This window comes from Chiloscyllium plagiosum, unplaced genomic scaffold (genome assembly GCF_037043375.1).
Source record: "Chiloscyllium plagiosum isolate Xiang-an unplaced genomic scaffold, Cpla_swu_hap1 HiC_scaffold_35, whole genome shotgun sequence".
NCBI lineage: Eukaryota > Metazoa > Chordata > Chondrichthyes > Orectolobiformes > Hemiscylliidae > Chiloscyllium > Chiloscyllium plagiosum.
In genome coordinates this window covers 51,439,308-51,511,396 of record NW_028270173.1, presented here as the reverse complement: position 1 = coordinate 51,511,396, position 72,089 = coordinate 51,439,308, and the positions used below count along the sequence as shown (strand labels likewise).

At 55.3% G+C, this 72,089-nt stretch overlaps 1 protein-coding gene across 6 annotated transcripts; it reads left to right on the top strand.

The window, feature by feature from the left end:
* Positions 1-24,225: 24,225 nt before the first annotated feature.
* On the top strand, positions 24,226-60,317 carry LOC148140860 (uncharacterized). Of its 6 annotated transcripts, none has more exons than XM_087979609.1 (4): positions 24,226-24,273; positions 24,423-24,522; positions 49,978-50,132; positions 50,408-60,317. In XM_087979609.1, the coding sequence occupies exons 3-4, from the start codon at positions 50,033-50,035 to the stop codon at positions 54,172-54,174; spliced, it is 3,867 nt and encodes a 1,288-aa protein (XP_087835735.1). In that variant the 5' UTR covers positions 24,226-24,273; positions 24,423-24,522; positions 49,978-50,032; the 3' UTR covers positions 54,175-60,317. The 6 variants fall into 6 exon arrangements, with proteins under 6 accessions (XP_087835735.1, XP_087835736.1, XP_087835741.1 ...); XM_087979614.1 differs by lacking the exons at positions 24,226-24,273; positions 24,423-24,522 and adding exons at positions 25,076-25,191; positions 49,606-49,857; XM_087979612.1 differs by lacking the exons at positions 24,226-24,273; positions 24,423-24,522 and adding exons at positions 25,178-25,306; positions 49,606-49,857.
* Positions 60,318-72,089: the final 11,772 nt, after the last annotated feature.

Genomic DNA, 72,089 nt, shown 5'->3' with positions numbered 1-72,089 from the left:
CCGTCCCGGGACACGGCCCGTGCTCACTCCGTCCCGTGACACGGCCCGTGCTCACTCCATCCCGGGACACGGACCGTGCTCACTCCGTCCCGTGACACGGCCCGAGCTCACTCCCCCCCGGGACACGGCCCGTGCTCACTCCCCCCCGGGACACGGCCCGTACTCACTCCGTCCCGGGACACGGCCCGTGCTCACTCCATCCCGGGACACGGACCGTGCTCACTCCGTCCCGTGACACGGCACGAACTCACTCCCCCCCGGGACACGGCCCGTGCTCACTCCGTCCCGGGACACGGCCCGTACTCACTCCATCCCGGGACACGGCCCGTGCTCACTCCATCCCGGGACACGGCCCGTGCTCACTCCCCCCCCGGGACACGGCCCGTACTCACTCCGTCCCGGGACACGGCCCGTACTCACTCCCCCCCGGGACACGGACCGTGCTCACTCCCCCCCGGGACACGGACCGTGCTCACTCCGTCCCGGGACACGGCCCGTACTCACTCCGTCCCGGGACACGGCCCGAGCTCACTCCGTCCCGGGACACGGCCCGTACTCACTCCGTCCCGGGACACGGCCCGTGCTCACTCCCCCCCCGGGACACGGCCCGTGCTCACTCCATCCCGGGACACGGCCCGTGCTCACTCCCCCCCGGGACACGGCCCGTGCTCACTCCCCCCCGGGACACGGCCCGTGCTCACTCCGTCCCGGGACACGGCCCGTGCTCACTCCCCCCCCGGGACACGGGCCGTGCTCACTCCGTCCCGGGACACGGCCCGTACTCACTCCGTCCCGGGACACGGCCCGTACTCACTCCGTCCCGGGACACGGCCCGTACTCACTCCCCCCCGGGACACGGCCCGTGCTCACTCCGTCCCAGGACACGGCCCGTGCTCACTCCGTCCCGGGACACGGCCCGTACTCACTCTGTCCCGGGACACGGCCCGTGCTCACTCCCCCCCGGGACACGGCCCGTGCTCACTCCGTCCCGGGACACGGCCCGTACTCACTCCGTCCCGGGACACGGCCCGTGCTCACTCCGTCCCGTGACACGGCCCGTACTCACTCCCCCCGGGACACGGCCCGTACTCACTCCGTCCCGGGACACGGCCCGTGCTCACTCCGTCCCGTGACACGGCCCGTACTCACTCCCCCCGGGACACGGCCCGTACTCACTCCGTCCCGGGACACGGCCCGTGCTCACTCCGTCCCGGGACACGGCCCGTGCTCACTCCGTCCCGGGACACGGCCCGTGCTCACTCCGTCCCAGGACACGGCCCGTACTCACTCCATCCCGGTACACGGCCTGTGCTCACTCCATCCCGGTACACGGCCCGTACTCACTCCGTCCCGGGACACGGCCCGTGCTCACTCCGCCCCGGGACACGGCCCGTGCTCACTCCGTCCCGGGACACGGCCCGTACTCACTCCATCCCGGGACACGGCCCGTGCTCACTCCGTCCCGGGACACGGCCCGTACTCACCCCTTCCCGGGACACGGCCCGTACTCACTCTGTCCCGGGACACGGCCCGTGCTCACTCCCCCCCGGGACACGGCCCATGCTCACTCCCCCCCGGGACACGGCACGTGCTCACTCCGTCCCGGGACACGGCCTGTGCTCACTCCCCCCCGGGACACGGCCCGTACTCACTCTGTCCCGGGACACGGCCCGTACTCACTCCCCCCCGGGACACGGCCCGTACTCACTCCGTCCCGGGACACGGCCCGTACTCACTCCGTCCCGGGACACGGCCCGTACTCACTCTGTCCCGGGACACGGCCCGTGCTCACTCCGTCCCGGGACACGGCCCGTACTCACTCCGTCCCGGGACACGGCCCGAGCTCACTCCGTCCCGGGACACGGCCCGTACTCACTCCGTCCCGGGACACGGCCCGTGCTCACTCCCCCCCCGGGACACGGCCCGTGCTCACTCCATCCCGGGACACGGCCCGTGCTCACTCCCCCCCGGGACACGGCCCGTGCTCACTCCGTCCCGGGACACGGCCCGTGCTCACTCCCCCCCCGGGACACGGGCCGTGCTCACTCCGTCCCGGGACACGGCCCGTACTCACTCCGTCCCGGGACACGGCCCGTACTCACTCCGTCCCGGGACACGGCCCGTACTCACTCCCCCCCGGGACACGGCCCGTGCTCACTCCGTCCCAGGACACGGCCCGTGCTCACTCCGTCCCGGGACACGGCCCGTACTCACTCTGTCCCGGGACACGGCCCGTGCTCACTCCCCCCCGGGACACGGCCCGTGCTCACTCTGTCCCGGGACACGGCCCGTGCTGACTCCGTCCAGGGACACGGCCCGTGCTCACTCCGTCCCGGGACACGGCCCGTGCTCACTCCGTCCCGGGACACGGCCCGTGCTCACTCCGTCCCGGGACACGGCCCGTACTCACTCCGTCCCGGGACACGGCCCGTACTCACTCCCCCCCGGGACACGGCCCGTACTCACTCCCCCCCGGGACACGGCCCGTGCTCACTCCGTCCCGGGACACGGCCCGTGCTCACTCCCCCCCGGGACACGGCCCGTGCTCACTCCGTCCCGGGACACGGCCCGTGCTCACTCCGTCCCGGGACACGGCCCGTGCTCACTCCGTCCCGGGACACGGCCCGTACTCACTCCGTCCCGGGACACGGCCCGTACTCACTCTGTCCCGGGACACGGCCCGTACTCACTCCGTCCCGGGACACGGCCCGTACTCACTCCCCCCCGGGACACGGCCCGTACTCACTCCGTCCCGGGACACGGCCCGTACTCACTCCCCCCCGGGACACGGCCCGTACTCACTCCGTCCAGGGACATGGCCCGTGCTCACTCCGTCCAGGGACACGGCCCGTACTCACTCCGTCCCGGGACACGGCCCGTACTCACTCCGTCCCGGGACATGGCCCGTGCTCACTCCGTCCCGGGACACGGCCCGTACTCACTCCGTCCAGGGACACGGCCCGTACTCACTCCGCCCCGGGACACGGCCCGTGCTCACTCCGTCCCGGGACACGGCCCGTGCTCACTCCGTCCCGGGACACGGCCCGTGCTCACTCCGTCCCGGGACACGGCCCGTGCTCACTCCGTCCCGGGACATGGCCCGTGCTCACTCCGTCCCGGGACACGGCCCGTGCTCACTCCGTCCCGGGACACGGCCCGTACTCACTCCGTCCCGGGACACGGCCCGTACTCACTCCGTCCCGGGACACGGCCCGTACTCACTCCATCCCGGGACACGGCCCGTGCTCACTCCGTCCAGGGACACGGCCCGTACTCAGTCCATCCCAGGACACGGCCCGTGCTCACTCCGTCCCGGGACACGGCCCGTACTCACTCCGTCCCGGGACACGGCCCGTACTCACTCCCCCCCCGGGACACGGCCCGTGCTCACTCCGTCCCGGGACACGGCCCATGCTCACTCCGTCCCGGGACACGGCCCGTGCTCACTCCGTCCCGGGACACGGCCCGTACTCACTCCGTCCCGGGACACGGCCCGTGCTCACTCCGTCCTGGGACACGACCCGTGCTCACTCCGTCCCGGGACACGGCCCGTACTCACTCCATCCCGGGACACGGCCCGTACTCACTCCGTCCCGGGACACGGCCCATGCTCACTCCGTCCCGGGACACGGCCCGTACTCACTCCCCCCCCGGGACACGGCCCGTGCTCACTCCACCCCGGGACAAGGCCCGTACTCACTCCGTCCCGGGACACGGCCCGTACTCACTCCCCCCCGGGGACACGGCCCGTGCTCACTCCATCCCGGGACACGGCCCGTACTCACTCCGTCCCGGGACACGGCCCGTACTCACTCCGTCCCGGGACACGGCCCGTACTCACTCCCCCCCGGGACACGGCACGTACTCACTCCGTCCCGGGACACGGTCCGTGCTCACTCCGTCCCGGGACACGGCCCGTACTCACTCCGTCCCGGGACACGGCCCGTACTCACTCCGTCCCGGGACACGGCCCGTACTCACTCCGTCCCGGGACACGGCCTGTGCTCACTCCGTCCCGGGACACGGCCCGTGCTCACTCCCACCCGGGACACGGTCCGTGCTCACTCCCCCCCGGGACACGGCCCGTACTCACTCCCCCCCGGGACACGGCCCGTACTCACTCCGTCCCGGGACACGGACCGTACTCACTCCGTCCCGGGACACGGCCCGTACTCACTCCGTCCCGGGACACGGCCCGTGCTCACTCCGTCCCGGGACACGGCCCGTGCTCACTCCGTCCCGGGACACGGCCCGTGCTCACTCCCCCCCGGGACACGGCCCGTACTCACTCCATCCCGGGACACGGCCCGTGCTCACTCCGCCCCGGGACACGGCCCGTACTCACTCCCCCCCGGGACACGGCCCGTACTCACTCCATCCCGGGACACGGCCCGTGCTCACTCCATCCCGGTACACGGCCCGTGCTCACTCCATCCCGGGACACGGCCCGTGCTCACTCCGTCCCGGGACACGGCCCGTGCTCACTCCGCCCCGGGACACGGCCCGTGCTCACTCCGTCCCGGGACACGGCCCGTACTCACTCCATCCCGGGACACGGCCCGTGCTCACTCCATCCCGGGACACGGCCCGTACTCACTCCCCCCCGGGACACGGCCCGTGCTCACTCCGTCCCAGGACACGGCCCATACTCACTCCATCCCGGGACACGGCCCGTGCTCACTCCGTCCCGGGACACGGCCCGTGCTCACTCCATCCCGGGACACGGCCCGTGCTCACTCCGTCCCGGGACACGGCCCGTGCTCACTCCATCCCGGGACATGGCCTGTGCTCACTCCCCCCCGGGACACGGCCCGTGCTCACTCCGTCCCGGAACACGGCCTGTGCTCACTCCGTCCCGGGACACGGCCCGCGCTCACTCCGTCCCGGGACACGGCCCGTGCTCACTCCCCCCCGGGACACGGCCCGTGCTCACTCCGTCCCGGGACACGGCCTGTGCTCACTCCGTCCCGGAACACGGCCCGTGCTCACTCCCCCCCGGGACACGGCCCATGCTCACTCCCCCCCGGGACACGGCCCGTACTCACTCCCCCCCCGGGACACGGCCCGTACTCACTCCGTCCCGGGACACGGCCCATGCTCACTCCGTCCCGGGACACGGCCCGTGCTCACTCCCCCCCGGGACACGGCCCGTACTCACTCCGTCCCGGGACACGGCCCGTGCTCACTCCCCCCCGGGACACGGCCCGTGCTCACTCCGTCCAGGGACACGGCCCGTACTCAGTCCATCCCGGGACACGGCCCGTGCTCACTCCGTCCCGGGACACGGCCCGTACTCACTCCGTCCCGGGACACGGCCCGTACTCAGTCCATCCCGGGACACGGCCCGTGCTCACTCCGTCCCGGGACACGGCCCGTGCTCACTCCACCCCGGGACACGGCCCGTACTCACTCCGTCCCGGGAAACGGCCCGTACTCACTCTGTCCCGGGACACGGCCCGTGCTCACTCCGTCCCGGGACACGGCCCGTACTCACTCCGTCCCGGGACACGGCCCGTACTCAGTCCATCCCGGGACACGGCCCGTGCTCACTCCGTCCCGGGACACGGCCCGTGCTCACTCCACCCCGGGACACGGCCCGTACTCACTCCGTCCCGGGAAACGGCCCGTACTCACTCTGTCCCGGGACACGGCCCGTACTCACTCCGTCCCGGGACACGGCCCGTGCTCACTCCGTCCCGGGACACGGCCCGTACTCACTCCGTCCCGGGACACGACCCGTGCTCACTCCCCCCCGGGACACGGCACGAACTCACTCCCCCCCGGGACACGGCCCGTGCTCACTCCCCCCGGGACACGGCCCGTGCTCACTCCGTCCCGGGACACGGCCCGTACTCACTCCGTCCCGGGACACGGCCCGTACTCACTCCCCCCTGGGACACGGCCCGTACTCACTCCGTCCCGGGACACGGCCCGTGCTCACTCCGTCCCGGGACACGGCCCGTACTCACTCCCCCCTGGGACACGGCCCGTACTCACTCCGTCCCGGGACACGGACCGTGCTCACTCCGTCCCGTGACACGGCACGAACTCACTCCCCCCCGGGACACAGCCCGTGCTCACTCCGTCCCGGGACACGGCCCGTGCTCACTCCCCCCCCGGGACACGGCCCGTGCTCACTCCATCCCGGGACACGGCCCGTGCTCACTCCCCCCCGGGACACGGCCCGTGCTCACTCCGTCCCGGGACACGGCCCGTGCTCACTCCCCCCCCGGGACACGGGCCGTGCTCACTCCGTCCCGGGACACGGCCCGTACTCACTCCGTCCCGGGACACGGCCCGTGCTCACTCCGTCCCGGGACACGGCCCGTACTCACTCCGTCCCGGGACACGGCCCGTACTCACTCCGTCCCGGGACACGGCCCGTACTCACTCCGTCCCGGGACACGGCCCGTGCTCACTCCGTCCCAGGACACGGCCCGTGCTCACTCCGTCCCGGGACACGGCCCGTACTCACTCTGTCCCGGGACACGGCCCGTGCTCACTCCCCCCCGGGACACGGCCCGTGCTCACTCCGTCCCGGGACACGGCCCGTACTCACTCCGTCCCGGGACACGGCCCGTGCTCACTCCGTCCCGTGACACGGCCCGTACTCACTCCCCCCGGGACACGGCCCGTACTCACTCCGTCCCGGGACACGGCCCGTGCTCACTCCGTCCCGTGACACGGCCCGTACTCACTCCCCCCGGGACACGGCCCGTACTCACTCCGTCCCGGGACACGGCCCGTACTCACTCCATCCCGGGACACGGCCCGTGCTCACTCCGTCCCGGGACACGGCCCGTGCTCACTCCGTCCCAGGACACGGCCCGTACTCACTCCGTCCCGGGACACGGCCCGTGCTCACTCCGTCCCGGGACACGGCCCGTGCTCACTCCGTCCCGGGACACGGCCCGTGCTCACTCCGCCCCGGGACACGGCCCGTGCTCACTCCGTCCCGGGACACGGCCCCGTACTCACTCCATCCCGGGACACGGCCCGTGCTCACTCCGTCCCGGGACACGGCCCGTACTCACCCCTTCCCGGGACACGGCCCGTACTCACTCTGTCCCGGGACACGGCCCGTGCTCACTCCCCCCGGGACACGGCCCATGCTCACTCCCCCCCGGGACACGGCACGTGCTCACTCCGTCCCGGGACACGGCCTGTGCTCACTCCCCCCCGGGACACGGCCCGTACTCACTCTGTCCCGGGACACGGCCCGTACTCACTCCCCCCCGGGACACGGCCCGTACTCACTCCGTCCCGGGACACGGCCCGTACTCACTCCGTCCCGGGACACGGCCCGTACTCACTCTGTCCCGGGACACGGCCCGTGCTCACTCCCCCCCGGGACACGGCCCGTGCTCACTCCCCCCCGGGACACGGCCCGTGCTCACTCCGTCCCGGGACACGGCCCGTACTCACTCCCCCCTGGGACTCGGCCCGTGCTCACTCCCCCCCGGGACACGGCCCGTGCTCACTCCGTCCCGGGACACGGCCCGTACTCACTCCGTCCCGGGACACGGCCCGTGCTGACTCCGTCCAGGGACACGGCCCGTGCTCACTCCGTCCCGGGACACGGCCCGTGCTCACCTCCGTCCCGGGACACGGCCCGTGCTCACTCCGTCCCGGGACACGGCCCGTACTCACTCCGTCCCGGGACACGGCCCGTACTCACTCCCCCCCGGGACACGGCCCGTGCTCACTCCATCCCGGGACACGGCCCGTACTCACTCCGTCCCGGGACACGGCCCGTACTCACTCCCCCCCCGGGACACGGCCCGTGCTCACTCCGTCCCGGGACACGGCCCGTACTCACTCCCCCCCGGGACACGGCCCGTACTCACTCCGTACCGGGACACGGCCCGTGCTCACTCCGTCCCGGGACACGGCCCGTACTCACTCTGTCCCGGGACACGGCCCGTACTCACTCCGTCCCGGGACACGGCCCGTACTCACTCCCCCCCGGGACACGGCCCGTACTCACTCCGTCCAGGGACACGGCCCGTACTCACTCCGTCCAGGGACACGGCCCGTACTCACTCCGTCCCGGGACACGGCCCGTACTCACTCCCCCCCGGGACACGGCCCGTACTCACTCCGTCCCGGGACACGGCCCGTACTCACTCCGTCCCGGGACACGGCCCGTGCTCACTCCGTCCCGGGACACGGCCCGTACTCACTCCCCCCCGGGACACGGCCCGTACTCACTCCGTCCCGGGACACGGCCCGTGCTCACTCCCCCCCGGGACACGGCCCGTAATCACTCCATCCCGGGACACGGCCCGTGCTCACTCCGTCCCGGGACACGGCCCGTACTCACTCCCCCCCGGGACACGGCCCGTACTCACTCCGTCCAGGGACATGGCCCGTGCTCACTCCGTCCAGGGACACGGCCCGTACTCACTCCGTCCCGGGACACGGCCCGTACTCACTCCGTCCCGGGACATGGCCCGTGCTCACTCCGTCCCGGGACACGGCCCGTACTCACTCCGTCCCGGGACACGGCCCGTACTCACTCCGTCCCGGGACACGGCCCGTACTCACTCCGTCCAGGGACACGGCCCGTACTCACTCCGCCCCGGGACACGGCCCGTGCTCACTCCGTCCCGGGACACGGCCCGTGCTCACTCCGTCCCGGGACACGGCCCGTGCTCACTCCGTCCCGGGACACGGCCCGTACTCACTCCGTCCCGGGTCATGGCCCGTGCTCACTCCGTCCCGGGACACGGCCCGTGCTCACTCCGTCCCGGGACACGGCCCGTACTCACTCCGTCCCGGGACACGGCCCGTACTCACTCCGTCCCGGGACACGGCCCGTACTCACTCCATCCCGGGACACGGCCCGTGCTCACTCCGTCCAGGGACACGGCCCGTACTCAGTCCATCCCGGGACACGGCCCGTGCTCACTCCGTCCCGGGACACGGCCCGTACTCACTCCCCCCCCGGGACACGGCCCGTGCTCACTCCGTCCCGGGACACGGCCCATGCTCACTCCGTCCCGGGACACGGCCCGTGCTCACTCCGTCCCGGGACACGGCCCGTACTCACTCCGTCCCGGGACACGGCCCGTGCTCACTCCACCCCGGGACACGACCCGTACTCACTCCGTCCCGGGACACGGCCCGTGCTCACTCCATCCCGGGACACGGCCCGTGCTCACTCCGTCCCGGGACACGGCCCGTACTCACTCCTCCCGGGACACGGCCCATGCTCACTCCGTCCCGGGACACGGCCCGTACTCACTCCCCCCCCGGGACACGGCCCGTGCTCACTCCACCCCGGGACAAGGCCCGTACTCACTCCGTCCCGGGACACGGCCCGTACTCACTCCCCCCCGGGGACACGGCCCGTGCTCACTCCATCCCGGGACACGGCCCGTACTCACTCTGTCCCAGGACACGGCCCGTGCTCACACCGTCCCGGGACACGGCCCGTACTCACTCCGTCCCGGGACACGGCCCGTACTCACTCCGTCCCGGGACACGGCACGTACTCACTCCGTCCCGGGACACGGCCCGTGCTCACTCCCCCCCGGGACACGGCCCGTACTCACTCCGTCCCGGGACACGGCCCGTACTCACTCCGTCCCGGGACACGGCCCGTACTCACTCCGTCCCGGGACACGGCCTGTGCTCACTCCGTCCCGGGACACGGCCCGTACTCACTCCGTCCCGGGACACGGCCCGTACTCACTCCGTCCCGGGACACGGCCCGTACTCACTCCGTCCCGGGACACGGCCTGTGCTCACTCCCACCCGGGACACGGTCCGTGCTCACTCCCCCCCGGGACACGGCCCGTACTCACTCCCCCCCGGGACACGGCCCGTACTCACTCCGTCCCGGGACACGGCCCGTGCTCACTCCCCCCCGGGACACGGCCCGTGCTCACTCCATCCCGGGACACGGCCCGTACTCACTCCATCCCGGGACACGGCCCGTGCTCACTCCATCCCGGGACACGGCCCGTACTCACTCCGTCCCGGGACACGGCCCGTACTCACTCCATCCCGGTACACGGCCCGTGCTCACTCCATCCCGGGACACGGCCCGTGCTCACTCCGTCCCGGGACACGGCCCGTGCTCACTCCGCCCCGGGACACGGCCCGTGCTCACTCCGTCCCGGGACACGGCCCGTACTCACTCCATCCCGGGACACGGCCCGTGCTCACTCCATCCCGGGACACGGCCCGTACTCACTCCCCCCCGGGACACGGCCCGTGCTCACTCCGTCCCAGGACACGGCCCATACTCACTCCATCCCGGGACACGGCCCGTGCTCACTCCGTCCCGGGACACGGCCCGTGCTCACTCCATCCCGGGACACGGCCCGTGCTCACTCCGTCCCGGGACACGGCCCGTGCTCACTCCCCCCCGGGACACGGCCCGTGCTCACTCCGTCCCCCAACACGGCCCGTACTCACTCCATCCCGGGACATGGCCTGTGCTCACTCCCCCCCGGGACACGGCCCGTGCTCACTCCGTCCCGGAACACGGCCTGTGCTCACTCCGTCCCGGGACACGGCCCACGCTCACTCCGTCCCGGGACACGGCCCGTGCTCACTCCCCCCCGGGACACGGCCCGTGCTCACTCCGTCCCGGGACACGGCCTGTGCTCACTCCGTCCCGGAACACGGCCCGTGCTCACTCCCCCCCGGGACACGGCCCATGCTCACTCCCCCCCGGGACACGGCCCGTACTCACTCCCCCCCCGGGACACGGCCCGTACTCACTCCGTCCCGGGACACGGCCCATGCTCACTCCGTCCCGGGACACGGCCCGTGCTCACTCCCCCCCGGGACACGGCCCGTACTCACTCCGTCCCGGGACACGGCCCGTGCTCACTCCCCCCCGGGACACGGCCCGTGCTCACTCCGTCCAGGGACACGGCCCGTACTCAGTCCGTCCCGGGACACGGCCCGTGCTCACTCCGTCCCGGGACACGGCCCGTACTCACTCCGTCCCGGGACACGGCCCGTACTCAGTCCATCCCGGGACACGGCCCGTGCTCACTCCGTCCCGGGACACGGCCCGTGCTCACTCCACCCCGGGACACGGCCCGTACTCACTCCGTCCCGGGACACGGCCCGTACTCACTCTGTCCCGGGACACGGCCCGTACTCACTCCGTCCCGGGACACGGCCCGTGCTCACTCCGTCCCGGGACACGGCCCGTACTCATTCTGTCCCGGGACACGGCCCGTGCTCACTCCCCCCCGGGACACGGCCCGTACTCACTCCCCCCCCGGGACACGGCCCGTACTCACTCCGTCCCGGGACACGGCCCATGCTCACTCCGTCCCGGGACACGGCCCGTGCTCACTCCCCCCCGGGACACGGCCCGTACTCACTCCGTCCCGGGACACGGCCCGTGCTCACTCCCCCCCGGGACACGGCCCGTGCTCACTCCGTCCAGGGACACGGCCCGTACTCAGTCCATCCCGGGACACGGCCCGTGCTCACTCCGTCCCGGGACACGGCCCGTACTCACTCCGTCCCGGGACACGGCCCGTACTCAGTCCATCCCGGGACACGGCCCGTGCTCACTCCGTCCCGGGACACGGCCCGTGCTCACTCCACCCCGGGACACGGCCCGTACTCACTCCGTCCCGGGACACGGCCCGTACTCACTCTGTCCCGGGACACGGCCCGTACTCACTCCGTCCCGGGACACGGCCCGTGCTCACTCCGTCCCGGGACACGGCCCGTACTCATTCTGTCCCGGGACACGGCCCGTGCTCACTCCCCCCCGGGACACGGCCCGTGCTCACTCCCCACCGGGACACGGCACGTGCTCACTCCGTCCCGGGACACGGCCCGTGCTCACTCCGTCCCGGGACACGGCCCGTACTCACTCCCCCCCCGGGACACGGCCCGTACTCACTCCGTCCCGGGACACGGCCCGTACTCACTCCCCCCCCGGGACACGGCCCGTGCTCACTCCGTCCCGGGACACGGCCCGTACTCACTCTGTCCCGGGACACGGCCCGTGCTCACTCCCCCCCGGGACACGGCCCGTGCTCACTCCGTCCCGGGACACGGCCCGTACTCACTCCGTCCCGGGACACGGCCCGTGCTCACTCCGTCCCGTGACACGGCCCGTACTCACTCCCCCCGGGACACGGCCCGTACTCACTCCGTCCCGGGACACGGCCCGTGCTCACTCCGTCCCGTGACACGGCCCGTACTCACTCCCCCCGGGACACGGCCCGTACTCACTCCGTCCCGGGACACGGCCCGTGCTCACTCCGTCCCGGGACACGGCCCGTGCTCACTCCGTCCCGGGACACGGCCCGTGCTCACTCCGCCCCGGGACACGGCCCGTGCTCACTCCGTCCCGGGACACGGCCCGTACTCACTCCATCCCGGGACACGGCCCGTGCTCACTCCATCCCGGGACACGGCCCGTACTCACTCCCCCCCGGGACACGGCCCGTGCTCACTCCGTCCCAGGACACGGCCCATACTCACTCCATCCCGGGACACGGCCCGTGCTCACTCCGTCCCGGGACACGGCCCGTACTCACCCCTTCCCGGGACACGGCCCGTACTCACTCTGTCCCGGGACACGGCCCGTGCTCACTCCCCCCCGGGACACGGCCCATGCTCACTCCCCCCCGGGACACGGCACGTGCTCACTCCGTCCCGGGACACGGCCTGTGCTCACTCCCCCCAGGGACACGGCCCGTACTCACTCTGTCCCGGGACACGGCCCGTACTCACTCCCCCCCGGGACACGGCCCGTACTCACTCCGTCCCGGGACACGGCCCGTACTCACTCCGTCCCGGGACACGGCCCGTACTCACTCTGTCCCGGGACACGGCCCGTGCTCACTCCCCCCCGGGACACGGCCCGTGCTCACTCCCCCCCGGGACACGGCCCGTGCTCACTCCCCCCCGGGACACGGCCCGTGCTCACTCCCCCCCGGGACTCGGCCCGTGCTCACTCCCCCCCGGGACACGGCCCGTGCTCACTCCGTCCCGGGACACGGCCCGTACTCACTGTGTCCCGGGACACGGCCCGTGCTCACTCCGTCCCGGGACACGGCCCGTGCTGACTCCGTCCAGGGACACGGCCCGTGCTCACTCCGTCCCGGGACACGGCCCGTGCTCACTCCGTCCCGGGACACGGCCCGTGCTCACTCCGTCCCGGGACACGGCCCGTACTCACTCCGTCCAGGGACACGGCCCGTACTCACTCCCCCCCGGGACACGGCCCGTGCTCACTCCATCCCGGGACACGGCCCGTACTCACTCCGTCCCGGGACACGGCCCGTACTCACTCCCCCCCCGGGACACGGCCCGTGCTCACTCCGTCCCGGGACACGGCCCGTACTCACTCCCCCCCGGGACACGGCCCGTACTCACTCCCCCCCCGGGACACGGCCCGTGCTCACTCCGTCCCGGGACACGGCCCGTACTCACTCCGTCCCGGGACACGGCCCGTACTCACTCCGTACCGGGACACGGCCCGTACTCACTCCGTACCGGGACACGGCCCGTGCTCACTCCGTCCCGGGACACGGCCCGTACTCACTCCGTCCAGGGACACGGCCCGTACTCACTCCGTCCCGGGACACGGCCCGTACTCACTCTGTCCCGGGACACGGCCCGTACTCACTCCGTCCCGGGACACGGCCCGTACTCACTCCCCCCCGGGACACGGCCCGTACTCACTCCGTCCAGGGACACGGCCCGTACTCACTCCGTCCAGGGACACGGCCCGTACTCACTCCGTCCCGGGACACGGCCCGTACTCACTCCCCCCCGGGACACGGCCCGTACTCACTCCGTCCCGGGACACGGCCCGTACTCACTCCGTCCCGGGACACGGCCCGTACTCACTCCCCCCCGGGACACGGCCCGTACTCACTCCGTCCAGGGACATGGCCCGTGCTCACTCCGTCCAGGGACACGGCCCGTACTCACTCCGTCCCGGGACACGGCCCGTACTCACTCCGTCCCGGGACATGGCCCGTGCTCACTCCGTCCCGGGACACGGCCCGTACTCACTCCCCCCCCGGGACACGGCCCGTGCTCACTCCACCCCGGGACAAGGCCCGTACTCACTCCGTCCCGGGACACGGCCCGTACTCACTCCCCCCCGGGGACACGGCCCGTGCTCACTCCATCCCGGGACACGGCCCGTACTCACTCTGTCCCAGGACACGGCCCGTGCTCACACCGTCCCGGGACACGGCCCGTACTCACTCCGTCCCGGGACACGGCCCGTACTCACTCCGTCCCGGGACACGGCCCGTACTCACTCCCCCCCGGGACACGGCACGTACTCACTCCGTCCCGGGACACGGCCTGTGCTCACTCCGTCCCGGGACACGGCCCGTACTCACTCCGTCCCGGGACACGGCCCGTACTCACTCCGTCCCGGGACACGGCCTGTGCTCACTCCGTCCCGGGACACGGCCTGTGCTCACTCCGTCCCGGGACACGGCCCGTACTCACTCCGTCCCGGGATACTGCCCGTACTCACACCGTCCCGGGACACGGCCCGTACTCACTCCGTCCCGGGACACGGCCCGTACTCACTCCGTCCCGGGACACGGCCTGTGCTCACTCCGTCCCGGGACACGGCCCGTGCTCACTCCCACCCGGGACACGGTCCGTGCTCACTCCCCCCCGGGACACGGCCCGTACTCACTCCCCCCCGGGACACGGCCCGTACTCACTCCGTCCCGGGACACGGCCCGTGCTCACTCCCCCCCGGGACACGGCCCGTACTCACTCCGTCCCGGGACACGGCCCGTACTCACTCCCCCCCGGGACACGGCCCGTACTCACTCCCCCCCGGGACACGGCCCGTGCTCACTCCCCCCCAGGACACGGCCCGTGCTCACTCCGCCCCGGGACACGGCCCGTGCTCACTCCCCACCGGGACACGGCACGTGCTCACTCCGTCCCGGGACACGGCCCGTACTCACTCCGTCCCGGGACACGGCCCGTGCTCACTCCCCCCCGGGACACGGCCCGTGCTCACTCCGTCCAGGGACACGGCCCGTACTCAGTCCGTCCCGGGACACGGCCCGTGCTCACTCCGTCCCGGGACACGGCCCGTACTCACTCCGTCCCGGGACACGGCCCGTACTCAGTCCATCCCGGGACACGGCCCGTGCTCACTCCGTCCCGGGACACGGCCCGTGCTCACTCCACCCCGGGACACGGCCCGTACTCACTCCGTCCCGGGACACGGCCCGTACTCACTCTGTCCCGGGACACGGCCCGTACTCACTCCGTCCCGGGACACGGCCCGTGCTCACTCCGTCCCGGGACACGGCCCGTACTCATTCTGTCCCGGGACACGGCCCGTGCTCACTCCCCCCCGGGACACGGCCCGTACTCACTCCCCCCCCGGGACACGGCCCGTACTCACTCCGTCCCGGGACACGGCCCATGCTCACTCCGTCCCGGGACACGGCCCGTGCTCACTCCCCCCCGGGACACGGCCCGTACTCACTCCGTCCCGGGACACGGCCCGTGCTCACTCCCCCCCGGGACACGGCCCGTGCTCACTCCGTCCAGGGACACGGCCCGTACTCAGTCCATCCCGGGACACGGCCCGTGCTCACTCCGTCCCGGGACACGGCCCGTACTCACTCCGTCCCGGGACACGGCCCGTACTCAGTCCATCCCGGGACACGGCCCGTGCTCACTCCGTCCCGGGACACGGCCCGTGCTCACTCCACCCCGGGACACGGCCCGTACTCACTCCGTCCCGGGACACGGCCCGTACTCACTCTGTCCCGGGACACGGCCCGTACTCACTCCGTCCCGGGACACGGCCCGTACTCACTCCGTCCCGGGACACGGCCCGTACTCACTCCGTCCCGGGACACGGCCCGTGCTCACTCCGTCCCGGGACACGGCCCGTACTCATTCTGTCCCGGGACACGGCCCGTGCTCACTCCCCCCCGGGACACGGCCCGTGCTCACTCCCCACCGGGACACGGCACGTGCTCACTCCGTCCCGGGACACGGCCCGTGCTCACTCCGTCCCGGGACACGGCCCGTACTCACTCCCCCCCCGGGACACGGCCCGTACTCACTCCGTCCCGGGACACGGCCCGTACTCACTCCCCCCCCGGGACACGGCCCGTGCTCACTCCGTCCCGGGACACGGCCCGTACTCACTCTGTCCCGGGACACGGCCCGTGCTCACTCCCCCCCGGGACACGGCCCGTGCTCACTCCGTCCCGGGACACGGCCCGTACTCACTCCGTCCCGGGACACGGCCCGTGCTCACTCCGTCCCGTGACACGGCCCGTACTCACTCCCCCCGGGACACGGCCCGTACTCACTCCGTCCCGGGACACGGCCCGTGCTCACTCCGTCCCGTGACACGGCCCGTACTCACTCCCCCCGGGACACGGCCCGTACTCACTCCGTCCCGGGACACGGCCCGTGCTCACTCCGTCCCGGGACACGGCCCGTGCTCACTCCGTCCCGGGACACGGCCCGTGCTCACTCCGCCCCGGGACACGGCCCGTGCTCACTCCGTCCCGGGACACGGCCCGTACTCACTCCATCCCGGGACACGGCCCGTGCTCACTCCATCCCGGGACACGGCCCGTACTCACTCCCCCCCGGGACACGGCCCGTGCTCACTCCGTCCCAGGACACGGCCCATACTCACTCCATCCCGGGACACGGCCCGTGCTCACTCCGTCCCGGGACACGGCCCGTACTCACCCCTTCCCGGGACACGGCCCGTACTCACTCTGTCCCGGGACACGGCCCGTGCTCACTCCCCCCCGGGACACGGCCCGTGCTCACTCCCCCCCGGGACACGGCACGTGCTCACTCCGTCCCGGGACACGGCCTGTGCTCACTCCCCCCCGGGACACGGCCCGTACTCACTCTGTCCCGGGACACGGCCCGTACTCACTCCCCCCCGGGACACGGCCCGTACTCACTCCGTCCCGGGACACGGCCCGTACTCACTCCGTCCCGGGACACGGCCCGTACTCACTCTGTCCCGGGACACGGCCCGTGCTCACTCCCCCCCGGGACACGGCCCGTGCTCACTCCCCCCCGGGACACGGCCCGTGCTCACTCCCCCCCGGGACTCGGCCCGTGCTCACTCCCCCCCGGGACACGGCCCGTGCTCACTCCGTCCCGGGACACGGCCCGTACTCACTGTGTCCCGGGACACGGCACGTACTCACTCCGTCCCGGGACACGGCCCGTGCTCACTCCGTCCCGGGACACGGCCCGTGCTGACTCCGTCCAGGGACACGGCCCGTGCTCACTCCGTCCCGGGACACGGCCCGTGCTCACTCCGTCCCGGGACACGGCCCGTGCTCACTCCGTCCCGGGACACGGCCCGTACTCACTCCGTCCCGGGACACGGCCCGTACTCACTCCCCCCCGGGACACGGCCCGTGCTCACTCCATCCCGGGACACGGCCCGTACTCACTCCGTCCCGGGACACGGCCCGTACTCACTCCCCCCCCGGGACACGGCCCGTGCTCACTCCGTCCCGGGACACGGCCCGTACTCACTCCCCCCCGGGACACGGCCCGTACTCACTCCCCCCCCGGGACACGGCCCGTACTCACTCCCCCCCCGGGACACGGCCCGTGCTCACTCCGTCCCGGGACACGGCCCGTACTCACTCCGTACCGGGACACGGCCCGTGCTCACTCCGTCCCGGGACACGGCCCGTACTCACTCTGTCCCGGGACACGGCCCGTACTCACTCCGTCCCGGGACACGGCCCGTACTCACTCCCCCCCGGGACACGGCCCGTACTCACTCCGTCCAGGGACACGGCCCGTACTCACTCCGTCCAGGGACACGGCCCGTACTCACTCCGTCCCGGGACACGGCCCGTGCTCACTCCCCCCCGGGACACGGCCCGTACTCACTCCGTCCCGGGACACGGCCCGTACTCACTCCGTCCCGGGACACGGCCCGTACTCACTCCCCCCCGGGACACGGCCCGTACTCACTCCGTCCAGGGACATGGCCCGTGCTCACTCCGTCCAGGGACACGGCCCGTACTCACTCCGTCCCGGGACACGGCCCGTACTCACTCCGTCCCGGGACATGGCCCGTGCTCACTCCGTCCCGGGACACGGCCCGTACTCACTCCCCCCCCGGGACACGGCCCGTGCTCACTCCACCCCGGGACAAGGCCCGTACTCACTCCGTCCCGGGACACGGCCCGTACTCACTCCCCCCCGGGGACACGGCCCGTGCTCACTCCATCCCGGGACACGGCCCGTACTCACTCTGTCCCAGGACACGGCCCGTGCTCACACCGTCCCGGGACACGGCCCGTACTCACTCCGTCCCGGGACACGGCCCGTACTCACTCCGTCCCGGGACACGGCCCGTACTCACTCCCCCCCGGGACACGGCACGTACTCACTCCGTCCCGGGACACGGCCTGTGCTCACTCCGTCCCGGGACACGGCCCGTACTCACTCCGTCCCGGGACACGGCCCGTACTCACTCCGTCCCGGGACACGGCCTGTGCTCACTCCGTCCCGGGACACGGCCTGTGCTCACTCCGTCCCGGGACACGGCCCGTACTCACTCCGTCCCGGGATACTGCCCGTACTCACACCGTCCCGGGACACGGCCCGTACTCACTCCGTCCCGGGACACGGCCCGTACTCACTCCGTCCCGGGACACGGCCTGTGCTCACTCCGTCCCGGGACACGGCCCGTGCTCACTCCCACCCGGGACACGGTCCGTGCTCACTCCCCCCCGGGACACGGCCCGTACTCACTCCCCCCCGGGACACGGCCCGTACTCACTCCGTCCCGGGACACGGCCCGTGCTCACTCCCCCCCGGGACACGGCCCGTGCTCACTCCATCCCGGGACACGGCCCGTACTCACTCCGTCCCGGGACACGGCCCGTACTCACTCCGTCCCGGGACACGGCCCGTACTCACTCCATCCCGGTACACGGCCCGTGCTCACTCCATCCCGGGACACGGCCCGTGCTCACTCCGTCCCGGGACACGGCCCGTGCTCACTCCGCCCCGGGACACGGCCCGTGCTCACTCCGTCCCGGGACACGGCCCGTACTCACTCCATCCCGGGACACGGCCCGTGCTCACTCCATCCCGGGACACGGCCCGTACTCACTCCCCCCCGGGACACGGCCCGTGCTCACTCCGTCCCAGGACACGGCCCATACTCACTCCATCCCGGGACACGGCCCGTGCTCACTCCGTCCCGGGACACGGCCCGTGCTCACTCCATCCCGGGACATGGCCTGTGCTCACTCCCCCCCGGGACACGGCCCGTGCTCACTCCGTCCCGGAACACGGCCTGTGCTCACTCCGTCCCGGGACACGGCCCGCGCTCACTCCGTCCCGGGACACGGCCCGTGCTCACTCCCCCCCGGGACACGGCCCGTACTCACTCCCCCCCCGGGACACGGCCCGTACTCACTCCGTCCCGGGACACGGCCCATGCTCACTCCGTCCCGGGACACGGCCCGTGCTCACTCCCCCCCGGGACACGGCCCGTACTCACTCCGTCCCGGGACACGGCCCGTGCTCACTCCCCCCCGGGACACGGCCCGTGCTCACTCCGTCCAGGGACACGGCCCGTACTCAGTCCATCCCGGGACACGGCCCGTGCTCACTCCGTCCCGGGACACGGCCCGTACTCACTCCGTCCCGGGACACGGCCCGTACTCAGTCCATCCCGGGACACGGCCCGTGCTCACTCCGTCCCGGGACACGGCCCGTGCTCACTCCACCCCGGGACACGGCCCGTACTCACTCCGTCCCGGGACACGGCCCGTACTCACTCTGTCCCGGGACACGGCCCGTACTCACTCCGTCCCGGGACACGGCCCGTGCTCACTCCGTCCCGGGACACGGCCCGTACTCATTCTGTCCCGGGACACGGCCCGTGCTCACTCCCCCCCGGGACACGGCCCGTACTCACTCCCCCCCCGGGACACGGCCCGTACTCACTCCGTCCCGGGACACGGCCCATGCTCACTCCGTCCCGGGACACGGCCCGTGCTCACTCCCCCCCGGGACACGGCCCGTACTCACTCCGTCCCGGGACACGGCCCGTGCTCACTCCCCCCCGGGACACGGCCCGTGCTCACTCCGTCCAGGGACACGGCCCGTACTCAGTCCATCCCGGGACACGGCCCGTGCTCACTCCGTCCCGGGACACGGCCCGTACTCACTCCGTCCCGGGACACGGCCCGTACTCAGTCCATCCCGGGACACGGCCCGTGCTCACTCCGTCCCGGGACACGGCCCGTGCTCACTCCACCCCGGGACACGGCCCGTACTCACTCCGTCCCGGGACACGGCCCGTACTCACTCTGTCCCGGGACACGGCCCGTACTCACTCCGTCCCGGGACACGGCCCGTGCTCACTCCGTCCCGGGACACGGCCCGTACTCATTCTGTCCCGGGACACGGCCCGTGCTCACTCCCCCCCGGGACACGGCCCGTGCTCACTCCCCCCCGGGACACGGCCCGTGCTCACTCCGTCCCGGGACACGGCCCGTACTCACTCCGTCCCGGGACACGGCCCGTGCTCACTCCCCCCCGGGACACGGCCCGTACTCACTCCGTCCCGGGACACGGCCCGTGTTCACTCCCCCCCGGGACACGGCACGTGCTCACTCCGTCCCGGGACACGGCCCGTGCTCACTCCGTCCCGGGACACGGCCCGTACTCACTCCCCCCCCGGGACACGGCCCGTACTCACTCCGTCCCGGGACACGGCCCGTACTCACTCCGTCCCGGGACACGGCCCGTGCTCACTCCCCCCCGGGACACGGCCCGTGCTCACTCCGTCCCGGGACACGGCCCGTGCTCACTCCGTCCCGGGACACGGCCCGTACTCACTCCGTTCCGGGACACGGCCCGTACTCACTCCGTCCCGGGACACGGCCCGTGTTCACTCTGCCCCGGGACACGGCCCGTGCTCACTCTGTCCCGGGACACGGCCCGTGCTCACTCCCCCCCCGGGACACGGCCCGTACTCACTCCGTCCCGGGACACGGCCCGTACTCACTCCTTCCCGGGACACGGCCCGTGCTCACTCTTTCCCGGCTCACGGCCCGTACTCACTCTGTCCCGGGACATGGCCCGTACTCACTCCATCCCGGGACACGGCCCGTACTCACTCATCCCGGGACACGGCCCGTACTCACTCTGCCCCGGGACACGGCCCGTACTCACTCATCCCGGGACACGGCCCGTGCTCACTCTGTCCCGGGACACGGCCCGTACTCACTCTGTCCCGGGACACGGCCCGTACTCACTCCATCCCGGGACACGGCCCGTACTCACTCATCCCGGGACACGGCCCGTACTCACTCCGTCCCGGGACACGGCCCGTGCTGACTCCGTCCCGGGACACGGCCCGTGCTCACTCCGTCCCGGGACACGGCCCGTACTCACTCCGTCCCGGGACACGGCCCGTGCTCACTCCGTCCCGGGACACGGCCCGTGCTCACTCCGTCCAGGGACACGGCCCGTACTCACTCCGTCCCGGGACACGGCCCGTGCTCACTCCCCCCCGGGACACGGCCCGTGCTCACTCCGTCCCGGGACACGGCCCGTACTCACTCCCCCCCCGGGACACGGCCCGTACTCACTCCCCCCCGGGACACGGCCCGTGCTCACTCCCCTCCGGGACACGGCCCGTACTCACTCCCCCCCCGGGACACGGCCCGTACTCACTCCCCCCCGGGACACGGCCCGTACTCACTCCGTCCCGGGACACGGCCCGTGCTCACTCCGTCCCGGGACACGGCCCGTGCTCACTCCCCCCCGGGACACGGCCCGTGCTCACTCCGTCCCGGGACACGGCCCGTACTCACTCCGTCCTGGGACACGGCCCGTACTCACTCCGTCCTGGGACACGGCCCGTACTCACTCCGTCCTGGGACACGGCCCGTACTCACTCCGTCCCGTGACACGGCCCGTGCTCACTCCGTCCCGGGACACGGCCCGTGCTCACTCCGTCCAGGGACACGGCCCGTACTCACTCCGTCCCGGGACACGGCCCGTACTCACTCCGTCCCGTGACACGGCCCGTGCTCACTCCGTCCCGGGACACGGCCCGTGCTCACTCCGTCCCGGGACACGGCCCGTACTCACTCCATCCTGGGACACAACCCGTGCTCACTCCATCCTGGGATACGGCCCGTGCTCACTCCGTCCCGGGACACGGCCCGTGCTCATTCCGTCCCGGGACACGGCCCGTGCTCACTCTGTCCCCGGACACGGCCCGTACTCACTCTGTCCCAGGACACGGCCCGTACTCACTCCATCCCGGGACACGGCCCGTACTCACTCCCCCCCGGGACACGGCCCGTACTCACTCCGTCCCGGGACACGGCCCGTGCTCACTCCATCCCGGGACACGGCCCGGACTCACTCTGCCCCGGGACACGGCCCGTACTCACTCCGTCCCGGGACACGGCCCGTACTCACTCCGTCCCGGGACACGGCCCGTACTCACTCCCCCCCGGGACACGGCCCGTACTCACTCCCCCCCAGGACACGGCCCGTACTCACTCCCCCCCGGGACACGGCCCGTACTCACTCCGTCCCGGGACACGGCCCGTACTCACTCCGTCCCGGGACACGGCCCGTGCTGACTCCGTCCCGGGACACGGCCCGTACTCACTCCGTCCTGGGACACGGCCCGTACTCACTCCGTCCTGGGACACGGCCCGTACTCACTCCGTCCCGGGACACGGCCCGTACTCACTCCGTCCCGTGACACGGCCCGTACTCACTCCGTCCCGTGACACGGCCCGTGCTCACTCCGTCCCGGGACACGGCCCGTGCTCACTCCGTCCCGGGACACGGCCCGTACTCACTCCGTCCCGTGACACGGCCCGTACTCACTCATCCCGGGACACGGCCCGTACTCACTCTGTCCCGGGACACGGCCCGTGCTGACTCCGTCCCGGGACACGGCCCGTGCTGACTCCGTCCCGGGACACGGCCCGTGCTCACTCTGTCCCGGGACAAGGCCCGTACTCACTCCGTCCCGGGACACGGCCCGTACTCACTCCGTCCAGGGACACGGCCCGTGCTCACTCCCCCCCCGGGACACGGCCCGTGCTCACTCCGTCCCGGGACACGGCCCGTGCTCACTCCCCCCCGGGACACGGCCCGTGCTCACTCCCCCCCGGGACACGGCCCGTGCTCACTCCCCCCCGGGACACGGCCCGTACTCACTCCGTCCCGGGACACGGCCCGTACTCACTCCGTCCCGTGACACGGCCCGTGCTCACTCCGTCCCGGGACACGGCCCGTGCTCACTCCGTCCCGGGACACGGCCCGTACTCACTCCGTCCTGGGACACGGCCCGTACTCACTCCATCCTGGGACACAGCCCGTGCTCACTCCATCCCGGGACACGGCCCGTACTCACTCCGTCCCGGGACACGGCCTGTGCTCACTCCGTCCCGGGACACGGCCTGCCTGTTTCCTGCCTTGAATCCATGATCTGATTGGTGCCTATTGCTCAGCCAGGAGGGCATCTCCCATCATGCTCTCTTGGTGACTGTGGGTGGGGTTTCATCAGCCACTTGGGGCCAATATCAGAATCTAGTGATCCCCTCGAACAGAATCTATAAATCCTGGTCTTGGAACCCAGGGCCAGCCCTCCCCTCCGAATACTCCTCATCTCTGAATGGTATTGAAATACAAACATGGTCACATAAAGATTTCTGCTTTGATTGGTCTCACAGTGAACAAATATTTGCTTACATCCATGAACCCATGTTCTCAAGCACAGCAGGATCTGATGTTGGGATGTTGGGGGTCGGACGGGGGGTTCAGGCAGTCATGGAGAATATTGCTGAACCAATGCACAGTCATCCAGAATGTGTTCCTGTTTTGTGCTGAACAGAGATTCCTGCTCTCATCCTTGTGTTCCCCATTTCTCACTCACTGCCCCATGTTGTACAGCACAATTGGCCTTTGTTCTGACATGTTTTGTCCTTCGTCTGTCATGTGGGGATATGTTAAATCAGCAAACAAGAACTTTCAATCTTGCTTGGAAATGATTCATTATTCATTAAACCAAGCAGAACTTAAAGTTTTGCTGAATCTCTGGTCTGTTATGGAAAATGAAACTCTACAATCGGCATTTCAGGAAAACTGTTGCCTTATGTTGGAAGAGCAGAGTTAAAGTAAAATGTTTTGACACGTCATTGCTGAATCTCTGAGACAGCAGCAGCACTTCCAGGACAAGTTCAGAAGGTTACTATCTGCAAACAGGATCATCAAGTGTCCACAGTAATTATTCCTGTCTTGCATCTGATCACAGTTTTTTTCCACGTCCCAATACCAGTTGACATGAGACTTTCAGTCACTGAAACAATCAGAGACTGACTTCAATTCCCACCGAGGATGAGAGTCTGACCAGTGTTTCTGTTTTCTAACAGATACAATTATCACAGGAGCTGAGATCTCAGTGACAACCCTGGTCCATCCAGTCCGGACAGTGATTCTCCCACAGCTGGGTTACAGACACTTCACGTACAGGTCAGTGAAACAGACTGCTGTTTGTCAGTTATGATTATGAGGATGATCTTCTACATTATTCTGAGACAGTGAAAGGGTGGCTGAATGTGATAAAAATCAGTGTAACTGTCAGTGTAACAGTTTGAGATATCATTCAAGTGTTTGTGAAATATTTGTGGATATGTGTTTCACTGTAAAACATATATTATGCTTCAATGGATGTGTGTTAGAGACAATCTGAAGGAAAACCCAGTAAAACTAGAAAAGGAGATATACCCATTGGATTTGTCGTTTGTACCACCAGGTATGACCAGTTCATTTCCAAGTATGTTGTTTTGTTACTGTTCTTCCTCTCTCTGAGTTATTCTGGTTTTTCGGTAATATCAGCTTCTGAGTTGGGGGTTGCTCCTGCGTTGTGATATATTAAACATGCTGAATCAGTGCATTGCACTTCCCTGACAAATGTGACTGAGAGACTTCAGTTTTCTACTAACACTGTATCTGTCCATGTCTTCAACACCTTTAGCCTGCTCCTGAGCAGAGTGTCATCTTTTTGCACTTGTTGAATTTTCAACATTCTTCAATGTTGGCATCGTTATTCTGTCTGAATGTTCATTTCTGTGAAAAGACCATGAATCAGGAACGACTGACAGTTTTCCTGTTTTATATCAAGTGCTGTTGCTCCAGGAGGTGAGATCTTAGTGAAATCACTGCATCTCTCCACCCCCTACAGTGATTTCCCACAGAGCTGGAACTTCATGTATGGATCAGTAGAATAATTTCATCTCAAGGGATCCTGTTGAAAGTGAGTATAACTGTCTGAGTATGAAGATTCCTGGTGTATTATTGTGAGACAGCAAGAGTGTATGTGAATGTGACAGTAGTTGTGTTAGTAAACAGTCTTGCATGAGTGTGTACGTATGTGTGTGAAACAATGTTTTTGGAAATGTAAATGAGTACAAAGACATTATATTGTACTTCCATGTGCGCAAAAGTTTGTATAAAAGTCAGGAAGTTATGTTGTCATCAGAAAGGACACTGGTGTAACCACATCTGCAGCTCTGGGTACAGTATAGATCGTTCATGGAGGATGTAAAGGCATTGGAAACAGTTCAGAGAAGGTTTACCAGATTAATACCTGGATTGGTCGGGTGGCCTAATGACTAAAGGTTGGACAGGCTATGTTTGTATCTGCCGGAGTTGATATCTGCCTGTCAAGGCAACTTGATTAAAACTGATTCGATCCAGAGGGATCTTGACAGATTGATTTGGAGAAGGTGTTTTCTCTGAAGGGAGAATTGAGAAGGAGGGATGACTCCTTAAAGAGAGGGGGAAGTTCATTGAAATCAAAGATTAGGTACATTTCTTTTTCTCTTGAAGGGTTCATGAGGAACTGGAATTCTCTCACTGAAATGGCAGTGGAAACAACCCCTTGTGTATTTGTGAGTTGAAGGCAGAAGGATTCTTAGGGATAGAGAAAATTTTCCAGCTTTTCAATGAAAATCCCATTGTTTTCAAAGCTGCAGAGAAGGAGGTGACAATGACCTGGTGCTGAGTTTCTGAGTAGCACACACACAGAAATACACCAGCATCCTGAAGCTCAGTGACAGAGTGTGGAGTGATCACAGATTCGGATTAAATGGGGTGGGGATTGATCAGTTTCCTGCCTGTTGTGTAGAATATCTCCAAGGCAGGGTTTACTGACAGCCACATTGCTTTGCAGCCTTACCTTCTCTCAGGAGCTGTCTCTGAGAGTTTGCAACTTTAGAACAATTTAAATCCTGGAAAGGCCATATTTGCTGACACCTGGGCACGTGCATTTAGACACAGTGAGTTCCAAGGGGGTGGTGTGAGTAATTGGGAGGGTGTTCAGTTATGGGGATGGGGTCAGTGAGAGTAATGGGGGTGGGTGAGCTGAGTGATTGGATGCTTTCTATGTGTGTGTGGTTGGTAGTGATCAGTTTTATATCTAAGTCAGTAGTTAGAGCTGGTTTAATTTCCTCTGTATTTTGTTGGCAGTCAGTTGGCAGTAAGTCAGTCAGAACCCTCTAATGTCCCCAAAACCTGCTGAACAGCCGGGACCTTTCCCAATGGGTTTGTATGTTATGCAGAGACCCTCTGATATTCAGTCTCCTGGGCAGTTACCGCACAGTCAGTGCATTCCCTCTTTCAGGAAGTTCCAGTGGGTATCTTTCCATGTCTCCCCTTGAATGTTGTCCTGATTAGTCACTGTGGGCGAGTGTCTAATGGCAGGGATTGTGGAGAGATCAGTCCTTCTGGGCAGTGGCACTGCTTGCTGGGATGGTTTTACTGACCCAATGATATTGTCTATTTCCTCTGGGATTTTCCAATCAGGAATTCTGGGCTGGGAATTCAGTATCTGCAGGAGGAGGCCATTCAGCCCTGAAGATCATGGCTGGTCTGACTGAGGCATCAGCTCCACTTTGAGATCAGCCACATGATCAGATTGAATTTGTAGAGTAAATCAATACATCGCAATTCAAACTTCCTGGGGAATTACAGACTGGCTGTGTATTGTGTCAGGATTTCCAACAGGAGCATGGGATGAGGTTTTCCCTGATATAGGAGAATGGGATTGTTATATACTTGATGAGAAATTACAGACTCGACAATAAGTTTGAACAAGAAATGGTTTGTCACATATTAAGGATCTGTAGACAGCCTTCCATGTGGACCACTGTCTCCATTGGATCCATCATAGAAACCCCACAGTGTGGGAAACAGGCCCTTCAACCCTTCACATCAACCCTCTGAAGAGCATCCCCCTCCCAAACCCATTCCCATTACTCTACATTTAACCCCTGAATAACCACCACATCCCTGCACATCATGGGCAATAATCTTTGGACTGTGGGAGGAAACCAGAGCACCCAGAGGAAACCCATGTCGACACGGGGAGAATGTGCAAACTCCACACAGACAGTCTCCCGAGGGTGGGATCGAATCTGGGTCCCTTGCGCTGTGGGGCAGCAGTGCTAATCACTGAGCCACCATGACACCCCTAGAATCTATGGTGCATCTCACAAGTAGCTCTCTCTCTCTCTCTCCCTCCCTCCCTCTCTCTCCCTCTCTCTCTCGTGGGCTCATATCTCCACAGTTGGAGGTGTTACTCACACTGTACCAGACAGTGACCCTTTCAAACCTTTGATCAAGGACAGGGATTTTCTTTTAAACATGTTTGATAATTAGTCAAAGGAAAGTTCTGGAATGTGCCTTTGTAAAAGAAGTCAGGAGAAAGAAGCAGTTGATTTTTTTTGTTGCGGTTCATCCAGAGCAACTCGGTGAAGCAGGACCCTGTGCTCTATGGGCTGTTCCCGAGGCCACACACTGAGACAAATGTTGAACGTGCCTGCAGGACCATCAATCCAGTGAAAGATCTCTTTGGTGTCTTTGAGTTGCCCCTGACCAAGTGTTGCTGACTGGCATATTCCAAGGTCCAAGGACCATGTGCTGAGGGATCACTAAAGCTTGAGGCAGATGCTGTCAAGGCACAGTGGGGAAAGACCACTGTCTGAGGTCTTTCTGCCAAAGTTTAATGGGGGTTTGTTCAGTTAAGAGACTCTCTAGTGCTTCATATGCAAGTTAATATAGTCTTGTACAGTAAGAGATACCTTTGGTTTATTTGTTGGATAGAATCAAACTCCAATGTTTGTTTTTTTTCTTCACATGCTGTTTTACAGAACAGAACTGTATTTGTGATTATGTGTGTATAAAGAGGTTTTTTTGTGAGTAAAACATACTTTTGAATGAGAACATGTAAAAGGCCTAATGCCTTGGTTGAGGGTGTGACTGGTAGAATATGTCTCTCTGTCCTTAACAAAGATGTTGTTGATGTTATACTGCTAGAGGATGTTGGTAAGACACTGGCAGGACGGCAAGTTGCAAGTTATGTCAGAAAGGACTGAATGATTTTGCATCCAAGGTTTCTGATGGAAAAGAACAATAGAAATTGCAGAGGCTCTGATCAGTATTTCTCAATCTCTACAGAGACATTGAGGTGCCAGAGGATTGGGGAATTGTAAATGTTCCTCCAGAAACCCAGAGATTCAGACAGGTTATGGTGTAGATGGGAGGCCCTTCAGCCCATCCTGTTTGCAGTGCCTCCCTGTTCAGTCGAACTTACCTCCTGCCTTTTCCCCATACCTCTGCACATTATTTCCATTTAAACCATCTGATAGCCTCTTGTCTGTCTCAATTAAACCCGTCTCTCCCATACTTTTAAAAGTGCATTCCATTCCCTAAAGAATTACGGTGTGTAATTGCTTTACTCATCTCATTTTTGCTTCTTTTTCAAAGTCACTTTAAAACTGGGCACTCTGGATCTTTATTTATATTTGTGTGAAAACAGATTCTCCATACTCATTCTATTCAGACACTCTTTTGGAATACTGTGTACAATTCTGGTCACCCTCCTATAGGAAGGATGTTGTTAAACTTGAGAGAGTGTAGAAAAATTTTACAAGGACGTTGCCAGGACCGGAGGGTTTGGCCTATCAGGAGAGGCTGAATAGGCTGGGGCTGTTTTCCCTGGTGCATTAGAGACGGAGGGGTGACCTTATAGAGGTTTATAAAATCATGAGGGGAATTGATAGAGTGAATAGCCAAGGTCTTTTTCCTTGGCTGGGGGAGTGCAAAACCAGAGGGCATAGGTTTGAGGTGAGAGAGGAAAGACGTAAAAAGGACCTGAGGGGCGATATTTTCAAGCAGAGGGTGGTGCATGTCTGAAGTGAGCCACCAGAGGAAGTGGTGGAAGTAGGTCAAATTAGAACATTTAAAAGGCACCTGGATGGTTGGATGAATGAGAAGGAGTTAGAGGGATATGGGCCAAATGCTGGCAAATTGGAGTAGGTCAGATTGGGACGTCTGGTTGGTGTGGATGACTTGGACCAAAGGATCTATTTCCATGCTGTACAGCTCTATGACCCTATGTGCCTCATGAGTTTGTAAACTTTGATCAAATCTCTTCTTGGTTTTCATTTCTCCAGGGTAAAATGGTTCCAACATCTCCAATCTCTCCTTCTAGCTGAACAGAATATAAAACAAAAACAGAGAATTACCAAATGATTAATACGGAGAGAAAAAATAGAGTATGAGAAAGTTACCCAAAAATATCAAAACAGATAGGAGAGATTTCTTTAGAAGTTTTGCAGAAATTTAACAATATCAGTGTGGGGCCTGTAGAAACTGAGTCTGGGGAGTTAGTAATGGAGGATCGGGAAATAGCAGACAAATTGAACAGATATTTTACATCGATCTTTGCAAAAGAGGATACAAGTCACATCCCAAACAAAGCTATAAATTAGGAATGGAGAGAGTGGGAGAAATGCAAGAAAACTATAATTACCTCAATGGAATACTAAGTAAACTGCTGGAACTGTGAGATGACAAGTCCCAGGCCCTAATGAATGTTACTCTTGGGTCTTAAAAGAAGTAGCTAGTGAGAAAGTTAATGCAATCGTTTTCATTTTCGCAAACTCATTAAATTTAGGGAAGATGTTCTTACATTGCAAAATTGTAAGTATAGCTCCTTTATACAAAAGGGAGGGAGCCCAAAAGCAGGAAACTAAGCTAAAGAAAGTGAGCTTACCAACTGTCATAGGGACAATGTTAGAAGGTATTATTAAAGATTGTATAACAGGGCACTTTGGATTCAGTCAAGACAATCAGGCAGAGCCATAACATCTTTGTCAAAGGGAAATCAAGTTTAACTAATTTATTGGAGTTATTTGAAGAAGTAATTTATGCTGCAGAAAAAAGGGAACCAGTAGATGTATTCAGATATCCAGAAAGCATTTAATAAGGATCACATCTAAAGATATTGCAGATTATAAACTCTTCTGGCGTCAGGTGTATCATATTGGTTTAGATAGAAGAGAGGCTGGCTAACAGGAATCAGAGAGTAGGGAATAAGTGGGACTTTTTCAGGGCGGAAGTGGATACTGCAGATGCTGGAGATTAGAGTCAAGATCAGAGTGGTGCTGGAAAAGCACAGCAGGTCAGGCAGCATCCGAGGAGCAGGGAAATTGACCCTTCGGGCAAAAACCCTTCTTCAGGAATTCCAAAGCATCAATTTTCCTGCTCCTCAGATGTTGGCTGATCTGCTGTGCTTTTCCAGCACCACCCTGATCTTGGGTCTTTTTTTCAGCCTGGCATGATATCACTAACGGTGTGCCATAGGGTCATTGCCAGTGTCTCAACTGTTTACAATTGGTATTCATGGTATGGATCAAGGGATCAAAGGTATGGCAGCTAAGTTTGCTGATGATACAAAAAAGGTGACAAAAGGAACCTACAAGGGATGTAGATAATTTAAGTGAGCGGGCAATGATTTGGCAAATGGAGTGCACTGTGGGAAAGTCTGAAACTGTCCAGTTTGACAGTAAGAATTAAAAGAGTATGTATCTAATGTTGTGAGGGATCCTAGAGTGCTGAAATGAAAGAGAAATGATGTCTCGGTGCATGAATCCGAGAAGGTTAGTCGACAGGCACAGCAAGTAATCAGGAAAACTAATTGAAATAACTGCACAGAGGCTGGTACTCTGTCACTGAGTCACCCTTTATTTACTTGGGTGCAGTTCTCTGGCTGAGACCAGCCAGTTCGAAGCCAGTCCCATGAACCGATGAGATTCTCATTCTCCTATTTATATTTGTTTGTTTTTGGTTTTCCCCACATTACTACGATACAATAGTGTTACTTGTTTTCCCCCACAGCACCTGTGTTGTGTGTGCACAAGTGCACGGCCTCAGTGAAAATACCACTGTGCAAATAACTTTACTCAATATTTCCTGAAGAAGGGCTCGTGCCCGAAACGTCGATTCTCCTGCTCCTTGGATGCTGCCTGACCTGCTGCGCTTTTCCAGCAACACATTTTCAACTCAATATTTCTACCACCAGAAGAACCAGAAACAAGCAAGACCCAAAAGGGGTGATGCTTACATGAGAAACACGGTGAAGCGGGAGGGTGGGGATTAAATGAAATTAGAATTGGAGAGCAATCCACAGACCCAAAGTGCCTATCTCTAATTCCATGTTTATTTTTTTTTGAGGTATGATGCCGGAAATGCTTATTCCAATTCCAAGATGGTTGTTGCAAGCAAATGTTCTTTAGGCACATCCTGTCTTCTCCCCTCGCCACTGAAATAACTGCACAAAAGCTGGTATCCCAACACCAAGGCACCCTTTATGTACTTGGGTGCAGTACACTGGCTGTGGCTAGCGAGCTCAGATTCAGCTCCCTGCACTGAGGAGATTTTAATCCTCTGATTTTATACATATATATTATATATATATAAAACGTTAATACTCCTAGACTACTGCAGTAAGGCTTATATTCCCCAGCACCAGTGTTTGTGTCTGTGTGTAGGTGTAAGACACGGTCAAAAAGGCCAAGTGTAAATAAATTTATTCATACTGTGCCACCAGGAAAGACCCCCGTGTGGCGAATGGCCAGGGAGAAACAAAGCCCAGAGTGAGCATTGCTCACGTGAAAAAGGTGAACAGGAGGGGACGGGCTAAATCAAAACCGAGTTGGAGAGGGAAATAAAGCACTCCATCCCTCCCCACGGTACCCACCTCTAATCCCCAGTTTATATACTCATTCTTTCCCTTTTAGCTCAAAGAAACAAAACAGAAACCAAAAAAAAGGAAGGCAATGTCTCAGACCAAGAGGATGTTTCCACAGAGTGCACTGGCTGTGGTCAACCAACTCACAGTCAGTCCCCTGAACTGAGGAGATTCTCATCTCCTGGTTTTATATATATATAAATATATACACATATATGGATATACTTTATTTCTGTTCTTCCACACAGAGAAGAAACATCAAGTGCAAAAAACTTCATTCATATTCCACCACCAGGAAGAACAAAGCACCCACGTGGCCAGTGATAAGCAGAGCCCTTCTCATCAAAGGGTAATGCCGATGTGGTTGAAACAGTGAAGAGGAGGGCAGGGATTAAATCAAAACAGAGTTGAAGGGGTAAATAATGCCCTCCACTCCCTGCGGCACCCACCTCTCCCTGAACAACTCCAGGGTGTTGGTGGACACCGCGTGCTCCTTCTCCAAGGACACCCGGGCCCTAACGTAACTGCGGAAGAGGGGCAGGCAGTCGTCTCCCTGTTTCTTTTTTTTTCTTTTTTTTTTAAGTCCCTGTTTTTTTTTCCGGAAATCACCTGTTTATTTTTTTTTCCCCCACACTACCACCTAAGTGCGGTAGTGCTTATTTTTTCCCCAGCACCCATGGTGTGTGTGTGTGCAGGTGTGAGACACAGTGAAAGACACAAAGTGCACGAATCTTTATTCAAATTCCACCACCAGGAAGATAGGAAAACACCCGGGTGGCCAGTGACAAACACTGCCCTTCACATCAAAGGGCAGTGCTGTGTGATCAAAACAGTGAAGGGGAGGGTAGGGACTAAATCAAAATAGAGTTGGGGGAGAAATAATGCACTCCACTCCCTGCGGCGCCCACCTCTCCCTGAACAACTCCAGGGTGTTGGTGGAGACCCTGGGCTCTAACGTAACCGTGGAAGAGGGACAGGCAGTCGGCCCTAACGACCCCCTCCACGGTTGCCTGTGGAAATTGGTCAGCCAGAGTTCCTGATTGGCCCAGGTTAACAACCCCAGTCAAGGATCTTGTTGTCAACGAGGTCCACCTAATTCCAGTCACTACGCTGATACAATGTTATGGCGAATTGTGTGGGAGGAGGGAGGCTATGCTTCAGTTATACAGGACATTGGTAAGACTGTATCGAGACTACTGTGTTCAGTGCTGGGCACCATACTTGTCATTAATGTTAATATTGAAAGCAGCTCAGAGAACGCTTACCAGACCAAAATCTGGAGTGAGCGAAATACTTTATGAGGAAAGGCTAGACAGACCAGGCCTGTATCCTCGGGAAGAAGGTGAGGACAGCAGATGCTGGAGATCAAAGTCAAGAGTGTGTGGCTGGAAAAACACGGCAGGTCAGGCATCATCCGAGGAGCAGGAGAATCAATGTTTTGGGTAAGAGCCCTTCATCAGGAATGAGGCTTGGGAGCCTCGGGGGTGGAGAGATCAATGGGAGGGGGTGGGGTGGGGCTGGGGGTAAGGTAGCTGAGAACGCGACAGGGAGATGGAGGTGGCAGTAATAGTGATAGGTCAGAGAGCGGGGGGTGCGGATAGATAGGAAGGAAGATGGACAGATAGGACAGGTCATGAGGGCAGTGCTGAACTGGAAGGTTGGGACTGGGATAAGGTGGGGTGGGGGAGAGGAAATGAGTAAACGGGTGAAGTCCACATTGATGCCATGTGTTTGGAAGGTCCCAAGGTGGAAGGTGAGGTGTTCTTCCTCCAGGCATCGGATGGTTAGAGGGTGGCGATGGAGGAGGTCCAGGATTTGCATGTCCTTGGCGGAGTGGGAGGGAGAATTGAAGTGTTCGGCCACAGGGTGGTGGGATTGGTTGGTGTGGGTGTCCCGGAGATGTTCTCTGAAGGGCACTGCAAGTTGGCATCCTGTCTCCCTGATGTAGAGAAGACCTCATTGATCTTTTTATTTCAAACTGCTGCTGGTACATTGATCACCTTAACCTGTCTACCCCCCCCCACTCCAACTTCTCACCCTAGCAACACATAGCCCTCTACTCCCTCCGTTCCAACCTCAACTTCACCATCAAACCAGTGGATAAAGGGGGTGCAGTGGTAGTTTGGCAGACTGACCTCTACACCGCTGAAGCCAGGCGCCAATTCAAAGACACCTCCTCCTATTGCCCCCTTGACCATGAGCTCACCTCCCAACACCAAACCATCATCTGCCAGACCATACACTACCTCATCACCTCAGAGGACCTCTTACCCACAGTTTCCAACCTCAAGGTTCGGGAACCCTGCACCTCATGGTTCTGTCTCCTACCCAAGATCCACAAGCCTGACTACCCTGGCCGACCCATCGTCTCGGCCTGCTCCTGTTCCACCGAACTAACCTCCACCAACCTTGATACTGTCCTATACCGCCGATCCAGAAACTCCCCACATACATTCGGGACACCACCCATGCCCTCTGCCTCCTCCAGGACATTCGTTTCCCTGGCCCCCAATGCCTCATCTTCACCATGGACATCCAGTCCCTATACACCTCCATCTGCCATGACCAGGGCCTCCAAGCCCTCCGTTCTTCCTCTCCCAGCGTCCCCATCAGTACCGCTTCACTGACACTCACATTTGTTTGGCTGAACTAGTCCTCACCCTCAATAATTTCTCCTTCGAATCCTCCCACTTCCTCCAGATGAAAGGGGTGGCCATGGGCACCCACATGCGCCCCAGCTATGCCGGTCTCTTTGTTGTTTATGTGGAATAGTCTATCTTCCACAGTTCCACCGGCACCGCTCCCAACGTTTCCTCCGCTATATTGATGGTTGCACTGGCGCCACCTTGTGTTCCCGTGAGGGGGTTGAACAGTTCATCAACTTCACCAACACATTCCACTCTGACCTGAAGTTCACCAGGACCATCTCAGACACCTCCCTCCTCTTCTTGGATCTCTCCATCTCCATCAACAGTGACTGACTCAACACAGACATCTTCTCCAAACCCACTGACTCCCACCTCTACCTGGACTACACCATCTCCCACCCTACCTCCTGTAAAATTGCTATCCTGTATTCCCAATTCCTCCGCCTCCTGCTCCACCACAGAACACACCAGATGGCCTCCTTCTTCAATGACCACAATTTCCCTCCCACATGGTTGATGATGCCCTCTGGGGCACTTCCTGTACCTCTGCCCTCCAACTGCAACAAGGATAGAACCCCCTGGTCCTCACCTTCCATCCCGTACACATCACATCATCCTCTGCCATTTCCGCCACCTGCAAACGGACCCCACCACAGAGATATATTTCCATCCCCACCCCTACCCGCTTTTCATAAAGACAATTCCCTTTGCGCATCTGTTGTCAGGTACACGCCCCCGACCGACCCACCCTCTCCTTCACCAGGATTGCAAAACCTGTGCCCACACCTCCCCCCTCACCTCCGTCCAATGCCCCAAAGGAGCCTTCGACATCCATCAGAGCTTTACCTGCACTTACACACATGTCACTTACTATATCTGTTGCTCCCAATGTGGTCTCCTCTACACTGGGGAGACAGGGCGCCTACTACTTGCAGAGGACTTTAGAGAACATCTTGGAGACACCTGCACCAACCAACCCCACTGCCTCGTGGCTGAACACTTCAACTCCCCCTCCCTCTCCGCCGAGGACATGCAAGTCCTGGGCCTCCCCCATCGCCACACCCAAACCACCTGACACCTGGAGGAAGAACACCTCATCTTTCGCTTTGGGACCCTCCAATCTCACAGCATCAATGTGGTCTTCACCAATATCCGCATTTCCCCTCGCCACACCTTACCCCAGTTCCAACCTTACAGCTCAGCACCATCCTTCCTGTCCATCGTCCTTCCCACCTATCCACTCCACAATCCTTTCTGACCTATCATCATTACCCCCACCTCCATCCACCGATTACACTCTCAGTTACCTTCTCCCCAAGCCCCACCCCCTCCCATTGATCTCTCCACCCCCCCCCCCCCGAGGCTCCCAGCCTCATTCCTGATGAAGGGCTCTTACCCGAAACGTTCATTCTCCTGCTCCTTGGATGCTGCCTGACCTGATGTGTTTTTTCAGCTCCACACTCTCGACCCCGAATTCTATGGAGTTGAGTGATGTAATTGAAAGATAGGTTCTTGAGGGGACTTGGCTGGGTGGGTGTTAAAAGGATGGTTCCTCAGATGGAGCAGGTGCATAAGGCCGAGTGGCCTCATCTTGTTCCTTGTTCATAGCCATTAATTCCAGATTTCTGAATTACATTTACATTTTATCATTTACACTGTTGAAATTCAAACCCAAGTCCCAGTGCATTAGCCAGGGTCTGTGGATTATTATCCAGTCAGGGTTTGAAGACTTTGGGAATCTTCTTTTATTGTGGGCTGTTTAAGTGTCCACTAGCATTTCCAACAGGATGTGGTCAGAGTTTGGATTTGATCTGTCGGTTATGGGATCACTTCAATCTGTCTCAGGCTGTTTAGCGTCTCAGTTCTCTTGCAGCATTACTTCCCCAGGCTGACACCTCATATTTGTAAATGCTCTTGGCAGATCTCTTTAAAACTAGGGTCACTCCTCCAGTCCAGTGGGGATTCGCTGGGCCAGGAGCTCACAGATTGTGGTCAGATGTAGTTTAACGACGGCTGATGGCTACATCTCCTCATGGAAGCCCAGGTTGAGTTGCTAGATCTGTCAGGGCCACACAACAGAGATTCCCCGAATCATAGAGATGTACAGCATAGATCATGGCATCCAGATATCCGAGATAAATCTAGTCCCATTTGCCAACATTTGGCCAATATCTCTCTAAACCATTGCATCCAGATGCCCTTTAAACGTAATTGCACCCACCTCTACCACTCCCTCTGGCAGCTCATTCCGTACATACACCACCCTGTGTGTGAAGAAATTGCCCCTTTGATCCCTTTTAAATCTTTCCCCTCTCACCTTAAACCTGTGCTGTCTAATTTTGGATTCCCCACCCTGGGAAAAAGACTTTGTCTGTTTACCCTATCCATGCCCCTCATGATTTTACAAACCTCTATAAGATCACCCCTCAGCCTCTGACATTCCAGGGAAAACAGCCCCTCCCTATAGGACAAAGGGTAACTAAGGAGAGAATAGGGTCCCTCAAAGGTCAGCAGGGCGGCCTTTGTGTGAAGCCGCAGGAGATGGGGGAAGATACTAAACGAGTATTTTGCATCAGTATTTACTGTGAAAAAAGACATGGAAGATACAGAATTTAGGGAAATAGATGGTGACATCTTGAAAAATGTCCATATTAAGAGGAGGAAGTGCTGGATGTCTTGAAATGCATAAAAGTGGATAAAACCTCACGACCTGATCAGGTGTACCCTAGAACTCTGTGGGAAGCTAGGGAAGTGATTGCCGGGCCTCTTACTGAGATAATTTTATCATCGATAGTCAAAGGTGAGGTGCCGGAAGACTGGAGGTTGGCAAACATGGTGCCACTGTTTAAGAAAGGTGGTAAGGACAAGCCAGGGAACTAAAGACTGGTGAGCCTGACTTCGGTGGTGGGTAAGTTGTTGGAGGGAATCCTGAGGGACAGGATATACATATATTTGGAAAGGCAAGGACTGATTAGGGATAGTCAACATGGCTTTGTGCGTGGGAAATCATGTCTCACAAACTTGATTGAGTTTTCTGAATAAGTAACAAAGAGGATTGATGAGGGCAGAGCGGTAGATGTGATCTATGTGGACTTCAGTAAGGCATTTGACAAGGTTCCCAATGGGACACTGATTAGCAAGGTCAGATCTCATGGAATACAGGGAGAACTAGCCATTTGGATACAGAACTGGCTCAAAGGTAGAAGACAGAGGGTAGTGGTGGAGGGTTGTTTTTCAGACTGGAGGCCTGTGACCAGTGAAGTGCCACAAGGATCGGTGCTGGGTCCACTACTTTTCATCATTTATATAAATGATTTGGATGTGAGCATAAGAGGTACAGTTAGTAAGTTTACAGATGACACCAAAATTGGAAATGTAGTGGACAGTGAAGAAGGTTACCTCAGATTGCAATGGGATCTTGATCAGATGGGGCAGTGGATTGAGAAGTGGCAAATGGAGTTTAATTTAGATAAATGTGAGGTGCTGCATTTTGGAAAAGCAAATCTTAGCAGGACTTACACACTATATAATGGTGAGCTCCTCGGGAGTGTTGCTGAACAAACAGACCTTGGAGTGCAGGTTCATAGCTCCTTGAAAGTGGAGTCGCAGGTTTGAGCTATAGAATCATAGAGGCATAGAGATGTACAGCACGGAAACAGACAGGACAATGAAGAAGGTGTTTGGTTTGCTTTCCTTTGGTTAGGCCAATGTTGGAATATTGCATGCAATTCTGGTCTCCTACCTATCGGAAAGATGTTGTGAAACTTGAAAGGGTTCAGAAAAGATTTACAAGGATGTTGCCAGGGTTGGAGAATTTGAGCTCTTGGGAGAGGTTGATTAAGCTAGGGTTTTTTTCCCTGGAGCACTGGAGGCTGAGGGGTGACCTTATAGAGGGTTACAAAATCATGAGGGGCATGGATAGGATAAATAAACAAAGACTTTTCACTTGGGCGGGGGGAGTACAGAACTAGAGGGCCAAGGTTTAGGGTGAGAGGGGAAAGATATAAAAGAGATCTAAGGGGCAACTTTTTCACACAGAGTGTGGTACGGGTATGGAATGAGCTGCCAGAGGATGTGGTGGAGGCTGGTACAATTACAACAGTTAAAAGGCATCTGGATGGGTATATGAATAGGAAGGGTTTGGAGGGATATGGGCCAGGTGCTGGCAGGTGGGACTAGATTGGGTTGGGATTACTGGTCGGCATGGACGGGTTGGACCGAAGGGTCTGTTTCCATGCTGTACATCTCTATGACTCTATGACGCTATAGCTCAAACCTCTGTAAGGTAATCCCTCAGCCTCTGACGCTCCAGGGAAAACAGCCACCCCATAGCTCAAACATTCGAGCATTGGCAACATCTTTGTCAATCTTTCAAGTTTCACAACATCCTTCTTTTAGCCTGGAGTCCAGAATTGTACACTGTATATCTTTTGGACTGTGGGAGGAAACCGGAGCACCCACAGTAAACCCACGCAGACACGGGGAGAATGTGCAAACTCCATACAGACAGTCACCCGAGGCCAGAATCAAACCCGGATCCCTCGCGCTGTGAGATCTCTTTGTTCAGTAACACTCCCCAGGACCTTACCATTAGGTCCTGCCCTGTTTTACTTTTCCAAAATGCAGGACCTCACATTTATCTAAATTCAACTCCATCTGCCACTCCTCAGCCCATTGGCCCATCCGATCAAGATTCTGTTGTAATCTGAGGTAACCTTCTTCCCTGACCAGCATACCTCCAATTTTGGTGAAATCTGCAAACTTACTAACTATACCTCCTATGTTCACATCCAGATCACTGAGATAAATGACGAAAAGCAGTGGAGCCAGCACCAATCCTTGTGGCATTCCACTGGTCACATGCCTCCAGTCTGAAAAGCAACCCTCCAGCACCACCCTCTGTCTTCTACCTTCAAGCCAGTTCTGTATCCAAATGGCTGGATCTCCCTATATCCCATGAGATCTAACCTTGCTAACCAGTCTCCCATGGGGAACCTTGTCAAATGCCTGACTGAAGTCCATATGGATCACATCCACTGCTCTGCCCTCATCAATCCCCTTTGTTACTTCTTTAAAAAATTCAATCAAGTTAGTGAGACTCGATTTCCCACGCACAAAGGATGACTATCCCTAAACAGAACTTGCCTTTCCAAATACATGTAAATTCTGTCCCTCAGCATTCCCTCCAACAACTTGCCCACCACCGACATCAGGCTCACTGGTCTTTCATTCCCTGGTTGTTCCTTACACCTTTTTAAAACAGTTTGTATCACGTCAGCCAAGCTTCAGTCTTCCGGCATCTCACCTGTGGCTATTGATGATAAAAATACCTCAGCAAGAGGCCCAGCAATCACTTCCTTAACTTCCCACAGAGTTCTAGGGTACACCTGATCAGTTCTCAGAGATTTATCCATATTTATGTATCTTAAACCATCCAACACCTCCTCTACTGGAATATGGATATTTTTCAAGATGTTGTCTTTTACCTGAACAGGAACATACTGTCCCTGGACTCTCGTTATCTCATTTTTAAATGTTTCCCATTTTCCATTTGTCTCTTTACCTGCAAATATCTGGTTTAAATCAACTTCTAATACCTTCAAAATTGACTTTCCTTCGAACTTTGACAATTACATCTGATCTCTCCTTTTCCTTCACTATTTTAAAACTAATAGAATTATGATCAATGGCCCCAAAGTGCTCCCTCACTGACACCTCAGTCACCTGCCCTGCCTTATTTCCCAAGAATAAGGCAGGTTTTTCATCTTCTCTGGTGGGTACATCCACACACTGAATCAAAACATTTTCTTGAACACACTTAATAAATTCCTCTTCATCCAAGTCCTTAGCTCTATGGCAGTCCCAGTCTATGCTTGGAAAGTTAAAATCCCCTACCATAACTACCCTACTATTCTTACAGCTAACTGAGATCTCCTTATTAATTTGTTTCGCAATTTCCTGCTGACTATTGAGGGGGAGGGGGTCCATAGTACAATCCCAATCAGATGGTCATCCCTTTCTTATTTCTCAGTTCCACCCAAATCACTTTCCTGACGTATTCCTCAGAATATCCTCTGTAAGTGTAGCCATAATGTTGCCCCTTATCAAAAACACCACTCTTTCTCCTCTCTTGCAGCCCTCTCCCCTTCTATCCATCCTATAGCATTTATACCCTGGAACACAAAGCTGCCAGTCCTGCTTATCCCTGAGCCACATTTCTGTAGTTGCTGTATTCCAATCCCATGTTCCCAGCCATGCCCTGAGTTTGTCTGCTTTCCCTGTTAGGCCTCTTGCATTGAAACAAATGCAGTTTCAGTGGGCGGCACGGTGGCACAGTGGTTAGCACTGCTGCCTCACAGCGCCAGAGACCCGGGTTCAGTTCCTGCCTCAGGCGACTGACTGTGTGGAGTTTGCACATTCTCCCCGTGTCTGCGTGGGTTTCCTCCGGGTGCTCCGGTTTCCTCCCACAATCCAAAAATGTGCAGGTTAGGTGAATTGGCCATGCTAAATTGCCCGTAGTGTTAGATGCAGGGGTAAATGTAGGGGTATGGGTATGGGTGGGTGCGCTTCGGCGGGTCGGTGTGGACTGGTTGGGCCGAAGGGCCTGTTTCCACACTGTAAGTAATCTAATCTAATCTAATCTAATCTAATTTATCAGTCCTACCTCTGTTGTTTTCCTACCTGCCCTGACTTGCTCCTCTTCCCAACGGCACCAGTCTCAGATTGGATCTCTTTCCTCACTATCTCCTTGGGTCGCACCCCCTGACCTGACTAGTTTAAATCTTCCTGAACAGCTCTAGAAAATCTCCCTGCCAGTATATTAGTTCCTTTCCAATTCAGGTGCAATCTGTCCTTCTTGTACAGGTCACTTCTACCCCAGAAAAATGCGAACCTTTCTCCCCTGCACTTGCTCCTTAACCACCCATCCATCTGCTTTATCCCTTATTCCTATTGTCACCAGCTCATGGCACTGAAAGTCATGCAGATATGACAATCCTCAAGAACCTTTTTTCAAAAATTCTGGCCTAACTTCCTAGATTCTCTCCTCAGAATCTCATCCTTTTCTCTACCTCATTGCCTCTCACTGCCATCCATCACACCCCCCCGGCTCCTGTACATTCCTCATTGTCTCTCACTGCCATCCATCACACCCCCCGTCTCCTGTACATTCCTCATTGCCTCTCACTGCCATCCATCACACCACCCCGGCTCCTGTACGTTCCTCATTGCCTCTCACTGCCATCCATCACACCCCCCTGACTCCTGTACATTCCTCATTGCCTCTCACTGCCATCCATCACACCCCCCTGACTCCTGTACATTCCTCATTGCCTCTCACTGCCATCCATCACACCCCCCTGACTCCTGTACATTCCTCATTGCCTCTCACTGCCATCCATCACAGCCCCCCCACCCGGCTCCTGTACATTCCTCATTGCCTCTCACTGCCATCCATCACACCCCCCCGGCTCCTGTACATTCCTCATTGCCTCTCACTGCCATCCATCACAGTCCCCCACCTGGCTCCTGTACATTCCTCATTGCCTCTCACTGCCATCCATCACAGCCCCCCCACCCGGCTCCTGTACATTCCTCATTGCCTCTCACTGCCATCCATCACAGCCACCCCACCCGGCTCCTGTACATTCCTCATTGCCTCTCACTGCCATCCATCACACCCCCCCGGCTCCTGTACATTCCTCATTGCCTCTCACTGCCATCCATCACAGCCACCCCACCCGGCTCCTGTACATTCCCCATTGCCTCTCACTGCCATCCATCACACCCCCCGGCTCCTGTGAATTCCTCATTGCCTCTCACTGCCATCCATCACAGCCCCCCCACCCGGCTCCTGTACATTCCTCATTGCCTCTCACTGCCATCCATCACAGCCCCCCCCCCCCGGCTCCTGTACATTCCTCATTGCCTCTCACTGCCATCCATCACAGCCCCCCCACCCGGCTCCTGTACATTCCTCATTGCCTCTCACTGCCATCCATCACACCCCGCCCTTCCCCCCGGCTCCTGTACATTCCTCATTGCCTCTCACTGCCATCCATCACACCTCCCTGGCTCCTGTACATTCCTCATTGCCTCTCACTGCCATCCATCACACCTCCCTGGCTCCTGTACATTCCTCATTGCCTCTCACTGCCATCCATCACACCCCCCGGCTTCTGTACATTCCTCATTGCCTCTCACTGCCATCCATCACACCCCCCCCCCAGCTCCTGTACATTCCTCATTGCCTCTCACTGCCATCCATCACACCCCCCCCCCCAGCTCCTGTGCATTCCTCATTGCCTCTCACTGCCATCCATCACACCCCCCCCCCGGCTCCTGTACATTCCTCATTGCCTCTCACTGCCATCCATCACACCCCCCCCCTCCCCCGGCTCCTGTACATTCCTCATTGCCTCTCACTGCCATCCATCACACCGCCCCCCCGGCTCCTGTACATTCCTCATTGCCTCTCACTGCCATCCATCACACCCCCCCCCCGGCTCCTGTACATTCCTCATTGCCTCTCACTGCCATCCATCACACAGCCCCTCCCCAGCTCCTGTACATTCCTCGTTGCCTCTCACTGCCGTCCATCATACAGCCCCTCCCCAGCTCCTGTACATTCCCCATTACCTCTCACTGCCGTCCATCACACAGCCCCTCCCCAGCTCCTGTACATTTCTCATTGCCTCTCACTGCCATCCATCACACAGCCCCTCCCCAGCTCCTGTACATTCCTCATTGCCTCTCACTGCCATCCATCACACCCCCCCCCCCCGGCTCCTGTACATTCCTCATTGCCTCTCACTGCCATCCATTACAGCCCCCCCCCACCCAGCTTCTGTACATTCCCCATTGCCTCTCACTGCCGTCTATCACACCCCCCCGGCTCCTGTACATTCCTCATTGCCTCTCACTGCCATCCATCACACCACCCCGGCTCCTGTACATTCCTCATTGCCTCTCACTGCCATCCATCACACCCCCCCCGGCTCCTGTACATTCCTCATTGCCTCTCACTGCCATCCATCACACCCCCCGGCTCCTGTACATTCCTCATTGCCTCTCACTGCCATCCATCACACCCCCCCCGGCTCCTGTACATTCCTCATTGCCTCTCACTGCCATCCATCACACCCCCCCCCAGCTCCTGTACATTCCCCATTGCCTCTCACTGCCATCCATCACACCCCCCGGCTCCAGTACATTCCTCATTGCCTCTCACTGCCATCCATTACAGCCACCCCACCCGGCTCCTGTACATTCCTCATTGCCTCTCACTGCCATCCATCACACCTCCCTGGCTCCTGTACATTCCTCATTGCCTCTCACTGCCATCCATCACACCCCCTGGCTCCTGTACATTCCTCATTGCCTCTCACTGCCATCCATCACACCCCCCGGCTCCTGTACATTCCTCATTGCCTCTCACTGCCATCCATTACAGCCACCCCACCCGGCTCCTGTACATTCCTCATTGCCTCTCACTGCCATCCATCACACCTCCCTGGCTCCTGTACATTCCTCATTGCCTCTCACTGCCATCCATCACACCCCCTGGCTCCTGTACATTCCTCATTGCCTCTCACTGCCATCCATCACAGCCACCCCATCCGGCTCCTGTACATTCCTCATTGCCTCTCACTGCCATCCATCACAGCCACCCCACCCGGCTCCTGTACATTCCTCATTGCCTCTCACTGCCATCCATTACAGCCACCCCACCCGGCTCCTGTACATTCCTCATTTCCTCTCACTGCCATCCATCACACCCCCCCCAGCTCCTGTACATTCCTCATTGCCTCTCACTGCCATCCATCACACCCCCCGGCTCCTGTACATTCCTCATTGCCTCTCACTGCCATCCATCACAGCCACCCCACCCGGCTCCTGTACATTCCTCATTGCCTCTCACTGCCATCCATTACAGCCACCCCACCCGGCTCCTGTACATTCCTCATTGCCTCTCACTGCCATCCATTACAGCCCCCCCCCACCCAGTTTCTGTACATTCCCCATTGCCTCTCACTGCCGTCTATCACACCCCCCGGCTCCTGTACATTCCTCATTGCCTCTCACTGCCATCCATCACACCCCCCGGCTCCTGTACATTCCTCATTGCCTCTCACTGCCATCCATCACACCCCCCCCTGCCCCGGCTCCTGTACATTCCTCATTGCCTCTCACTGCCATCCATCACACCCCCAGGCTCCTGTACATTCCTCATTGCCTCTCACTGCCATCCATCACACCCCCCCTCCAGCTCCTGTGCATTCCTCATTGCCTCTCACTGCCATCCATCACACAGCCCCTCCCCCGGCTCCTGTACATTCCTCATTGCCTCTCACTGCCATCCATCACACCCCCCCCCCCAGCTCCTGTACATTCCTCATTGCCTCTCACTGCCATCCATCACACCCCCCAGCTCCTGTACATTCCCCATTGCCTCTCACTGCCATCCATCACACCTCCCCAGCTCCTGTACATTCCTCATTGCCTATCACTGCCATCCATCACACCCCCCCCCAGCTCCTGTACATTCCCCATTGCCTCTCACTGCCATCCATCACACCCCCCCCCAGCTCCTGTACATTCCTCATTGCCTCTCACTGCCATCCATCACGCAGCCCCTCCCCCGACTCCTGTACATTCCCCATTGCCTCTCACTGCCGTCCATCATACAGCCCCTCCCCAGCTCCTGTACATTCCCCATTGCCTCTCACTGCCGTCCATCACACAGCCCCTCCCCAGCTCCTGTACATTCCTCATTGCCTCTCACTGCCATCCATCACACAGCCCCTCCCCGGCTCCTGTACATTCCTCATTGCCTCTCACTGCCATCCATCACACCCCCCCCCCAGCTCCTGTACATTCCTCATTGCCTCTCACTGCCATCCATCACACCCCCTCCCCCGGCTCCTGTACATTCCTCATTGCCTCTCACTGCCATCCATCACACCCCCCCCCCAGCTCCTGTACATTCCTCATTGCCTCTCACTGCCATCCATCACACCCCCCCCCCCAGCTCCTGTACATTCCTCATTGCCTCTCACTGCCATCCATCACACCCCCCCCCCCGGCTCCTGTACATTCCTCATTGCCTCTCACTGCCATCCATCACACCCCCTCCCCCGGCTCCTGTACATTCCTCATTGCCTCTCACTGCCATCCATCACACCCCCCCAGCTCCTGTACATTCCTCATTGCCTCTCACTGCCATCCATCACACCCCCCCCCCCGGCTTCTGTACATTCCTCATTGCCTCTCACTGCCATCCATCACCCCCCCCCCCCCAGCTCCTGTACATTCCTCATTGCCTCTCACTGCCATCCATCACCCCCCCCCCCCCGGCTTCTGTACATTCCTCATTGCCTCTCACTGCCATCCATCACACCCCCCCGGCTCCTGTACATTCCTCATTGCCTCTCACTGCCATCCATCACACCCCCCCCCCGGCTCCTGTACATTCCTCATTGCCTCTCACTGCCATCCATCACACAGCCCCTCCCCAGCTCCTGTACATTCCTCGTTGCCTCTCACTGCCGTCCATCATACAGCCCCTCCCCAGCTCCTGTACATTCCCCATTACCTCTCACTGCCGTCCATCACACAGCCCCTCCCCAGCTCCTGTACATTCCTCATTGCCTCTCACTGCCATCCATTACAGCCACCCCACCCGGCTCCTGTACATTCCTCATTGCCTCTCACTGCCATCCATTACAGCCCCCCCCCACCCAGTTTCTGTACATTCCCCATTGCCTCTCACTGCCGTCTATCACACCCCCCGGCTCCTGTACATTCCTCATTGCCTCTCACTGCCATCCATCACACCCCCCGGCTCCTGTACATTCCTCATTGCCTCTCACTGCCATCCATCACACCCCCCCCTGCCCCGGCTCCTGTACATTCCTCATTGCCTCTCACTGCCATCCATCACACCCCCAGGCTCCTGTACATTCCTCATTGCCTCTCACTGCCATCCATCACACCCCCCCTCCAGCTCCTGTGCATTCCTCATTGCCTCTCACTGCCATCCATCACACAGCCCCTCCCCCGGCTCCTGTACATTCCTCATTGCCTCTCACTGCCATCCATCACACCCCCCCCCCCAGCTCCTGTACATTCCTCATTGCCTCTCACTGCCATCCATCACACCCCCCAGCTCCTGTACATTCCCCATTGCCTCTCACTGCCATCCATCACACCTCCCCAGCTCCTGTACATTCCTCATTGCCTATCACTGCCATCCATCACACCCCCCCCCAGCTCCTGTACATTCCCCATTGCCTCTCACTGCCATCCATCACACCCCCCCCCAGCTCCTGTACATTCCTCATTGCCTCTCACTGCCATCCATCACGCAGCCCCTCCCCCGACTCCTGTACATTCCCCATTGCCTCTCACTGCCGTCCATCATACAGCCCCTCCCCAGCTCCTGTACATTCCCCATTGCCTCTCACTGCCGTCCATCACACAGCCCCTCCCCAGCTCCTGTACATTCCTCATTGCCTCTCACTGCCATCCATCACACAGCCCCTCCCCAGCTCCTGTACATTCCTCATTGCCTCTCACTGCCATCCATCACACCCCCCCCCGGCTCCTGTACATTCCTCATTGCCTCTCACTGCCATCCATCACACCCCCTCCCCGGCTCCTGTACATTCCTCATTGCCTCTCACTGCCATCCATCACACCCCCCCCCCAGCTCCTGTACATTCCTCATTGCCTCTCACTGCCATCCATCACACCCCCTCCCCCGGCTCCTGTACATTCCTCATTGCCTCTCACTGCCATCCATCACACCCCCCCCCCAGCTCCTGTACATTCCTCATTGCCTCTCACTGCCATCCATCACACCCCCCCCCCCAGCTCCTGTACATTCCTCATTGCCTCTCACTGCCATCCATCACACCCCCCCCCCCCGGCTCCTGTACATTCCTCATTGCCTCTCACTGCCATCCATCACACCCCCTCCCCCGGCTCCTGTACATTCCTCATTGCCTCTCACTGCCATCCATCACACCCCCCCAGCTCCTGTACATTCCTCATTGCCTCTCACTGCCATCCATCACACCCCCCCCCCGGCTTCTGTACATTCCTCATTGCCTCTCACTGCCATCCATCACCCCCCCCCCCCCCAGCTCCTGTACATTCCTCATTGCCTCTCACTGCCATCCATCACCCCCCCCCCCCCCCGGCTTCTGTACATTCCTCATTGCCTCTCACTGCCATCCATCACACCCCCCCGGCTCCTGTACATTCCTCATTGCCTCTCACTGCCATCCATCACACCCCCCCCCCGGCTCCTGTACATTCCTCATTGCCTCTCACTGCCATCCATCACACAGCCCCTCCCCAGCTCCTGTACATTCCTCGTTGCCTCTCACTGCCGTCCATCATACAGCCCCTCCCCAGCTCCTGTACATTCCCCATTACCTCTCACTGCCGTCCATCACACAGCCCCTCCCCAGCTCCTGTACATTCCTCATTGCCTCTCACTGCCATCCATCACACCCCCCCCCCCAGCTCCTGTACATTCCTCATTGCCTCTCACTGCCATCCATCACACCCCCCCCCCAGCTCCTGTACATTCCTCATTGCCTCTCACTGCCATCCATCACAGCACCCCCACCCGGCTCCTGTACATTCCTCATTGCCTCTCACTGCCATCCATCACACCCCACCCCCCCCCCCAGCTCCTGTACATTCCTCATTGCCTCTCACTGCCATCCATCACACCCCCCGGCTCCTGTACATTCCTCATTGCCTCTCACTGCCATCCATCACACCCCCCCCGGCTCCTGTACATTCCTCATTGCCTCTCACTGCCATCCATCACACCCCCCCCGGCTCCTGTACATTCCTCATTGCCTCTCACTGCCATCCATCACACCCCCCCCCCCCCAGCTCCTGTACATTCCTCATTGCCTCTCACTGCCATCCATCACACCCCCCGGCTCCTGTACATTCCTCATTGCCTCTCACTGCCATCCATCACACCCCCCGGCTCCTGTACATTCCTCATTGCCTCTCACTGCCATCCATCACACCCCCCCCAGCTCCTGTACATTCCTCATTGCCTCTCACTGCCATCCATCACACCCCCCAGCTGCTGTACATTCCTCATTGCCTCTCACTGCCATCCATCACACCCCCCCCCCGGCTCCTGTACATTCCTCATTGCCTCTCACTGCCATCCATCACACCCCCCCAGCTCCTGTACATTCCTCATTGCCTCTCACTGCTGCTCCAACCGATCCATGCAATTTGATAGGATTCACAGCCAAACAGACTTCCTGCAGACATCATTATCAGTAACATGGAAACGCTCCCTCATCTCTCACATCTGACAGGAAAAGCACATCATTTGACTGAAGGCCAGCGCTGCTCCTTAACAATCCACAGAGCCAGAGAATAGCACAGTCCTCCTGCTCGAAATAAAAACATTAATCCATGCTGACTTCATATCTATGTTTTATATTTTTAAAGTTTAATCAAGAGACAATTCTCAATCAAACATAGAATCAAAGAAGAACCCACTCTACTTACTGTTGTAGCTTTACAAAATAGACAGTAAGGTGACACTTTAAAAAGTCTCTTAGCTGCTTCCCTGCTGTGAGCTCTGCCATACAGGTTTCTCCAAAGTTAGCTGTGAATATCACTGTTTGTTCATTTTCCTTTGACAAACTCTGGTGTCCAGAAAAATCTTGAAATCAAAGAGCTGGGGCAGTAGCTGTGCAGATTCACTGCCGTGTCAGACAGTCATGTAGGTTTTCTTCCCTGTTTGAATAACTCCCCATGTGGTCACTACCTTTGTCTGCCTTCCTCCTTTTTTAAAGTGCCATCGTTTTGATTTTTTTGTCCCAGAGTTCCAAAACAATGCAACAGCTTATAAAACAGTAATTACAGCTCTTCGAATTTGAGAAAGTCAGCTCCGACACAGAAAATACCTCAAAAAGGGAACAGCTCGGACAGCCACAATTTGTTTCTAGTCTTCCATCTTGGATGAACATATGGAGGACATCTTCACTTTGAAGGTGGCATGGCATAGCCCATCGATGGCATCAGCATCTTCCATATTCTCTCAGGAGCAGCATCTTGCACAACTTATTTCTTAAGGTGATTTGCAATCCCACTCAATTTTCTACAACGTGTCAGGGCACTGACCACATTGCCTGTTGTTCCTGGTTTGTGAAAGTTCTACGCTCTGATTTGAGTTTATATGACTCTGTATGACAGGTATTGAGCTGCAATCTTCAATTACCGGTGACACTGGATTGGATCGTGTGACACCATGAGTCACGGAGAAACAGTGGTGATAGAGCAGGCAACTTTGGGCCGTCCTTTCCAACTGGGAATGCTGTACGACTGCCGATCCGACTGTCTGATCCCAGGTAACACAATCTAACGAACTGTAGAGCAATCGACACTGATCTCTATCAGATCATGTGATCCACACCTTGTGATTTCCCAGTGTACACGATAAGATTCACGTGATCCTCAGAATTTTGTTTCAACTCTGTCGTGCCGTTGTTGAATTTTGGAACAGGTAAAACGCAAATAAACATATGGAAACTATATGACCTGCTGTGCATAGTACATATTCTCCTCCTTTTAAGTTACCATGTTCCTATCAATATTACTGTAATTTGAATTGTTCTTTCTGTAGGGATCACACTGTGGGAATTAGAGAAATTGCAACCTCATGTACGATCTCAGCGGAACACCGAGTTTCATATCATTGCATCCGACTCCACTGATACAAAAGCCTCTGCACTGAATGTGGATGGATCATTGAAAGCAAGTTTCTTGTGCGGCTTGGTGGAAGTGGCAGGATCAGCGAAATATCTCAATGACACAAAGAAATCGAGGCAACAAGCCCGAGTCACCCTTCAGTACCGAGCAACAACCAGGTTTGAGCAGCTGACAATGAGCCACTTGGGGCTGCAGAATATAACCCATCCGAATGTGTTTGATGAGGGGACAGCAACTCACGTGGTTACAGCAGTGCTGTACGGGGCTCAGGCTTTCTTTGTGTTTGATCAAGAGGTCTCTGCAACAGAGAACCTGCAGGACATTCAGGGTCACCTTAAGGGGATAGTTAACATGATTCCGACTATTGCAATCGAGGGTCAGGTCTCCCTAGAAATGGCAGAGGAACAAATATCCAATGCCCAGAAATTCAGCTGCGCATTTCATGGGGATTTCTTCCTGGAAAACAATCCCACCACATTCCAAGATGCTGTCAAAATCTACACAACCCTCCCAAAGTTACTGGGAGATGATGGAGAGCACGCAGTGCCCATGAGGGTCTGGCTCTACCCACTCAACAAACTGGACTCCAAAGCTGCTCAGCTGGTACGGGACATAAGTATCGGATTGCTCAATGACTGCCAGTCTGTGCTGGAGCAGCTCAGTGAGACGGTGATCAGATGTAATGATATGATGAGAGACAGTGTCACTGTTCAATTTCCAGAGATCAGGGGCAAGATACTGAAATTCCGAGAGATATGTCGGGAATACAGGCTGGTTTTCCAGAAAGCTTTATCCAGCGTGTTACCATCTATCCGTGGAGGTGGGGAGGAGGAAGGGTCACTGGTGAATATTCTGAAGAACAAGGAACAGTCACCATTCAAACACCAGGCACTAAGCAAATGGCTGGATGACAAGGAGCGGGAAATGAATGTGGTGAGATCATATCTCATGATATTGAAAGATATTCACACAGTGAAATCAAGGAGTGAGTTGGATCGTGAAGTGTTGGATCCAGAGACAGAGAATGTGGTCTGCCTCACACTCACATCCCTGCAGCAAGAGGATTTCTATCTGTCAGAAGCAGACAGCTACCTGCAGTCTCACACAGCTGAGAAAATGCAGGTACCAGATCCTGCTAACCAGGTCAGTGCAGAACATCACAACCATCAGTGGTTTCACTCAGAGTCTGTATCCCAGAAGATGAGGGAGCTGTCTCACCTATTCCTGGATTTTGCCACAGCGAACAGAGCACAAGGGAAAACAAAGTTCATTGTTGCTTCTGTGCAGGATGACAGTAATGTGGGAGCATCGATTTACCTGTATGGGGGAGGGTTTGTGGTGAATCACTGCTTCACACCCCCATCACAGCCGGAGAGACCTGTGGTCAGTGGAACATCACATGACAGTGTGACTCTCCAATTACAGCCACCGAGACATGGTGCTGGGGAGACTGTTGGGTACAGGGTGGAATACCGAAGCATCCAGCAGGAGGAATGGAAAACTGTGGATACTCCTGATAAATCTGAATCCATCACAATTCCTGGGTTACAGCCACATCAGGAATATCAATTCCAATACAGAGCAGTGACCAAGGCAGGGGTCAGCAAGGCCAGTGAGAGTTCCCAGGTCACCACACGTCCTACAAGCCCACCTGGTAAACCTTTACCATCCCAGCTTTACTGGTGTGATGTATCACTCACCTGGGACAGGCCAACTGAGATTGGAGCTGGTGTTAATATTGTTCAGTACAGGATCGAATATAGAGAAGGAAAGGCAGGTCTCTCCAGCACAGAGAATGCACTGTGGGAGGAAATAAAGACAACAGACAATGAATGTTGTTATACTTTAGAGGGATTGATACCCAACACCACCTACAGAGTGCGGGTGTCTGCTGACTGTGGAGAAGGAGGTTCGAGTGAACCAAGTGAGGAGGGTTTAATACAAACAGAGAATCAGCCAAAGAGACTGGCTGTGAAACTTCTCAGAGAATGTACATTAACAGCCAGGGGGAACCCTCCCATTTACACACTGCCCTCACAGAAGAAGGTACTTGATGAGGCTGGACACCATATAAAATGCTCCTTTGGAAAACCCACTGGAAAACACAGTGTGAGGACAATCATGGTTCTTGGAGCAACAGGAGCAGGAAAAACAACCCTCATCAATGGGATGGTCAACTACATCCTGGGTGTGGGATGGGAGGACAACTTCAGATACAAATTAATCAATGAAGGGACAGGAAGATCCCAGGCTGAAAGTCAGACATCATCAATCACTGCCTATGAACTGCACCATCGAGCAGGATTCCAGATTGATTACTCTCTCACTATCATCGACACTCCAGGATTCGGAGACACCAGGGGGATAACCCGAGATAAATTGCTCACTGATCAGATCCGAGAGTTCTTCACTTCCCCAGGTGGTGTCGACCAGATCGATGCCGTGTGTTTTGTTGCTCAGGCCTCTTTGGCTCGTCTGACCCCGACACAGAAATATGTCTTTGATTCAATTCTTTCCATTTTTGGTAAAGATATTGCAGAGAACATCCGAATCCTGGTGACATTCGCTGATGGGCAGGTTCCCCCTGTTCTGGAGGCCATCAATGTTGCTGAGGTACCGTGTCCCAAAGATAAAAAAGGTTTCCCAGTTCACTTCAAGTTCAACAATTCAGCCATATTTGCTCAAAGACCAACTCCTGGTAACTCTGTCAACAAGAGGGGCCCTGATGATAGCAGTGAGGAGGAGGAAGATAGCGATACCTTTGATGCAATGTTCTGGAAGATGGGATCAAACAGTATGAGGAAATTCTTTTCAGCTCTGAGCAAAATGGAAACAAAGAGTTTACGTTTGACAAAGGAGGTCCTGAGGGAGCGTCAGCAGCTGGAGGCTGCGATAGAGGGATTACAGCCACAAATCCAAATGGGTTTGACCAAACTGGAGGAGATCAGGAAGACACAACAAGCTTTGAACCAACATCAGCTCGATCTGGAAGCCAATAAAGATTTTGAGTATGAGGTAGAAAGCACAGTTCCAGTGAAGATCGATATCAGTGGGAGCGGTAATTACATAACCAACTGTCAGAAATGCTTCATCACCTGTCACTATCCCTGTGGCATTCCTAATGATGATGGTAAAATAGGATGTGCAGCAATGAACCAGCATGGATACTGCACAGTCTGTCCAGGTAAATGTATCTGGTCTGTTCATTTCAATCAAAAGTACAGATTTAAATATGAAACCAAAAAGGAGAAAAAAACATACGCAGAGCTGAAGGAAAAGTATGAGAAAGCATCTGGTGAAAAGATGACACAACAGAAAATCATGAAGAAACTTCAGCAGGAGTTAGAGGATGTGCAGGATGTAGTGTTGGAGTTGATTGAAACATCGTCTCAGTGCATTTTAAGACTTGAGGAAATAGCTCTGAGACCAAACCCATTGTCAACCCCAGAATACATTGATCTGCTGATTCAATCTGAGAAAGAGGAGGCAAAGCCTGGGTTCAGGGAGAGGATCCAGTCACTGAATACAGTCAAACAACAGGCTGAGATCATGGCAAAAATAGCCAGGAACGAGGAGCTGTTACCAACCGAATACAAAGGCAAAGCCGCAAAGAAAGGACTTTGGGAAAGATTGAATGGGAAGATTTCTGGCATGTTCAATTGGTTCCCATCTTTAAAATAATTCACATCTTGGGCTGGAATAAATGATGTCAGTAATGAAATGTCTAATTAGTAAATGATGTCATTCAGTTGTTTCAGTTGTTCCCTCTGTGAACAAAAGAATTCCTCTCCAATAAAATATTCCTGATTCCTCTTCACTGACTTATCCAACTCCATCCAGCTGTAACCAAACCAGAAGCAGTTATTGATTCACTTCATATTGTGTTCTGTGCTTTCTCCTGTTTGGAGAGTGAGATGTTCTTTGGCAGATCTCTGGTGATATTGTAACCGGCAATCGTGGTTTGAAAATGCTTCAGTTATTGACATTGAAAAATGAGAAATAACATTAGGAGAAGAATATAAAGCCTATCAAACCAACAATGCCATTCAATGTGATCAGCTTTAATTAAACTTTCCTGTTCACTCCCCAGATCATGCAATTCTCAGAGGAACTCAAATATCTGTATGTCAATCTTAAATGTATTCAGTGATGTCTCATCCACAGACCTCGGTGGTCAAGAATTTCAAAGATGCCGAACGCTTTCAGTGAACAAATTAACAATCATTGCTGGTCCTAAATGATTGTTCTCTGTTCCGGAAACTCTCTCCCCATGTTCTAGATTTCCCATCCAGTTGAAACAACCTCTCAATGTCTATTGTAAGTCCATTCAAAATCTTGAATTCCCCTGTGGGTTTTTACTGCTTGGAGTCTGAAACCTGTGGCTGGAATATGGTTACCTGTTGACAGCTGTGGTTGTAGGTTTGCATTGGGTTCATCTTGGTGGGTGGGTGGTCTAGTGGCCCTACCATGCACCATCCTTCCCCCCTCGTTCCCCCCGCCCTGCCAGTTAATGAACAGTATTTGGTGAAAACATTGAGTATGGCAGGGGCATTGAACGTATTTTGGGTGGGACATTTCAATGTACACCACCAAGACTGACTGGGCAGCAGCACTACTGATCAAGCTGGTCTCATCCAAAAGGATGCAACTGGTAGACTGGGACTACAGCAGGGCATGAGGATAAAACATATTCATCCCATCTTTTGATCAAGGATTGATTTGAAGTGAGCAGTGTTGGATCCAGAGGCAGAGAATGTGCTCTGCTTCACATTTACATCACTGCATTAAGAGGATTTTTATTTGTCAGATGCAGACAGCTACCTACAATCTATCTCCCCACAATCCATCTACTTCCAGCTACTTACTGCAGATTTTGATTCGATTCTTTCCAATTTCAGCAAAGATATTAGAGTGAGCATCTCTTTGGGAAGTACAGAGGTAATGCTGTGCTCATGTACCTCCAGGCTTTCCATTGTCATGTGACCTCCACCATGAGGCTCTTATCGTAGGATCCACCTTACAGTCAATTGAATAAAGACACAGTTGAGGCCAAACTGCTTCCTGTGGGCTCATAACAACATCCCAACCCCAGTGACAGTCACAGATGACCAGTACCCTCAATGAGGACCTAATCCATGATGCTGAATGTCTGAAAGATTAAAAACAAGATATTCCATTTCACCTCAGTTTCAACAATTTAGTTAAATTCAGTCAAAGATCAGCTCCTGGAATCTCTGCTCACAACAGGAGTCCCAGTGTGACCAATTCCAGTCATTACCATTTCCAAACGAAGGAAGACTGTCAGTGGATATTTGGAAATGAATGGTATCGCTGAGGTACCTCATTGTGTCTCCAACTTGGAGATTTAGTTTTTGTTGCTCTCAGTGATGAGATGCCGGGATGTTGCCCAGGTATTATTGTGCATGGAGATACATTCCCACTTTTTAAAGGCACCGAAAGGAAAAAGTGGGAATGCGACATTGCAATAAATGTTCAGCCATGATAATATTGAATAGTACAGCAGGCTGGAAGGGCAGAATGGACACGTCCTGCTCCAAGTTTCCATGTTGTTCAGAATTGTGCTCACTATTGCTCATGCTATGTTCTTTCTGGTGATCCTGTTCATCTTCACTCCCTGGATAGTGACATTTCTGGGATTGTTGATGGTCTTTTCCATGTTTCCAGCTCTGGTGGAGGTTGAATATGGACTCAGTCTTTTCTTATTTGCTCACTAATTTCACTCAACATTTTGCATGACCTTGCTACCTCAGCATTAGTGACAGTTTTGCTTAACTCCAGGCATTTGTGACTGGTCCCTGTATAAGTATAGTTTGTCCAGAAACAGCGCAGCTCAGTTTGAGCATATTTGTTTAAATGTAGACCTCCTCTTTCTTCTACTCCAGTGAATTGTTGTCCATCTTCCTCCTGGTCACCTGGAGAATGTAGTTAGATTAAAGAGTGATCTTACACCTTCTTCCATTCAACAACTCCACAGTTGGCTTATTTTCAATCACAGGATGAGGATGTCTCTAGCGAGGTCTACATTTATTGCCCAGCCCTAATTGCCCAGAGAGCATGAGGAGTCAACCATATTGGTGTGAGTCCAGGGTCAAATGGAGGCCAGACCAGGCAAGGATGGCAGATTCCTTCTGTAAAGGACATTAGTGAACCAGATGTTTTTCTGCCAATTGACAATCGATTCACGGTCATCATTAGACTCTTAATTTCAAATATTTATTGATTTCAAATCCCACCAACTGCCAAGATGGGATTTGAACCTGGGTCCCACAGCATTGCCTGGGTTGTGAGATTAACAGTCTAGTGATAATACCAGTGGGCCATCACCTCCCCTTGGCTCTATGTAAGTTTTGAGGGGTGTGGATCAAAGTGAGCATAAGGTCAAGTTTGTGTCTCCCTTTGTCTCAGCATTTCACAGGGGATTCTGTTGATCATCTAGTTACATCTTGATGTGAAGGTAATGATGTTGAACCCATACTATTCAGTGAAATCCTTCAACTTTGTGATTGGGAATTGGATATCATTCTCTGATATTAATCTTTCAGCGATCCCTTGCTCAGCAAGCCCCTAAAATTGTTTTACTGAGATCATTGCTGTGAGTCTTATACCTATTCCATCAAAGGGTTAAACTTGAAGTAGCCATCCTGAATTATGAGCTCTGATTCTTGATTGTGTGTGAACAAACCAGTTCCCACAGCGTGCCATGATCTGGATGGTACGTCAGCAGCTATCATCCTCTCTTTCTATTGGCTGTTTTTCTCGTCCTGGTATACATTGCATGGAGACACTATATTTTCAATGTCTTTGTAGATGCCTGTCCAGTACACAACTTTATGACTCTGAGCTTCCACTTCTCCATTCCAAGTGATCTTCATGTATTGTGTTGGGCGCAATTATTCTGGATCCAGTCAGTGGGAACCCTGTTTTTCACTGAGCTGTCATTTTTTTAAGAATTAAAATCCCTAGAGTGTGGAAGCAGGCCCTTCAGCCCACAAGTCGGCACCGACCCTCCGGAGAGTAACCCACCCAGACTCATTCCCCTACATTTACCCCTGATTAATGTACCTACCCTCTAGATCCCTGAACATTATGGACAATTTAGCATGGCCAATTCACCTAACATGCACATCTTTGGATTATGGGAGGAAACTGGAGCACCCAGAGGAAACCCACGCAGACACCGGGAGAATGTGCAAGCTCCATGCAGTTGCCTGAGGCTGGAATCGAACATGAGACCGTGGCGCTGTGAGGCAGCAGTGCTAACCACTGAGTCACCATGCTGCAGCTGTACTGCTGGCTGTGATTGCTGGACCTGACCAGGTGATCTCTGGATCTCTTGCTCAGGAAGCATCTGTAACTCCTTGACTTTGTCGATCTCATCTCTAATCTGATTCTAATCTGATTCAGGTTCAGGGCAGCGTCATCTTCACAAAGTGATGAGTCTTTCCACATTGATTTTCTAGTCCATGTTTCACCTGTAGCAACAACTGAGAACCAGGTATGTGCCAGCTCCATTTCTATTCCTGGCCTTGTCTTTCAGATTGGAATTGTCACTCTGAGACCTCAAGAATAACATCAGGCATCTTGCAGCTGCTTTTTTGTGGGTTTGCTTCATTCATCACTCTCCACGATGACCTTCCTTACAGGGACATCAACATGGAAATTCTTAGGCCCATGAAAGTGTTCCTTTCTTTTGGAGTATCTGAGGATGGAGCTTTGGATGTCAATGCTGTTGTCTTTCCCCCTTGTATCTCTCTCTATCTCCTTGGTATAAGCATCTATTTGGAGAGGGACAGTTTTCTTTCTGTTGTTGTATAATAGACAGAACTACTTGCATATTACCTTCTGGAATTTCTTTGCACTTCTGTCAGGCAGCTCTGACATTTAGCATACAACACCTCCCACAGGTTTGCTGTGTGTTCTGACACATTTAATATGAAGGTGCTTGTGTATTGAATCAAGTCAAGGAAGCATCTCGGCTCTCTCACTGTTGCTAGTGCCTTTCAGGAAGCCACTGAATGGCAGTTTGTGCTTTGGTTTAAATGTTTCGAATGCCTCTAAGATATAATCAGCTTCCTAATTCATTGTGAGCTCCAGCAGTACATTCATCATTCTGTCAGCCCATGTTTCTGTTTTTTCATTTCTGTACAATTCAAGATGCTTCCCTTCTGGCACGAATGTGGGTTGATTTTCCAAACCTGTGGTATTGTTAATTTAAAGTGGTTTCGACTTGGTCATAGATACTCACTGCCACCAAACGATGTATTCTGGTTTTGTTTGTTTCTCAAATGTTTGAAACAATCAACTCTTAAACTTGCAAAGATGGGATTTTTTCTGTGTAATATGTGCCATTTAGCTTGGTTCTCTAGCATGTGAGATGGTTCTTTCATGCAGCCTGGAACACTTCGACACTCGTTGGTTTCTGGCAAATTAGTTGTTTGCCCTTTTCCTGTAATGGACCAAGAATGAACACAAGGACTGCTTCAGCAAGAGGCAGATGAGTTAAACATGACATTTACATTTGTGTTCAACCTTTGTTATAATTAGAATTATGTATTGGCTATTATTGAATGCAAGCAACAGCATCTGAAATAATTATTTGAAGAAAAAAATTCTGAATCAATGAAATGGTACCACATAAGGTTTTATTCTGAATTTCCTCTACAAAAAAAGTGTACATGACTGTCAACCATGTAGAAGATTTTCAACAAGTGTTTCCATATTCCATGGAGAATTGTATTTCATCAAGTGATTTGTTTTGAAACTGTAAAATTTTAATCAGCTATCATCTGCTTATGAATAAAACGTCACCTGCCTTGATCTGATGAAGGAGTAGCTCTCCAAAACCTTGTGATTCAAGTAAACCTGTTGGATTATAACCTAGTGTCATGTGACTTCTGACCTTATCAATAAAACAAATGATTTAATAAAGTTTGGTGTAATTTTCGCTAACACTTAACTGACTGTACAAAGCTGTAGTTTACAGTCACTGACTGGAGGTTGGGTGTCTCACATTGACAAGTGAAGTAACGTACGTATACATTTGCAAATCATTAATGTACGCTATGTGTAGCAAAGGGCCAGCACTGAACCCTGCAGTGCACTGCTGAACACAAGCTTCATACACAAATCCAATCATCAAACGTTTTTACCAATCATTTACTTCCTGTTACAAAGCCAAGTCCACTTTTGGCTCCAATTTGCCCTGTAGCTTCCCTTACCCTGAGGATCTAAAATTTGCATTTAAGCAACAAAAATATGTAGATTTTTATCACAACAAAATGGTTTCTTGATTTAAAAGAATACTATAAAATGGCCTGTGAACCATACTGCTGAACATACTGCTGATTTGCAGAATTACGTTGCAGTTCAAAGATAAGAGGACAATAGAGTTTTCATAAGAAGAATAATGACACAATTAACTAACCTTGAACTGTTACATGGCATGACAATTTACATAAATAAGATCTCCTTCTTAAAGAAAATACCATTGGATTAGCCTGTCTTCAATCACATCACCATATCACAGTTGATTGGACATTTTTGTAACGAAGAACTCTTTCCCAGGAAATATCATTGGATTAACTTGCTGTAAATCATGTCACCTCATGATATGTGATTGGTCTTTCTTGTGATTTATGCTGTACTATTATTAAAAAAATAATGTGTAATTTTCAAATGTAATTGTGCAGCTTCACCAAGGAACACAGAAGCTTCAATCTCTGTGTTGCTGGACAGAATTACGTCAGGGTACCTTAATTCAATAAACTAATGACCCTTGCTTTTTGAATAGACCGCATTTGTCGATTCTTTTGACCGATCTCGAACCAAGAGGCCCCTCTTGAGGCATCTCAGATCTTCAACCTTATTATTGTTATTCTTATCATACCTTACCTTCTCAACCAGGATCCCACGTGAGTCTTGCTGTATATGGTCTGTGTCAGTACCTGAGATGTTGTGAATGGTGCTGAACATTGTTCACTTGTCAGTGACCATTCCCAGCCCTGACCTTTTGGCAGGAGGACAGTCATTAATGAAGCTGCTGGCTGGAGCTGTAGACCCAGGGTAGATATTACTCCAATCAGTGGAGAGATTTCCCTGATTCCTATTGACTCCAATTTTGCTCTTGCTGTCTTGATATCAAGTGTAGTCGTGCTCACCTCCTGAGTTCCAATCTATTATCCATGCTTGAACCAAGGCTGTAATGAGATCGGGGACTGAATGTCACTCGTGGAACCTAAACCAAACATCAGTGAGGAATTCACTCAATAGCATTCCTTCTATCACTTTGCTGATGATGAAGTGTAGACTGATGGGTCAGCATTTGGCCACGTTAGACTTGTCCTGCTTTTTGTGAATAGGGCACGCCTGGGTAATCTTCTACGGAGGAACCTCAATCATGCGACTATCAATTATCCACATTTCAGATTATCCGAAGAAGATCTCAAGGTCCTAAAAGAAACCTTAAATCAAAGAAGTGTTTCAACCCTGATCTTGTCTTCTGTTTACAATGATTAAAAATGAACTCGGCCTACTGAAACGCTGCCAAGAACAGTCCTGGACATCGATGGGAGCCCAGGTGCAGTCTCCAAATGACTGACCGCCTGCCCTCTCTCTCTCTCTCCCTCCCTCTCTCTCCCCACACAACTTCCCTGGAGTTCGACACAGGGGTGGACCTGAACCCCGTTCCCCAGATAATCTCTCCAACATTGTCCTGTACAGGGCAAAGGTGGAACTTGCCAAAAAATTGTGTGTGTGTGTGCGCGCGTGCATGGGTGTGTGTGTGTGTGTGTGTGTATGCATGTGTGCGTGCGTGTATGGATATGTGTGTGTGTATGCATGTGTGCGTGCGTTGTATGGATATGTGTGCGTGCGTCAGGCTGTGTGTGTGTTGGGCTCTGTGTGTGAGAGAGAGAGAGAGAGAACATGTGTGTTGCTCTGTGTGTGTATGTGTGTGAGTGAGTGTAGCTGTGTGCGTGAGTGTGTGTGTCATGTGTATGTGTGTGGCTGTGTGTGTGAGAGAGAGTGTGTGTGCGTCAGTGTGAGACTGTGCGGTTTTGTGTGTGTGCCTGAGTGTGAGAGTGTGTGGCTGTGTGTGTGAGAGAGAGTGTGTGTGTTTGTGTGTGCGTGTGAGAGTGTGTGGCTGTGTGTGTGTGTGCATGAGTGTGAGAGTGTGTGGCTGTGTGTGTGCGTGTGAGTGTGAGAGTGTGTGGCTGTGTGTGTGCGTGTGAGTGTGAGAGTGTGTGGCTGTGTGTGTGCGTGAGTGTGAGAGTGTGTGGCTGTGTGTGCGTGTGAAAGAGTGTGTGGCTGTGTGTGTGCGCGTGTGTGCGTGTGTGTCTGTCTAACAGCTCTACCATTAGATACGATCATGGCTGATCGACCTCCTAAATTGCTTTTACCCACACTATCCCCATCACCCTTTATGCATTGATAATCAGAAATCTATCAATCAGCAATTAAAGCCTTCCTGATACTTGTAAAATTTGCTCAGATTCACATCGATAGAGTGTGTGTGTGTGTCTATGTGTGTGTGTGTCAGTGTGGTGTTTTGTGTGTGTGGTGTGGCAGGGGAAGCACTAGTAAAGATACTGGTGTGAACACGTCCCTTCAGAAAGGATCACAATCGAGAATGTTTCTTTCATTTTGTGAACTTACTGGTGGCTGATGTTTTCTTGCTGTTAACAACCCTCTGGTAAATGCTGGGCCCTCAGAGATTCTCGCTGTTGTGAATGTACTGGTGACAGGAGAAGCTGAGAAACTTGGTGAAATCAGAGATGCTCACTTCCTTTTCTATTCATTCATTGGATATGGGCATCACTGGCTAGGCCAGCATTCATTGCCCATCTGCAATTGCCCAGAGGGCAGTTAAAAGTCAACCACATTGCTGTGGGTCTGGAGTCACATGTAGGCCAGACCAGGTAAGGACAGCAGATTTCCTTCCTTCAAGAGCATTTGTGAGCCAGATAGGATTATCTTAGGTTGATCTTAGAGTAGGATAAAATATCAGCACAATCCCAAGGGCCTATACTGTGCTGAGCTGTTCTATGTTTCATGTTCATCATTAGAATCTTATTTGCTTTGCTAAATTCAAATTCCACATCTGCCATGCTGGGATTCAAACCCAGGCTCTCAGAATATTCTGTGGATCTCTGGATTAATACCCTTGTGATATTGGCCATTGTCTATGTACTGTTATATCAGAGGGGGTGGGGGAAAGAAATGATAAGCAGGCTAGGAGTCTTTCTGAAGATTCTCATACTCAGATCGCGGTGGGGATGGGCAGGATGATGTGTTGGGCTCTCTGGAGGCTCAGAGATCATGAGCCACTTGGCTCCTAGATCCCACACTGTCCCTCACCCTCACTTGTGTGCGCACCGATGGCCCAGCAACAAGGAGACTTGGTGAAAACTTTGGTATAAAGCTCTCTCCCCAGGTGGGGTTGCACTGATATATCACAAGGGACGAGGAGAGGACAAACACCTTCTTGAAGACTGAGTGACCATTTTCTTACAGACCTCACACCAGTACAGCGTCAGCTGCATGTGAATGTACTGGATCACCCAGGGGGTCAATGACTGGGTGAAAGATTTCTTACTGACCTCACGCTGGTCTGGCCTCTCCCCCACATTGGTCCACTGCTGAATCTGAAGGTTTGATAACTGGGTGAAAGTCTTGCTGCTCATAATCTACTTGAAATTTTCCCCCAGTGAGAGTGAGCTGATGTACCTGGAGCCATTCAGCTCAGAACATTCGTGTTGGCCTTCTGTGAAAACAGCTTTGCTGGTTCTATTCCCCAGCCTGTTCCCCAGAATCCAGCAAATCCTTCCTTTTCAGATCATTATCCAAATTGGTTTTGGAAGGTACAATCAAATCTCCCTGCGCCACACTCTCAGGCTCTGCATCCCAAATCCTACCAAACTCCAGGATAATTAATAATCTGTGGATGAATAGCCTTCTATTCTTCCTAATGCTTCTGTTTCTCAAACAAATTATCAATTGACAAGGCTTAAAGAGGGTGGACAGGGAGAGAGAGGTGAGGTCACATTCCTGATAAAAAGCTTATGCCCAAAACGTCGACTCTCCTGTTCCTCGGATGCTGCCTGACCCGCTGTGCTTTTCCAGCACCACACTTTTTGACTGTGATGTCATAACCTGGTGATCTTATCAAATGGTGAAGCTAGTCTTGAGGGGCTGAATGGCAGACTCCTGCTCCTGATCCTTGTATTATTTTGATGTCACCTCTGGTTCTTTCACCATTCACCTAACCATGCTCTGATAGGTTTTACCCTTTACCCACAGGGAACTAGTGTACGATTATTTGTCCAACATTCCCATGAGCTCAGCATCTGCTCTAAAATTTTCTCTGAACGTTCCCTTCTCCAAGGAGAGTAGTCTCAGTTCGAAATTCCCCAATCCCAAGACAGCTTGCTCCTCCATCTTCCCAAAACCCACAAACAGGATTGGCTGGGCAGACCCATTGTTTCTGCCCACTCCTGCCCACTCCTGAACTTATTTCTTGCTTCCTTGATCCTTTTTTTTAATCCCAAGTGCAATCCCTCCTCAGTTACAACTGTATTTCTTCTTACATATTATGTTTGTTTTAAGATTTCCAGTGTGCGGGCTGCAGTCACCTCCCCTTCACTGTGGACATGCAATCCTGAGATACGTCCATCCCCCATCTGGCTGCTCTCAGGGCTGTCCACTTCTTTCTGGGAAAAAATCCTGAAGCAGCCCCTTCCACCACCATCCTCCTCCGTGTGGCCAAGCTCATCCTCACTTTGAACAATTTCTCCTTTAATTCCTCTCACTTTCTTCAGCTTCGAGGTACTAATAAGGGCTCCAGTTATGCCTGTCTCATTGTGGGATACATAAAACAGTCCTTCTTCCAGTCCTACTCAGGTCCCTCTCCACAACTCTCTCTCCCGTATACCAAGGACACCAATGCTGCAGCTTTCCCCTCTAGTTCAGAATTGGCAAAATTTATCAGCTCCATTTATAATTTCAACCTCAGTTTCACCTTCACCTGGTCCACCTCTGATTCCTCCTTGCCTTTCCACAACATCTCTGTTTCCAGTTCCAGGGACAAAGACAGCCACCAATATCCATTACACACCCACCAACTCCCACAGTTACCTTGACTACACATCCTTACATCCTGGTTCTGCAGAGACTCCATCCCATTCTCCCAGTTTCTCCATTTCCACTGAATTGGTTCGGATAATGCCACCTTCTATTGGGTGCCTCAGAAATGTTCATCTTTTTCCTCAACTGAGAATTCCCCATGACTGTGGTTGACTGGGCTCTTCGCCATGTTTGACCCATCTCCTGAAGTTCTACCCTCACCCCTTACTGTCCCTCACACAACAGCAATACGATCCCCTGCTCCTCACTTATTACTCACCAGCCTCCCTATCCAAAGGATCATTGGTTGCCATTTCTGTCACCTCCAACAGGATTCCATGAACAGATAAATCTTCCCTTCCCCTCCCCATCCCCCTCCCCAACAGCATTCCGCAGGAACCATTTCTTCCAGGACATTCTGGTATACTCCTCCTCCACTTCCAGCATCTACTCACACTCCCATAGCACCTTCCCATGCAATGACAGAAGTTGCCCATTTACATCCTCCCTCCACACTATCCAAGGCCCCCGACATGCCTTCCAGTCTGGATTGGGAACAGCATCTCCAACACCATCACACTGAGCATGGTAGAGGGGGTGCTCAGGGCTGTGAGCTCAGACCACTGCTGTTCACCCTGCTGACACACGACTGTGCAGTGCTACACAGCTCGAATCACATCATCAAGTGATGATACGACTGTAGGGGGTCCCATCAGCAGGTACGACAGCCGGCATACAGGGAGGAGGGGCAGCGGTTAATGGACTGGTGCAGAGCCAACAACCTGTCTCTGAATGTGGACAAGGTGAAAGAGATGGCTGTTGACTTCAGGAGGGTACAGAATGACCACTCTCCACTGGACATCAATGGACACCCCCATCCCGATGGAAATCGTGATGAACACCAAATGGCTTGGTGTCCACCTGGCAGAGAATCTCACCTGGACCCTCAACATCAGCTCTATAGCCAAGAAGGCCCAGTGGCATCTCTACTTTCCATGCAGGCTGAGGAAAGCCCACCTCCCCCCCCCACCCCCATCCTCACCACATTCCACAGAGGGTTCATCCCTGAGCTGCTGCATCACTGCTTGGTTCGGGAATTGCACCATCTCAGATTGTAAGACCCGACAACGGATAGTGAGGACAGCTGAGAAGATCACCAGGGTCTCTCTTCCCTCCATTACACCATAGGCTGCATTCAAAAGGCTAGGAGCATTGTGGAAGACCGCACACACCCCTCACTCAAACTCTTCTTCCTCCTGTCATCTGGCAGAAGATACTGGGGCATTCAGTCTCTCACGGCCAGACTGTGCAACAGTTTCTTCTCCCAGGCTATCAGGCTCCTGAGCACTGTATAATCAGACTCTTTCCCATCTCAAATTCTTTGCACGACTTTGAATTGCTACTAGAAAAGTGTCTATTATTTATTATTCCTCTATTACACTGGAACTTGCATGTTTTGCATTTCTTTTGCACTTTATGCCATGTTCAATTGTATAATTTCAGGTACATCACACTGCAAAGTTTTGCTATAAATTCTGTGTTACGATCGAGCCGTCCACAATCACCTGATGAAGGACCGTCGCTCCGAAAGCTAGTGCTTCCAATTAAACCTGTTGGACTATAACCTGGTGTTGTGTGATTTTTAACTTCAATTGTGTAGTTTGTGCTGTCCATGTAGCACCCTCAGTCCTGGAGGAACGCTGTCTCATTTCTTTACTGTATCAGTTGTATATGGTAGAAATGACAAATAAAGCTACTCTACTGTAGAGTGATTTGCCTGCACTTCACCCAACCTAGTCTGCTGTGATAGCTGCTCACACTGGAGAGACACCACACAGACTGGGTGACCACTTTGCAGATTACCGATGATCCACAAAAATGCTCCTGAGCTTCTAACTGCCTGCCACTGCTCCACACCCCTGTGTTCCTACATCAGCATTTCTGCTGCAGGCCTGCTGCAGTGTTCCAGTCAGTCTCAGTGCAAGCTTGAAGAACAACTTGTCATTTTTCATTGACTAACCCTGCAGCCTCTCAGGCTCAACATCAAGTTCACTAACTGGAGAGCTTGATTTCATCCTTCCATGTTTTGTTAACCCACCCCACATCCAATCTTGATCTGACATGGGTTACTTTTAGCACAGTCATCCATTCCCACGTATCCCTCGGCCTGGTATCTCATTACACGGCTTGCATTTAGCACCGTTCACCAAGTTTCTCTTACTCCTCATTCTTCTTGTCACTTATTCAGCTGTCATCTGCCCCCAGCCATCCATTACCTTCTTGTGTGTATCTCTCTCTCTCTCTCTCTCTCTCTGCTCTCACGTCTCCCCCTCCCACACTTAGCTGCTTTCCTTTCCCCTCCACTACCCCCCTCCCCAACTTCATCTTCAGCCCAAACAATACTCTTTCCCAGCTACTAATCATTCGGATGAAGAGACACTGGACTCAAAATGTGAACTCTGCTTTCTTCAGCAAGATGCTGCTGGACCTGCTGACTTTCTCCAACAATTTCTGTTTGTGTTGCTGCATTATTCTTTGCTGTTGGCAATAACCAATCACTCCTTTATTGAGTGAGACATACAAGGCTGGCCTACTGGAGCCTTGCTGGCAAGGTATGTGGATGTGCTGTCAATCACTAAACCTTTAGGAAGCCTGAAATTGGAACAAAACGCCAGCTCATTTGATCAAATGTTGCAGGACATGTGAAAGCTACATATTGTCCAGCTCCCTCATCCTGTACAGGTCAGGCACCATCAATTATACCATGCAGATCCTGTCCCCAGCTGTTTGGCGTTTTTCCCTTCTCTTACTCCTCACCCTCCTTGTTCTCCCATTCCTACTCTTCCTCCTCCTCCTCCCTTCTATATCATGCCTCATGCCCTTCCCTATCCATCCTCCACCCTTCCCTATCCATCCTCCAACCTTCCCTATCCCTCCCCCACCCTTCCCTATCCATCCTCCACCCTTACCTTTTCCTCCTCCACCCTTCCCTGCCCCTCCTCCACCCTTCCTTCTTCACACTTCACTTCCAGTCCTCCTCTTTTATCCAGCTTGTGGTGACCAAGTAACCAGGAAAACAATGTGAGATTCCACTTGGCACTCTGCACACGCTGGGACCACACCACTGCATCCAGCCCTGGGTGACGGGAGTACCAGCGTCTAAAAGTGCAGCTCAAAGTTTCTGTTTCACGATCTGACTCTGCACCGTCTGGCTTTGAGCTTCCTGGTGACGAACAATTGATTCTCTCTTCAACTGGCTTTATTTTTCTGACACTACCATTCACTCGATTCTTCTGCTGTTTGATTCAGGAAATCAAATTTTGCCAAGCATGATAGGATGTAATCTCAACGTAGTTAGATTATTGTGTTTTTCCAATTTATAGACTGTTGTTATAAAGTGGTGTTTCCCCCTCCGAGTGTTTGGTTTCCAGTGTCCTTGGAACAGGGACAGTGTATTCCGAGAATGTTGCTGATCTTTTTCTCCACCTCCCCGTGTTTTTCCTGTGTCACTCCCAGTAAGTACAGAATTTCGCTTTCGATTCTGTGTGTGTGTGTGTGTGTGTGTGTGTTTCTGGGGTGAATGTGAATCTCTTGGTGAGAGTTTGAAATGGGGGATGTTTGATCAGCCGCCTGTTATACAGCCAACCTGACGCTCCAGGTCTCCCAATAGTAGGGTGCCTAAAGAGGTCAGAGAACACAAAGCAAATGAGAAATGGTTCAAATCAGAAAAGTACAATCCTGGGTGCAATATCAAGATTAACCGAGGTTCCTGTTCCACACCAGAGGTACGGAGGACGGTGGGGTAAAGTAATGTTATTGACAAGTAATCCAGGGTCTCAGGTTACTTTCTGGATCAGTGATAGATCAGGTGTATGTCAGGCTAATGTTCCAAATTAGTGATAGTCTCGATGTGTACCAGGTTACTATTTCAGGTCAGTGATGTACTGGATGTGTCCCAGGTATTGTTCCAGGTTAATAATTGATCGGGTATATTCCAGTCACTGTTCCAGGTTAATAACATTCCAGCTGTATCCCAGGTTCCTATTCTGGTCAGTGATCTTCTGTTGAACAATCCAATCCCTGGATTGTGTCCCAGCCTCTCCCCAGTGTCCATATTGACTCCATCGAGTGTCTGAGTGACACTGATTCTGTGTTTACTCCCTGCTCAGAGAGGCTGCAGCAGTTAATCCTGACCCAGTTGAATCTGATTCTGCCTCAAATGTCAGACAGGATTCTAAGGGTGTGATAAATTGGTGGATTATTGGAGAGAGTCAATGTGTGGATGAGCCTCTCTTTGATCAGGTGGTTTTTGGGGTAAATGTTTATTAGTCTGTCTCTTTAATTGCATCTTTCAGCATTAAAGTGATTTTCAGAGTAATTTCTTGCAGAGGTGATATTCCAGGTTTTTTTTGCATTTTTATGATTGATGGAACCCAGTACATTGTTGTAATGCTTATTTTAATATTTATCAACCAGCTCCTTTAATTGTTTCCTTTACAGATACTAAACTTACTCACTTTGCTGTACATAATAGTCTCAGGTATTAAAGATTTTCCTATGGTTTGAAATTTTGCAATGGTCAACAGAGTTTCAATAGGTTCTTGTGACTGTAAAACCCATCAGAACATCTCCAATTCATTGCAGAGTATTTCAATGTGCATTTCTGGAATTATGTCACCGACCTGGTGAACCAACATGCAAAGGTGATTCTGACTGTAATGATCAAGAGGACAAACCAGACTTTTGATAAGGTCAGATTTGTCAGAAATTCCACTTTCATTGTCCCCTTTTATTCTGTGGCTCACAAAAACCAAATTCAATCCCAGCTATGAAATCCAGGCTCCATGTCCAGGGAGAGGGATCCAACACCTTGGTGATGTCCTATTTGTGAGCTCCTTACATCCAACACCCTCATCCCACTCTTTAATCCTTCCTTCAAATCCTTTCGGAACTCAGAATATTCATCCACAGTTAAAGAGTTGGAGTTGCAATGTTTTACTTGCATTTCGCAAAACTTTTGCCTCTTGCATTTCATTCCTCGATTTTAAAACACTTTGAAAGCTCAGATTTAAGCATGGCCCACTTTGCAACCACTGCTTTGTCAGACAGACAGAACTTGTCCATTTGTTTAGGCAACCAGCTCTGCTTCTTTGAACCTGCTCTTACACAATATCCCACTGTCATATCGAAAGGAGTGGAACTTCAGAGATTCCCCAAACGATCATCCAAAAATACCTTGAACTCACAGTGACCTATTCAATTAGGGAATGGCCCTGGTTTCACTTCCAATTCACTTATCATTTCCCTGGCAACAATGTGCTACTTTCCTTGACCAAAGAGGGTTTTATTAACAGAAAGATTGCACTCTGCGTTGAGTGAGAAATATTTTCCCATTTTTAACTTGAACTAACCAAATTTATAAATGCTACTGGAGCATATAATAGTTCAGCTCAGTATTGCAGATGCTGGAAATCTGGAATATGAACAGAAAATGCTGAGAATTCTCGGCAGTTCAGACAGCATCTGCGGACAGATGATTTGGAGGTGTTGGTGTTGGACTGGTTTGTACAAAGTTAGAAGTCACACAACACCACGTTTCCGTCCAACTGTGCCTCCAAATAACCTGGTGTTGTGTGATTTTTAACTCTGTAGAGAGAGAAACTGAGCCAACATTTGAGGCCCAGGACATCCTCTTGTTCTGAAAAAGGGTCACGGACTGGTGGTTCTCCCTGCAGAGATTGTAGTAGATATGCAGAGCATTGTCAACACTTCTCATTTCCACTGGGGCAAAATGACCTTTTCCACCCTCCAAAAAGCAATCAGGCCTTTTGAGAACCTTTTACTCCCCGTGGGCAGCAGCTTCAGATCTTGGCTGGATGAGCAATAAACAATTTATTTCAATTCAAGTTCGGCATGAAGAAACCCAGCAGCTTGCTGAGCAAAAATGTTACAGCAACAAATTGATGACCTGGAAAAGATGAAACATTAAGAAAAAAACAAGAGACCTGCATTCAAGCTAACTATTAAAATCTTTGTCTTTTTATTTAAGAAACAAAGTGAGAAGTGGACAGACTAGATCCCACATCTGGGACATCAGGGGAGGAGAGGCGATTGGTCTGAGTGAAGGAACTGGGCTTCACTAACACTGACTTAACATTGCCTGTGATGGTGTACACTCTGAGCTGGCCTCTGCAGAGTGCAGAGAAAAGCAGGGGTCGGAAACAGGGGGCTTTACGCTGGGTTTTCATCCTCATCCAGCCCATTGTGTGCACAGTGCTTTGTGGTCGGAGGAGGAGGAGGAGCATGGTGTATTTGAGCACGTATGTGTGTGTACACACGCTGAGTCCCAGCCTCAGAATTCACATTGCATTAAGTCGGGAAATGATTATGCCAGCGACACACACCAGCCAGAGGCAGTTTGTTTTTGAGCTCAATTTTAGTTTTGGTTTGAAATAGGGTGCAAATGCTCAGGTGAAGTGAAAGAATAATTTAAATAATTCAATGGAAGTATAGCTGAAAAAAGAGCATTCCATATTTCTCACAGAAACATAGCTTTGGTATTTGTCTTTTGCCGTCAAACCAGGAAAAATAATTCTGCAAATTTTATAGAAAGCTAGGATTGAAGAAAAAAAATCGAATGAAGAAATTTATAGTACAGGAATTATTAGTGTTATTCAAATCAGCAATCAATTGCTAAATAATGAAGTGCTTGCAGGGTTGACGAATGAACACGATGCACATCCAACCACTTTGAATGGATGTCTACAATGACGAAAAACAATGACAGAAGGACCAGCATATTTGACATGTAACTGAGTTCAGGATTTATCTAGTCATTCCTACAAATGTGGCAGAGCTGTTGGCATTCTGGGTACTGCCCCACCAATGTAGCCATGTTGGCATCCAATCCTGGCCACCATACATAACCTCTCACCAGCATCATCATTTTGCACGACCCAGTATCTGGCAACTCAGGACATTCGCTCTTGTTCCCCATAATAATATACCAGCCGCAATGTGGTCTGGTCTCAGCAGGTCGAGAAAGGTTTCAATTCTGTTTGTGATGACCCTTTTGTTTCCCCCGTCACCACCAGCTGGTTTAGATTTGCCCGGGTGGGATCATTTTGTGGCCACAGTCTGACATTGTCAGCAGTGACCGGAAAGGTGTCCAGAAAGTTTAAAATCAGAATGGACTGTTCTCGTGGTGGCACCATCGGTGGTGTATCTGCAGTGGGAGGCAAATCCAGGCATCCGCATTTACCAGAGTATTCCAACCTCTAATTGTATACACTGAGAGTCAGAACTCACTCCTGAATTCAATCAAAATCTACAGGCGACATGACACTGCCCTCTTAAATAGCCCGAGCTGAGGCTTGTGATCTGTTACAAGTTTACATCCATAAAGATATTTTTGGAACATTCTTCCACCAAGATGACCACCAAACCTTCCTTCTCAA

Coding starts and splice junctions, on each gene's coding strand:
- LOC148140860 (XM_087979609.1), top strand. CDS start 50,033: ATGAGTCACGGAGAAACAGTGGTGATAGAGCAGGCAACTTTGGGCCGT. Junction 50,133..50,407: donor ATCCGACTGTCTGATCCCAG/GTAACACAATCT, acceptor TTCTTTCTGTAG/GGATCACACTGTGGGAATTA.